This window comes from Chaetodon trifascialis, chromosome 4 (genome assembly GCF_039877785.1).
Source record: "Chaetodon trifascialis isolate fChaTrf1 chromosome 4, fChaTrf1.hap1, whole genome shotgun sequence".
Lineage (NCBI taxonomy): Eukaryota > Metazoa > Chordata > Actinopteri > Chaetodontiformes > Chaetodontidae > Chaetodon > Chaetodon trifascialis.
In genome coordinates, this window is record NC_092059.1 from 25,434,019 (window position 1) to 25,506,107 (window position 72,089).

At 42.4% G+C, this 72,089-nt stretch overlaps 1 protein-coding gene and 1 pseudogene across 1 annotated transcript; both read left to right on the forward strand.

The window, feature by feature from the left end:
* The first annotated feature begins 14,673 nt into the window (after window positions 1–14,673).
* Window positions 14,674–33,024, forward strand: LOC139330159 (chymotrypsin-like elastase family member 3B). The gene is made up of 9 exons (XM_070960903.1): window positions 14,674–14,713; window positions 15,306–15,394; window positions 16,442–16,539; window positions 16,616–16,738; window positions 17,184–17,320; window positions 18,016–18,158; window positions 18,232–18,384; window positions 32,332–32,464; window positions 32,861–33,024. The coding sequence occupies exons 1-9, from the start codon at window positions 14,674–14,676 to the stop codon at window positions 33,022–33,024; spliced, it is 1,080 nt and encodes a 359-aa protein (XP_070817004.1).
* A 5,975-nt stretch (window positions 33,025–38,999) lies between these two features.
* On the forward strand, window positions 39,000–47,988 carry LOC139330160 (chymotrypsin-like elastase family member 3B; annotated as a pseudogene).
* The last annotated feature ends 24,101 nt before the right edge of the window (window positions 47,989–72,089 follow it).

Consider the following 72,089-nt stretch of genomic DNA (forward strand, 5'->3'; position numbering starts at 1 on the left):
AATTACAGAGCTCAGTGAGGTCTGCTCTGTTGCACTCACATGCGATGGCTGGAGCAGCATCACACAGGACCATTACCTCACCATCACAGCACACTATATAGTGGAGGGCAAAATGCAGCAAAAAGTGCTAAAAACAAAAGCTGTGTACAAAGCACAGACCGGTTGTGTTGTGGCAGAGGAAATCAGTGACGTTCTGTCAGAGTTTGGCATTTCTGATAAAATTGTAGCAATAGATAATGCTGCCAATATGGATGTGGCTATTAAGCACCTGCAATTTGTGAAACTGTGCTGTTTTGCTCACACACTTAATCTAGCAGCACAAAGTCTGTACTCCCTAAATTCAGTGAGTCAGTGGCTGTTCAAGGTCTGAACCATTGTTGTGTGGATGAAGAGGTGCTTGATGGCGAAGGTGGTTCTCCAAGAGAAGCAAGAACTTCTACGTAAGACACATGAAGTTCACTTAATTTAACTGTTGTGCATTGACATTAACATAATGACTTTATATTTCTGATCTTATTTTTATTTATGAGCTCTGCGGACTAGTACTATAGTATTTGAGTCCAATTTTAAATACAACTGTTGTTTGTCTCCTAGGATGAAAAGCATCTGCTAAATGATTTAAAATTAATGTTCTTGTTTTTATCAGAGCTGCCCCGACACTCACTCATCCTTGATGTGAGAATACGCTGGAACTCTCTGTACCTAATGCTGGAGAGATTCACAGAGCAGTACCCTGCAATTCAAGCAGCCAGCTTGGATCAGCGGCTGAGAAAAAATATGGAAAGGGACAGGTAGAGATAGATAGACAAGCTTAGACACAAAAATACCAGTACACACAAAATATGAATTCAAAGAACAGTATAAGAATGAATACACTGCACCAGTAAATTGTTTGTCTTGACTTACTACAAAGAGCTGTTACTATTATAGACTATGTGCTAATGTAGGGATAGACTATGTGCTAATGTAGGAAGTGCATATGTTAGGTGTTTTGTTAAGAAAAAAAGAGAATATTTCTAACAGCAATCTTTGTGTTCTTAATTCAGGCTTGCTCAGCTGACTGAGGAGGATTTTCAGAGAGCTGAAGACTTCATCAATCTCATGAAAGTTCTCTTCACGTCAACTCTCTGCGTGTCTTCAGAAAAGAGCCCCACATGCGGACAGATACTACCCATTCTCCAAAAGCTCGAGGCACATCTGACAGTGAAAGAAGGAGACACAGTGTTTGTATCCAACCTTAAAAAACAGGTTTGGGCAAACCTATCTAAGCGCTACCAGGTAAGTGACTTAAGCAGGCAGCTGGAAAGAAATTGATGAAGAATAGAAATATCTTTATTCCTGTGGCTTGTTAAAACATTTAAAGAATATGTGTTTTGCAGAATGATGAGATCAGGAACTTTCTCCAAGTGGCCACTGCGTTGGATCCGCGCTTTAAAAATAAGTTGGCTGATGACACCATCTGGGACCAGATCCAGAGGAAGCTGACTGAACAGGTGAAATGTCATTCATGCACAACTGTCCTTTTCAGCTATTAAAATCTAAGATCTAAATACTAGTTATGTTCTTTGTAGTCAACAGAGGAAGACTGTGGAGCTGATGGGGACACCATGCAATCTGAGAAAAGGCCTGAGGATGAGGATGAGGATGAGGATGATGATGATGATGAGGAGGAGAGTGTAAGTGTATGATAGCTGATATGATATAGGTTCTCAATCTTAATAATGATCATGCCTTTAATGGATGTTTTCTTTTTTTAGTGATAATACTGATGAACCTTTTGTTTTTTTAGCAACCGCCTCCCCGCAAACTGTCCAGGAAGACTCCACTGGAGGAGCTGTTTGCTGAGGAAGAGGCACAGAACATAATGTCACAGCAGAGCGAGTGGAGAGAGAGCTGCAGATACACCAGGAAATTCCACTGGTCATTATGTCAGAGGACCCTGCTGCATGGTGGTGGAACCAACGAAAGACTTATCCTTTGCTGTCAGATCTCGCTTTGTCATATTTATGCGTTCAAGCTTCTTCTACACCCAGCGAACGTGTGTTCTCCACTGCAGGAGACACTATCTGTCCAGAACGCTCACGCATACTGCCTGAGAAGGCAGATATGATCAGGGGTGCACATAACTGGTGCGCAGGTGCGCATGCGCCGCCAAAATGCATGATGCGCGGCACATCAAACGCATTGAAACGCACATGCGCACCAACAGCTGGAGCGGCTGCAAGAGGTATTTCTTTCCGGAAAATCCCGACATGTTCGCTGCTGTCTACAACTCTTCAAAATGTCCAAGAAGCAAGCCCTGCTAAGTAACTATTTTGGTATTCCACCACCACCTCCAAAAAGACGTCAGACTGAACCGCCCCCCGAGCTGCACAACAAGAGAGTGTTCTCGGAAAAGTGGCTGCAGCAGGTCGGTTGGCTCCAAACCAATGATGAACGCACCATGATGTGGTGCAAAATACGTCGCGAACATCCCAATATGGCTGATAAAAGCAGCACCTTTTATATAGGGACAAAGAATTTCAATCATCCACCATTTGACAAGCATGAGAAGTGCTGTAGAGCAGCCAGTTGATTTAAGTTTTTACAGTGTTGATTTCAGAGTTTACAGAAAAGACATTCAGTGCTTAAAAAGGTGCCAGTTGAAATGATTTTCTTTTTTTTTCTTTTGTTTTACATCCAACAACCTTACACCACACTATACACATCCATCCACTCATTTACACTACTGATTCTACAGACTAACATACACCATCATTTGTTAATGCACCTTAATTATGAATAAATGCTGTTTTTGTGAAAATTTATTTGACTGTGTATCCCTTTTTTTTTATCCATCCTGCGGGGCGGATTCGCGACTCGCGTGGCACTCGTGAGCACCAAGTAACATCTCCAGGTGCTCCTCTGAGTACCAGACCAAAAAAGTTATGTGCACCCCTGGATATGATCATTTTCCTCAACAAAAACTGTTTCTGAGTTTATACTGTACCTGCTGCTAATCTGGACTGGGTTGTACAAGTTGTTCCTTATTGTTTATTTGATATTCTGCACCAGGTTAGCCCATCAGTGGGAGCACAGTAACATGTTTAAGTACCTGCAGCATCAGACACTATGTGTAAATGTGTTTTCATCAGGTTTTCAGAAATAAAGCTCTCTTGTGAAAAGTGTACCCCCGTGAAAAGAAAGTTTATAATATTCATATTCAAGTTCATAGATTTGATATTTATATACTAGTTGAAAACAGCCCTGTGAGAAATTCATAGTAAAGTTCATAAGAAGTAAAAAGTTCATACAATTAAAATTCATGGAGAAGTTCAGACTATTTCATCCAGAAAGGCCTCTGGTTAGCTAGCTCATTTAAAACGTAAACTTTTTTGACCCTGCCTCTTAAAAGAATCGGAATCGAGAATCGTTAGGAGCCGGAATCGAAACGAGGAACCGGAACCGGAGCCAGAACTGGAACCGGAACCGGAACCGTTCAAATTCAAACGATGCCCAATCCTAACCAGGATGGTTTTTAATCTCTTTTTTTCCACTCCTCTTGTCATTCTTTTCACACTTCTCACTGTATTATTCCTCGCCTTCAGGTTTTCTATCAGTCCCTTCATACTAAGGGGAATTCCAGAAATGACCCCCTGGCAGCCCACCCTGACAACTTTGGATACTTTGATTTTCCCCGCATTAGTCATTTTCTTTGCTTTCTCCACCTCTACTTTTGTATTGCAGCCTATTAGTAAGTTTCCGTCACCTAAAACATTTGCATATTTAACTTGTTGAATTTGCATTCTGTTGATTTTTGTAGACTTAAGTGGGTAAGTCTTTTTTAGACCTCCTTCTCCATCAAACCTCTCTACCACGTTGAGCATTCCTGCTTTCTGATGCCTGTCTTCTCCTTTTCCTCCCTCGCTTTCCAACCCACCCGCACGAGATCATCCTCCTCACTTAACTCCATGCTGTTGTCTCCATTGGTCTCCCTCCCTGCCATCCTGTCAAAGTTTGCGAGAAACAATGCAAGAGTATTGTTCCGGACCTATACAGGCCCTCAGTCACTATTCATACATACGATCCCTACAATACTAACTCTGATTGTTGCCAAGTCCCAAAGTCCTCAATTCCAAAATCAGTGTTAAGAGATTAAAAAAATCAACGCTTCCTCATCTTTGACAAACCGCACACTCCTCCTCATCCACCTAGGGAGCCCATCGTCATGGTAAACTGGGGGAACTCTGGAGATATCTGGGGCCCGTTTCACAAAGCAGGTTTTGTGAAAACTCTGAGTTTGTTAAGCCTGAAATGAAGGAAACTCGGAGTTTTCCCTTTCACAAAGGGAGGTAACTCAAACCAGAGGAGGAGGGGTAACTCTAGCCTGTTTCACAGAGAGAGGTAACTTAAACTCTCGGTCAGTTACCATGGTAACAGACTCTATGAACCTAACCTGGTCGGGACCAGGTTTTTCTCAATGAACCTCGAGTTTCTCTCTGTCTCCGCCCCCTGTCAGCCACACGTTTTTTGATTTCCTCATTCATTCAGGCAGCAGGCGAGTCTTGGTATAACATAGTTCTGCCGTCTGTTATTTAAAATAATCAGTCAGTCGGCCTATATGAGAAGTCCACTTTTCCACTATGGCATGTCCTTTTGACAACGATCCCGTGGATGAAGGTGCAGCATTACTGCGCAGGGAATTAAATATTCGTCGGGAGATGGTTATCAGACCACGCATAGATGTTCTGGCATTTCCAGACAATTATCTTTTTGAACGGTACCGTTTCACGTCGCAGTCCATCACCTACATCCACAACCTAATCCGTCCTTATATCTGCAACATTACCAGCCGTAGTCATGCTCTCACATCCCAGCAGATATTGTGTGTTGCGCTGCGTTTCTTTGCAAATGGGAGTTTTTTGAATAATATCGGAGATGCAGAGCACTTAAGCAAGGCAACTGTATGCAGGGCGGTCAGAAAAGTTTGCCTCGCCTTGAAACGGCTATTACCCATCTTTGTGGTTTTCCCTGGACATAAACCTGTCAGAGTCATCAAGGAGGAGTTCCACAGGATTGCAGGTGAATGATGCAGAGATCCAAATGAATTTTAAATTATATTCCATTAATGACATTGTGCTGCAATCTCAGAATGGGAGTAGTAATTTTAATTTCTTTTAGGATTCCCCAGTGTGATTGGCTGCATAGATGGCACACACATCCCCATCACGGCTCCCTCGCATAATGAAGCAGATTATGTGAATAGGAAGTCCATTCACAGCATAAATGTGCAGGTACATGTAGATTGACTACTGTTTCAAAATGTTAAAGACTGCATCATAATTCAACATCTGTCATTCTCTGCACTGTCAAGATCATATGTGATGCTGCATACTTAATTTCCAATGTGGAGGCCAAGTGGCCTGGGTCTGTTCATGACTCAATCGCGAGTCTAACCTGAGCAACAGACTGCAACGTGGTAAGCAGCCTAAAGATTTGCACAATATAATTCACCTGTCTCCCTCCTTTAATATACTCTGATGTGTCCCCTACACATTACAGGAGAGTTTGATGGTCTTCTGCTGGGTGACAGAGGTTACCCATGCCAACCCAGGCTGCTGACTCCTTACCCTGACCCTGAACCAGGCCCCCAACAGAACTTCAACCGGGCTCACTGCAGGACAAGAGCCCGGGTGGAGATGACCATAGGCCTGATGAAAGCCCGTTTCCAGTGCCTACGTCACCTCAGGGTGACCCCTGAGAGGGCCTGTGATATCATTGTGGCATGTGTTGTTCTTCATAATATTGCCACTATTAGAGGAGAGCGACACCCTGCCCTACAAATTGAAGACCCTGATGATGACCCCATCCACCTGCCAGCTATGCAGGACGGCAGAGCAGTCAGAGACACCATATGCCATAGTCATTTCAGAGATTGAGTCACCACCACCACCACAGCAGTCAAATAAAGACACAATACACACTTCATTTGGTCTTCTTTATTTCCTACAAATAAAAGAGCTAGATTAGTTAATGTTCCAAAAGTTAACATAATTAACATAATTCACCTGTGACCATGCACCCACCTCTAATTTGTGTTCCAGTATTTCAATTTCTAAATCTGCCTTCCTAATCTGGCGGTCCAAGTATTGCATTTCTTTGTTGGTTTTTTGGATTTTTTTCAGCAGGTGAATTTTATAAATCTCTTTTACTGGTAACTGGGAATACATAAGGAGGACATTAAATTATACAGTTGCACATGAATTCCACAGAATGAACCTCTGGTGTTTACTGAACATCCATCTCACTGTGTCAATCTGTGCTGTGGAAGTTGAGGGACTCTCCTGCTGCTGCCCAGCCATGCCCTGTTAAAGAGGATGAGAATGTGTTAATACTTCAGTGTAGGCTAAATGTCACACTCTATATTGTTGTTGAATGTTAAGAAATGTAAATGGTAAGAGAACTATCAGTAACATATCAAGATGTTACCTCTATAGGCCTTTCTGGAACCCCTCTGTAAAGGCAGCAGACACAGTTTCTTCATGCTCTTCATCCTAGATGAGTGATATGTTTCAGTATACTTAAACGACCATTTGGCAAAATCTTTGGAGTATTGCCTACTTACAGTCACAAGGTCTGTTGTGGCATGAGGGGGCTCCACCAGGCAGATAGCACCATCAGAATCTGTTGGGACAAAAAAAAAAAAAAAAAAAAAAAAAGACATGAGAGGGAAATAAATATTTTTTATGAATAGGCTTAAAAGAGATATATAGGCCTAGGCATATTACATTTTATAAAGGCACTTGTGTCTTGGGGGGTGAGCTCTGAAGATGAGCTCCCTCCAGGAATTCCCTCAGCCACTGGCCTTCCTAAATTCTGGCTTAGGGCCAGCTCCTCTGCCTCCGTTAGAGGTGGCAGTGCTGGGCCACCACCCGCATCTGCCTTCTTTCTGTTGGCTGAGCAGAGGTCTGTGTTAGTTTAAATAGGCTTAATTATTTAACAGAATATGATATAGATGAGAAGACATTTATGTGTGTGAAAACAGCATTATGTTGGGGATAAAACAACAGCCACTTAATATTTACTTTACAATGTAAAACATGATCAAAATGAGGTACCCCTATTTAATTATGCCGGGGTCTTACCTGTTTGAACAATGTTTTTATATTTCATCTTAAGCTGCTGCCAAGTGCGCTTCTCCCCCGCGGGATTGCACCTGCATGAAATAAATTAATGAGCTACCATTCAAGCAGTTTTCCCCTGTAATATTATTGCGATTGCAAAGGACTACATTTAAACTTACGCATTGATCCGAGCAGCAATGTTTTCCCACGCCGTCTCTCTCTCTCTTTTGTGGCTGCAGCGGTGTTGCACTTTTTTCTAAAAACGTGTTGAAACTCGCTGTATGAGCGCATTAAGATTTCTAGCTCCAGAGAGGTAAAAAACGCAGCCCTCCTCTTCCCCGTTGCCATGGTGACTCGTCGAATCGGGGCTCCATTGATGTTGGCTTTTTATAGTCTTGGTGCACGCGCTTAACTCTGAGTTGACTTACTCTGAGTTGATTGAACTAACCCAAATCACCTGTTCTGAAACTGGAAACTCTGAGTTTCCTATCTCAGGCTAGATCAACTTGAGGTTCAGGATTAGACTCGGAGTTTGTTGAACCTCCTTTGTGAAACGGGCCCCTGGGCGATTAGGTGCAGTGGACTTTGAGCTCAGAACTCCACCTGCTGGTGGAAGAGCAGTGCAGAGGCAGAGAGTGACAATGGGAGCTCCAACCTATAATTCATGCCAAGAGACCCGTCAGTGCGTGGATTATTGAGTTTTTTTTTTTTTACCTCCGTAATGGTTTTGCCATTTAAGGCGTAAGCTCTCATGAGTCTCTCCAAAGCCTCCAGCTGACAGCCAGCCTGTGCTGCAAGGCCCTTGTCAAGTTTCCTCCCCCTTGAAAGGGTAGCTTGCTTCTGAAGATAGGACTGGATTTCACTCAAAGACCAAGATACAGCTTTCTATCTTTTTCTTTCTTTTATTTTGAAAGTTGCCCCAGTCAGTGCAGGTGAAAAACTGGCTCCTTCTTCCTCATTTGAAACAAGCCTTTTAATTCTGCGGTCTTCCCTTCTCAAGCCCAGTCTCTGGCCGTTTGTCTCCCACACTGCATGCTCTCTAAGCTCCCTGACAAGCAAACTATCTCCACCTGGTGCACTCAGTCTGCCGCTGGGAGCCACACCCACACCTGATGCACCCAGGCAGAGGGTAGGGCATGGCACAACTCAACTCAACACCTCCCACTCGATCATCCCACGGAAACCGCTGGAAAGATCGCACACAGTGCACACAGTTCCTGCCTGCTCCTCAACTGGCAGCAAAACCACCAGCTGCCGGACGTCCTGATGAAGAATTGTGGACTGAAGGCCCCTCCAGATGCTGGAGGCAGGGTGCTTGGATGCTGATGTTGCAGGTTTCACCTCAGAAATATAGGAGCTTGCCACAACTCTGACATTCACATCCCGCACAACACCTCTGGAGTCTGGGTTGACACTGATGACTTTCCCAAGCTTAAAGTGGCCCCAAAGTGCATTTTGGTCGCACAACCATACAACATCTCCAACTGCAACATTCCTCTGTGTGGTGTGCCACTTACTCCTCACAAAGAGATTAGGAGCAGCAAGTTGGCTCCAGGACCTCCAGAATTTATTGACCTGGAACTCTTTCTCACATCGTCTTTGACCTGATATGGCCCAAACAGGTCAACTGCCGTGAACTCAAATGGGGCTGCCGGCCTGGTTCTCTCTTGAGGCAGATCACCCATTACCTGCTGACACCTTTTAGCTCTGGCTTTCTTGCAGATCACACAGCTTTCAATTACCTTTTGAGCAATCCTTCGTCCCTTGATGACCCATGCTCTCTTCCTCACCTTCAGCAGAGTCGCAGCCACTCCCTCGTGACCCTTGCTATGAGCTTCACGAACCAACAGTGTTGAAACCCAGGCACTATAAGGTAAGAGGGGGACACTAACTCTGTCTTCATGAAAAGCCTGAACTCTTCCACCACAGACCAGTAGCCCAGTTTCTTGCTCTCTGTAGACTACAAGCCGGTCTGTTGTAGTGGTTGGGAAGGTCACAGCCTCCTGTGCAGCAAGGAAAAGATCTTTTAAAGCATCTTGGCACTCTGTTGCAGTGATGACTCGGGCTGATGACACCGCCTCCCACTTTGGAGTTCCCAAGATCCTGCTTTGAGCCGCAAAGCATTTAACTGCCCTCCAGACCTGGGCAACTGTCTTCACGAGGTGAGTCAGATTGCTGAACCGTCTTTCATCCACCAGGTTTCGGACAGCAGCCCCAGCTGGGGGCCTCCGGTGCTCCAGACCTGGTGGCTCTCTCTTCACCTGAGCTCTTGTGAGTGCAGCAGCAAATGATTTCTTCTGCATTTTTGCAACACTCTTCCTGGCAGTTGCTGATACATCCTTGCAGACTTGATTGGCCACTCATCAGCTGGTAAACTCAGGAACTTTGGTCCATGCTGCCATGTTGAATTTTCATCCAGATCTTCTGGACCTGCTCCACGGGTGATGAAGTCAGCAATGTTTAGTGGCCCAGGGATCCACCACCAATCCTGAAGCTGCGTGCTGCTTTGGATTTCTCCAATCCTGTTGGCGAAAAAGGTCTGGAAGCCATAGCTCTCACAGTGAATTGCACCAAGAACTGTTTGACTGTCAACAAAGTGGTACCACCACTTGACTCGAATTTGGCCATGTGGCTCAAAGTACTTTTTTAAGCGGGTGGTGAATACTGCTCCACACAGCTCTGCCTTAACTGCATCACCTTTGTGGTCTAGGGGAGTCAGTTTAGCTTTGGATTCCACCAGCCTCACTGTCCTCTGTGAACATCAGCGATGCTATCTAGGCCATAGCAAACCAGCTGGTGGGACTTGAAAGTGCCTCTTGAGGTGGTAATATGGATCTTCAGGAGGTATCGCTTTGTTCTAACAAAAACTGTGTTGCAGAATGCATCCTGGCATTGTTGGGCTAGTTCAGGTGAGAGCTTTCTGAAGAATTCTTCCTGGGCTTCAGTGTAACTCCTCTTATTGCCACCTCCCACTATGCTGCCTTTGCTCTTCCTCTGGGCCGTGCTGCCTGCGGGCACTTCAGCATTGGGACACAAGTAGTAATGGTGGTCTTTCCCTCTTTTGTCCTCGCACTCAGGCTTTTTACACAGGAATGAAGTTTTGCAGTGACTATCATCATCATCATGGACCTCCAGACATTTCCAGCAGGCACCCAGTTTTCGTACCCTATCCTGTTTCTCAGAGAGCTTGAGCACACGGAACTTTTTGCAGAAATACAGCTTTCTCTTATGCTTGATGTCCCCACAGACGACACACCCAGAGAGATAGCTACTTGACTGGTTCTGGCTTGCCTTTGCTCAGGTCTGATCTCTCTCCTTGGCAACTCCTCATCCCTCAATTGGTCCAGTTGTTCTTAAATGCTCTCTGGACTTTTGAGGAAGGTCAGGAGACTGTCAAACCGTTTCTCTGGCTCAGCCCTGCCTCTCTCAGCACATCAGGAAGCTTGCTTTCAATTGACTTTGCCACCAGGGGGCTCTTTAAAGCGCCAGTGTCACCAAGGTCACTCAGATCTCCAAGGGCTTTCTCAACAGCCTGGATGAGCTCAACAATTTTCCACACCCACACCTGATGCACCCAGGCAGAGAAGGGCATGGCACAACTCAACTCAACAGCCCTCGTCCAAAAAAATTGCCCTCGGCTCCAGAATCTATGAGGGCACACAGAGATGGAACCTCCCCTCTCACATATAGTAATGCTTAAACCTGGAATTAGTGGTCTGATGGGGAATAAAGAACAGATGCTTTTGGTCTCACCAGAACCCCCATTCCTACTGATGACTTCTGGTTGAGTAGGACACGAGGAGATGAAGTGACCTGTTTGACCGCAGTACACTTACTCACCTGCCTGGATCCTGCGGAGGTAGTCAGTGTGTGTCAAATGGGCTCTCCCAAGCAGCCCCCCAAAATCCACCAAGTATTCAGCCACAGAACAACGTCCCTGTCTTAAACTCAAAAGACGACTGGAGGCATTGCCAGCATGGTTAGGGTTGTCAAAAACAGTCCCCATTTCCCTTCAAAATCTGAAAATGTGAGTGTGCTTATACTTGTATTTGAATTCAGTGCCTCAGCCCATGGCAGCGCTTTGCCTTGCAACAACCCCACAGCTCTTGATGCTGTCTAAGGTGAGCGCTCTGACTGGAGATAGCGCTCCTTACCAGATCTGCTGAGTCCATATTAGGCCAGATCATTCTGTTGAGGCTTTAACCTTGGGACGTTTACTGGACTCAATAATGCAGATGCGGTAGGCTGAATCAATGAAATAAATTGAATTCTTAAACTGAAAGTGCACTTTTAAGGAGCGGAAATTAAACAAACACAACTGAAGGGGTTGAGGCAGAGCGACACCCTGGACATGGCTGAAAGGCACTAAAAAAGAGAAAACATTTAATGGACTTCCAAGAAACCCCTATAATCCAACATAAGCACTTTCTTTGGTAATCACAATAATAATTCTGAAGATGTAGTCTCAGAGATACTCTCACAGACAAAAACCGTTTGACACAGGAAGGGTAAGGACAATCTGGCAATTGTTGCAGGAGAAAGCAAAACGGGAACAGTCAGACAGACAAATAACAAGACCGGAAAGGGGACAAAGGAAGGCACAGACATAAGGGCAGATCCTAACAGTAAAAGGCATTAATATAAAGACATTAGTATAAGGAGTATGAACTCAAATCAGCACATGTCCTCCTGGAGTCTTTAGCATGCTGGTCAAAGGGTAGAAAGTCACAGTGGCAAAAGTATGGCTGCAACTGACAATTATGATAAGAATGGACAAGAAGATCAAAACTACCATGTCAGGTGAGGGTAACAGCTGTGTATGTGTGGGTGTTGAGTTTCAGACTTCCAGACTAAGGACATTTTTGGAACTGTTGGAAAGTGAGGATATTCTGGGAAAAGCAGGATTTTTCCAAAGTGTGGACAATCTGGAAAGTGTTGGAAAGGTCCAAGGTCTAATATTTCAGCATAACTGAAGAGCACCTTTAAGAGCCTGTGTGTTATTTTCTATTAACTTTGTTCAGTTTATTTATTTATTTTTTCATGTTGAGGCTATATTGTGAAGGTATTATCATGATTATTATCTAATTCAGTATGTTTGTGCAAAATGAGTCTGTCCTCTGAGGGAATGTTGCTGATACAAGATGCCCCCCTGCCCAAGGATCAGTGTGTAATACCTGTTGAACACTGACAACAGCAAAAACGGGTCATAGTCAGTGACTGCTGCTTGAAGCAGAGGCATGTCTTTATGTCCTGTATATGTTACTGCAGTGTTCTGTGTGTTTTCTTTCCCTAACAGGCTGTGTGTTTTGGCTCCTCCTGCCCCCCTGGATGAGGTCTTGGCATGCCTTCGTTCTTTCCACCTGCCCCTGCTGGACAGATTTTCCTGAGAGAAATATCAAGGACACACACTTAAAATAGTAAGACAGGATTTACACCTCCAATGGCAGTAACACTGTCTTTAACTGTTGATCTTTTAATTACTTAAAATCGACATTGTCAGTAACAAGAATGATTTATTTCTTGATCCCCCAAAGAAATATACGTCAAATCCTTGATAAGAACTAATTCAATCCCTGACAACATAATATCATTGTGTGTTGAATATGAAAACTAAGTTTATTGTCATGTGTCACTCTGGTGCTCTGATTCTCAGCAGTAACCCCTTCTCTCTCTCTCCCTTTGCTCCTAGACTGAGTGCACGGAGGCGGGGCGATCAGCTCGGCAGCAGGGTTGATTTGACTCACCTGTGTCTCATCCTGCAATCAAGCCAGTTACTTAAGCCAGCTCCAAACTCGCCTCTGTGCCAGAGTATTGCGTTTTGCTTCTCTCATGTGCCCTGCTCTTGAGCTTTGTTCCTGCCTCACGTCGTTTTGCTCCAGTCTCTCTAGATTTTCTTTGTACTTTGTCTTTCTCCAGTTTGAGCATTCTCCTGGACGTTTTTTGGTTGTTTGTAAGTAATTTGTCTTGTGTTTTATCTGACTTTAATTTGCTACTTTTTTCCCTTTAAGGTGATTTTCAGTTGGTTGTCCTCAGATCGAGCGTTTTCCCTTTATGGTGATTTTTTGTTCCTCGGATCGAGTGTTTTCCCTTTATGGTGATTTTTTGTTGTTACTTTTGGAAAATAAACTTGTTCTTTTGTACTCTGCATTTGGGTCCTGGCAAATTCCTTGCACGAACCTTGACATTTATTACTTGTGAAACTGAAGACATAAACTGTCCAATGACATTTTCCTCAATGAATCCTCATCATATAAATAACAATGTGAACTTAAAGTACAGCAGACACAATCAGTATATGATCATTTAATTAATCATGATGTTTGATTTGATTTGGTTTAATTGAACTCCATTATCAGAATATTTTTCTGAAATTTGTCTTGCATCCTGAGGTGCATCACTAAGCCCAACATTTCACCAAACAACGAAAAACACTACACACATTAATGGCATGTTGTAACCGCTGACTTTAACATTCAGACATTAGTCTACACAGCAGAGTTAGTAACAATGGGAGTTGATCATGCCTGATTAACTATTTGTGCTGGTTTAGTCATCCTTAACAACAAGAGGTCTGGTTGATGGGTCCACATGCACCTTTTAAGAAGGTGCAGTTTTAGGCTTGTCTAAATGCTCCGATGTGAGATATATCAGTGCTACAATTTCACTTACATGCAAGCTGGTAAGTGTCCAGTTTGCTACCCACACATTCTGAACCCTGACTCTTTCTTTTCTGTTTGAAAACACTTCTGATCAGGCATACATGTCTTCATGGTGTGGCTTATTGTCCGCACAAATGTTAACTTCACCACCCCCTATACAACCACCTTCCCTAAGCTTTTCAATGGGGATCGTCCTGGAGTAGAGAGACAGCCCCAAACCGAGCAAAGATGAAGTGTTCAGTATGGAAAAGCAAACTATTTACAAGTAGCAGTCATTGTGGATCTCTCACTCAAACTGATCAAACTGACTTTCAGCTCACACCAAAGACTGCTGAGAGTTCCAGGAAGTCACCTTGCTGTGGAAAGATGAATGAAATAGACTGGAGAGGAACTAAAAACAGCTCAGCTGCTGGGACATTTGTAGTTTCTGGTAAGCTTTCTAGACTCTGGACAACGTGAACATGAAAAATAAATAAATTAAAAACTTCAAATGCTTAAAAGCCAAATCATTTTCTTAATTAGCATCCACATTTAAATTCAATTCAATTCAAAAAACTTTCTTTACAAAAAGTATATACAGAAGAGCACACACACACACACACACACACACACAAATACACAGATATCAAAATTTGATCACTGTAGGATTGCTATTTCACACTCCCATTCCCTTGAAGTATAAGTGTAAATAACCAGCAGAAGTCTTGGAATCAATTATTTAGTTATATTTCTTTGTTCTGGCTCTGGAGGGGTTGTGTAAGGACAGGTGAAACACATGCAGCAGGTAGCAGAGTTTCCCAGGTCAAAGACTGGACTGTGTGGGTGCATTTGTGTGTTTATCTCTGATTACCGTTCAGTTTTGAGAGTATAAAAGCCGTAAAACACTCTCAGACACTCTACTCTCAGGAACCATGATGAAAGTTGCCTTTGTCCTGCTGTTTGCTGCCTACGGTGAGTCTCATCCACATGATTTAACGCGGGTCATCTCTACCTCCAAGTTAGACTTGTGACACTGACAGCGGTCCGGCCTGTGTGTGCCACTGCACTGGATTTAAGATTTACAGACTAATACACAGTTTTATCATGGCCTTACTCTCCTGACAAGTTGGTCAAACTTATCTTCAGGAGAGATTAGAAAAGCAAGTAGATGAAGGGAAGCAAATGTTTCAGAATATGATCTAAGCGAGTGACTGATCATGCTTCCAGTCATTGAGTGTGACCTCAGCCCTCCTTATGCTACTCTGAGTTTTTGTTTCTCTGTTGGGGCAAAACCTCCTTAAAAGTGTTTTGTGCCAGGAATCCAGCATCCATGAATAATAATAATAATAATGATAAATTAAAGCTAGGTTTCTAAGCCCTTCAGACCACTACAACGCCTCTGAATATGCAACCTGCTGCTGCGATTAAATAATTCAGAATGAATTTTTCCCCCTGAAGTTTGCATATAGGAAGACCAACCTAATCCCTGAGAAACAGTTCCAGTCAGTGTTATAGCTTTCAGTATCAGCCAGGCTTTGTAACTTCAGTTGTTTCTGTGGCCCAGCCTACGGGTGTGGCACACCCTCCTATCAGCCCTTGATGAGCCGTGTGGTGAACGGGGAAGATGCTCGACCCAACAGCTGGCCCTGGCAGGTGAGTTGTTAATAATCAGGCCATATGACAGATGAGGTGATAAAGATTTGCCATCTACTTCACATTTTTCTTTAATCATATCTCTTAAATTAGGCCTCTGTTTGAATATTTCTGATTGTTTCAAATGATTGTAGTTCGTAATGCAGATGAATGGGCAGGTCTGCTACATATTATTTGCAGCAACACCCTATTAAAACAATAAACAATTAAACAATTTCCCCTCGGGGGTAAATAAAGGATTTCTGATTCTGATTAAAGATACAATGAAATAACAGGATTGAAATGACAAACAGAGTCATTCATAAAGAGAGTAACAAACATGAAACAAAGTACAGCACAGGTATGTGATTAAGAAAACTATCCATCCATCCATCCATCCATCCATCCATCCATCCATCCATCCATCCATCCATCCATCCATCCATCCATCCATCCATTTTCTATGCCGCTTATCCCTTTCGGCGTCGCGGGGGGGCTGGAGCCTGTCTCAGCTGTCAACGGGCGGGAGGCGGGGTACACCTTGGACCAGTCGCCAAACAACCATTCACACTCACACTCACACCTAGGGGCAATTTAGAGTCATCAGTGAACCTAATGAGCAAGTTTTTGGTCTGTGGGAGGAAGCCGGAGTACCCGGAGAGAACCCACGCATGCACGGGAAGAACATGCAAACTTTACACAGAAAGGCCCGACCCGGGCATCGAACCTGTGAGGCACACGCACTACCTGCTACGCCACCGTGCAGCCCTTAAGAAGAGTAATTAATCAGAATTGGTCTTCACACACCTGCTGCAGAGTCCTGCAGAGGCGATCTGGTTTTGTCACTGACAAGCAATTTCCAAAAAACACTGACTTTTCAGAGATCATGTCACCACTGCGTATAAAACCACATGTATGGCCTGATAGAAGATACATACTGCACATGCATCCATACATCTCACAACATGTTAAATCACATTATTAAAACAGCTGCTTATGACAGGTTCCTCTGTATTAATGTCTCTAAGTGATGTGTGGCTCTAAATCCGTCTCTCGTGTGTTTCACAGGTTTCTCTGCAGTTTCGCTTATTCTCTGTGTACATACACAACTGTGGAGGCACTCTGCTCACTCCTAACTGGGTCTTGACGGCTGCCCACTGCATCGGGTAGGTTACAGTTTACTGTCATTCTCATGTCAGATGAAGGTTTTATCTAAAGTGTGTGTATCTGTGTTTGTATCAGACCTACCTACCGTGTGGTGCTGGGCAAACACGACCTGACCAAAGAGGAGGGCTATGAGCAGATAATAAGTGTGGAGAAGACTGTGGTTCATCCAAACTTTGATATTAACTGCCCGCCCTGTGGGTAAGAGTGTGTAACTCCTCCATACAGCTGCTTTTAGCTTATGCATCAAATTGGAAAAACAAGCTTTGCAGGAAACAGGACAGTGACATTTCACAAATTTGGACTAATTGATTTTTTTGGTCACTGTCATGCAGACGACACAGATGTGTGTCCTTTTACAATCAATGAAGAAGACAATTTCTTCCACTTCCTATCATTTCTTTCAATCAGTCAGTATCATTCTGATATCTATACTACTCCTCAGCTCTGGAACTTCCTGCCTGAAGATCTGAGGTTGCAGAATAACTAACTTCTATTATTACAAATGCTTCTAATTCATTGTAGCAAACTGTTTGATGCCCAACACGTCTTGTCTCTTTGTATTAATATTTATATGATATCCATTTACAGCATTTTTTCCGTGAGCTGCTTCTTTATGTTTTAACACAATTTTCTTGCTGCTCAGTAATGACATTGCGATGATCAAACTGGCTTCACCTGCCGAACTGAACGACAAGGTGCAGCCCTCCTGTGTGCCACAGAGCGGAGAGATCCCTCCTCACAACGACCCCTGCTACATCACTGGCTGGGGAAGAATCTCCAGTAAGTGTCTGAAATGTGACAGCACACTTATTCTGACCTATAAGACATTATAAACTCATTGATGGGACTGTACTCCACCAGTTTAATATCAGTGTATTCTGAATTTAAATAGAAAGGTGAAAGGCCACATTTGGGTTCAGTATAACACAATTTTATAAGTGCAACATAAATCAAGGAAATTTTCAAAAAAAAAAAATTTATGTATGTATGTATATGTACAGACATAATGCCTTTGGCTTGTCTAATTTTAATGACAATCAAATTAAGAAACACTGTCTGCTTATTTCTTACAACATTCATACATTCAAATAAAACATTTTTGTCTCTAAAGCAGCTGTCATTACAAAAGGTTACATTTAATCTTTTCACTGCACAGATTTCTGTCACATTTCTTTATTGAATATATTGATTGTTTTCTAGAGGTGTTATATTGAAGTGTGTCATATGCTTTTTTTCTTTTGCAGAGAGTTAGTTGAAATATGAATAAATATAACTTCACAATAATAAGAACAATGGAAGTCCTGATACCCTGGTGTCTCATTGGTGCAATGTTACTTTAACTGCAGAGCTGTGGAGAAATCAAAGGCTCTAAAAGGAGCATTTCTTTTATTAACTTACATGGTGGTGCACAGAGTGACCCTCCAGCCACCAAATGAGGATGTTTCATGTTAATAATTTTCATGCCCTTCTTGCAGCGAATGGTCCTGCTGCCTCTAAGCTCCAGCAGGCTCTCCTCCCTGTGGTCGACTACGACACCTGCTCCCGCAGAGACTGGTGGGGCAACAGTGTGAGGACCACAATGGTCTGTGCTGGTGGTGACATTCGCTCTGGCTGCAGTGTAAGCACCGCTCCCCTCATCTGCTCATGACAACATGATAAGAACTGCAGGTTGACCCTGTATCCGTTTGCAGGGAGATTCAGGAGGCCCTCTGAACTGCAAGGGTGCTGATGAAAAATGGTACGTGCAGGGGATTACCAGCTTCGTCTCTGGTCTAGGATGCAATACCATCAAGAAGCCCACGGTGTTCACTCGCACCTCTTCCTTCACCGACTGGATTGCTGATGTGAGTTTCTGTCAGAGAAAAAACACAGCTGCATGTGACAAACAGATCAGATCTTCCATTAATCGTTCATATTTTAATCTTATTATACATTATAAGCATACCAGATTGTTGTTATTTTGTTGTTTATTATCTCTGGAAATATTCAGGATTTCACGCAAGATAATTATTTATTTTTTTAAAATCTGAATAAAATTTGAGGGTAGTATAAATTCTTGCCTTTGATTGGCTCTTGCTCCTTTGAATATGCTTTATGTAAAACCAGTCATGTTGCTGTTAAGTGTTTCTCTTACACTGTAAATTGTTACTAGTCAGTAGCTTAAGTCTATCTTTGAGCAGCGCATGATCTGCTACTGAGGACACTGTGGTGTCATTGTCATGCAAAGGTGCAATGGCAATGTCTTAGTAATATTAACACAGTAAGTATAAAGCACCTCAGAATGGCGAATGCGTAGTCTCTCCTCATTTGACCTGTGAAGCTAAATTTTACCTGCCTTTTCTGTATTTCTTACATCTTTCAGGCTATGCTGCAGAACTGAAGACCTGGAGCCTTTTAAATTTCAATAAACTTCATTCACTCATCATCTTCAGAATATTTCAGCTGTCTTTCAGTTTTGTTTTTATAGTGGAAGCAATATAAACCAAAGCTGTGCTCGAATGCTGCAAATTAATTATAATCTGGTTTTGAGTATGTGGCGAGTTCACACTGGAAAAATGCCAAAATTCAGACTAATAAATGTGTGATTTTTTAGTGTGCTGCTGAAGGACACCATTCTCCCAAAATGCAATGCACACAATGGAAAGGAAAGAGCTGCTCACAGCAGGAATAAAAATAAAACTAATCATAGACGATGGTAAATCAGCTCAGGAACACCTCAGAAAACAAACAAACAAACAAACAAACAAACTATCACTAAAAACATTTTTCTGTGTATGTGAAATTTACTGGCAGGCGTATTTTAAAGTTTTAAAGTTGCCTTGCACAGTGCATGTATGACATAATTCCCTGTTAATATTAAAAGATACAGTATGTGGATTTCTTTTATACTTTTGCCAGCACTGCACTCTTTAAAATATTGCCAAGCTCATGATGTATAGTTTGAAAATAGAGATCAAAATCGATGCAGCAGAACCAGAGATGTCATGCGTTTTCTGGTCAGTTCGGCTGGGGATTGGAGTGTCTTGTGCTAGTAGCTGCTAATGCAGCCTTGAGCCACTGGCCTGCAGCAGAGACGAGAAGCAGTCACAGAGGTCTGGTAAATTTGCTTCTTTCTAGCTTCACACAGCTCCTGGTCTGAAGGAAGGACTTATTAGGATGGGTTAAATGCAGAACAATTTCACCGAAGCATGGCATGTGCATGTTGTGTTGTCACGAAAAACCACATTTTCGACCAGTAAATCCCCGCGAAGTTCGTTGATTTATGGCAAATTTACAGGGAACTTCGCCGGCTCCGAATCCATCTGTCGGCGGGGGGCATGGTTAATCGCGCCTTCGCGAAGGTGCAAATAGCTCTAATTAGCACATGAATGCTACCGACGTTGATCTACTCAGGCTGGCCTGCTGACTTCACAAACAACCATTGGATGATTCCCCAAGCATTTTAAAAGGAAACCATCATGTGATTGGATAGCAACTCCAATCACATGATTGGAGTTGTGTGATTATTGGTCATCTGTGCGCCACAAATAATTATTATTAATAATAATAGTAATAATAAATACATATTAAATACTATATAATAAATTAATATATTCAAAATAATTATCATATTGTTATATTTATGTATGTATAAAAAAATAGAAGCTATATATATTTTATTTGATTGATGATTCATTGATTTATTTGGCGATCCACCTTCTACACTACCACACAGTAGAACACAAAGAACACAGTTGACAGAAACATTTTGAAAAAAAGTCTTTAATGAAATCGTGACACACACATTAACAAGGATCAAGTAAGTAAAATCAGTGACTACTGGGGGAAAAAAGCAAGGAAATGTGCAGAGGGGTTCACTGATAAGAGTCTCTGGGTTGGGCCATGCCGCTCGTCCATGATGCATGAAAAAGAGTCTAAGGCCTTTGGAAATGCTTCTTTGCTGCCTCTGGGTCATACTGAGTTGGCGCCTGTCGCTTTGAAGGGGACTCGATGTGAAGCCTCTTGCGGTGTGTCGCCACATACTTTGGGTCGCTCTCCAGCCGATCTTGCAGTGTCTGGCAGAGTTTGGAGAGCTAGGACACTTGTGAAAATAAAGCGGCATTCATGTAACTCTTACCCGCTTCCTTCTCTGTCTGCTGCGAGCTGAAATCTTCACAGCTGCTGCCTGAACTGATGCCCTCCACACCATCTCATAATATGTCTTACAGGCCGCTGGAAGAAAATATATATTCGTTTGAAATAATTAAGACAGGTTTCAGTAAAAACAACAACAAGAAACAACAGAAAGGGGTTAAAAAAAAAAAAAAACTTACATAAAAAGACTGCTGTCCACACCATCCATGTCTGGACTCCCAGTTAAAGTCGCCATCAAATATGACGTCACTGTTTCGTTGTGGGACGAGTTTAGTCTGTAAAACACAAAAAGTACACATCACGCAACGTTTATATTTTCTTACATTCTGCAGAATGTATCCTGTGTATTTCTGTGTATTTTATTAACTTACCCCTGCTCAGGTTCCTATCGCCTGTCGTGTCCGTCACTATTGTGCAGACGTCGCACCTTTCCCTTTAAAATACAAAATACATTGTAATGTTAAATGTAACGTGAACGATTACCAAACGTTTGGAACGTAATGCAATAAGAATAATAAAGGTTTGGCGCCCTGAAAACGGCACAATGTAGTATTGAATGCTAATGTTACTTACTGCAACTTATGCACCCGTTTCTACGTCTCCACAGCTGCAGTTCCGTCGGGGCTGCTCCTCCAGAGCGAGCAGTCTGGCTTTTATCTCGGTCATTCTCCTCGCCAACTGCACCATCAGCTGCGTTAGCAGCCGCGACAATCCACTGAAGACGCTCAGCAGTTTTTTTTCTAAATTGTTTGGACTTTCTGGATATGGTACAGCCAGGCCGTCCACTGGTCGCAGAGGAGTGCCTTCTGGGGTGAACTGAAGACGACGTCCGGCCATTACATGAACAGAGTTAAAGTTTAGCAGGACACGAAACGTAACTGTTCTATATGGCAAGCAAGCTCGATTCGCATTCACAGATGCGCCGAGGCGTCCAATCATATGCGAGGTCGCGCTCTCTGACTTTCTCGCAAGACCATTTTTGTTGCGTAGAATGAAAAACATGCTGTGATTTTGTTAGGTACTTTGATTTTCTATTTTTATACCTGAATATTTTATATAACATGTAAACTTCTTTAAACTGACATCATCGAAAATAAAAAAAAGAAAAGTTACTTTGGTGTATTCCCTTTTTATTCATACTTAAAGAATCATCAGTGGACTGACTGCTGGAATTTTGCAAGCTAATCACGCAAGCATCGTTCATCTGGTGTTCATCTAAATGAACTGTAGATGCTTTAATTTTCACAATTTGATTTAGCAATTTAAGTGGAAAATTAAAGTCTTTTGAGAGTCAGGACACTTATCCTGTATGTAACCTAGAAATTATTTAAACACACTTTTAAATCCTCATGAAAAAAAAAAAAATCTTTGTATTCTGTAGGCACAGAACACACACACACACACACACACACACACACACACACACACACACACACACACACACACACACACACACACACAATCCCAATTTTTTGACTTACTTATCCCAGGAATCAATGAATTGTAAAAGTCCTTGTGGCCCTTTCTCACTAAGGTGAGAAAGAGGACAAAGGGATATTCAGTGAGGGAAACAGGATGAAGGGGGGAGTTTAAGGTGCAATTTTGGTATAGTATGAACCCTGGGAAACAAGATGAGAGCACTCCCCCAAATGGTCAACCAGTTGTCCTTTTAATTGCTAAACAGTATCAAAGCCAAGACATTATGGAGATCTGCAGAGAGTCTTCCCTCCATGCTGCATGTATTAAAGAGACCTGATTCATCACACCGAGTCTAAAATTCTTCTGAGAATTAGCAACTCTCAACAAGCAACAAGAAGAAGTTCCCTTACATGTGACTAATGAAGGATGTCTTAACACACCAAAATTAGTTTCACTTTCAAAGTTGTAGTCTTTAGCCCCATGAACACAAAACACTAAAAGTTTTATTCTTCTACTCTCTACTCTCTACTGGAGCTGATTTTCATGACCAAGTGTAGAAACTGAAGGGGCTGTACTTTCAGTGGGTCACCACAAGGTGTCAGTGTTTGACTTGAAGTCACTGAGCAGATGTGGCTGTAGGGGGCTGGTTGGTTTCTGAGAGGGGAGAAGGAGGCGGTATTCATACAGATGTTATAAGACTCCTTCAGCCTTTAGTCACCTGTCTCAGCCCAGTGAATGAGTAAGTTAGCTTCAGATCACAGGCCATTGGCTGGCTGCTCATTACTGAAGAATGCATTAAATCCTCAGCTGTAAATAATGTGATGACTGCTGTGCATGGCTCTGTGTTTCCCACAGCAACTGGCGACCATCTTTCCCCTTTTTTTGCTTCATTTCTCTCTTTATCCCTCTCTCTCTCTATCCTTTCACAATGAGTGAAGTTCAATTTTGCACATTCTATGTAATTATTCCACCCCAGTTGCTCGGGGGAGAGAGAGTGAGAGGGCTCCTTCCTCAAAAGCAAAAGCCCCATACATCCACTCCCGCCTCCACCCTCCCCCATCTCCATCCAGCCTCCTCTGCTCAGCTCAGGGTGCTCCACTGCAGGAGGCAGGAGGGAGACCACAGCATCATTTTCAAGGCTTGACAGAACGTGCAGAATCAGCAGCTTTGGAGAAGAGGAAACCAAGGCAGGACATAAACACTCATATGTTGTCTGCCCACTTATATATGGGGGAGGGACAGTGAACATATGGGAGCTATAATGCAGGTGCAATTGCACATTGGGGATGTCTTTAAATAAACATTTTAATAGGCACAGGACTCTTGACCCTCTTTTACTTAGCGGGCCGTTACTGTTGAACAGGAGTAGTGTTTTGCTGGCAATGAGCTCAGTGTTTGAATGCAATTTTGCCAGTACATTTGCACAAATACACACACCGTTACATTATCATCTTATTTAGCAGATTAAAACTGAGGACAAATACTCTTGTGGACAAAACTATAAATACACATGAGACTCACTGTATTTCTTGAAGTTTGGTTGAGGTCCAGGGCTGGGTCACACATTACATGTTCACTTCAGTAACGTTTAACAGAAATCATGTTTTTTTCTCCATCCTTAACCAAAGTATTTTTGTTGTCCAACCTAAACCACATGTTGGATGTGAACCTCTGGTGTCACAGTTCTGCACTGTGACCACCTTCATCAGTAGCACTTCCTTATGGTAAATATTGTGGCTCTGAACACAATCCAGGCAGGCATCATGTTTGTCCTCTGAACATATTTAGTAAAGCAAATAAGTATAATACAGTGGATAAACATAACTTATTGAAGACAGGGTTGCCATGTGCAGCTGATCAGTCTCTTTGGTAACTTTGCAGGTAAAAAGAAAAGTTAGACACCTTGGAAATATGCTAATTGTCACTCTTGCAAATAGTTAAAGAAGATCAATAGCTTCTTTAAACCATCAGGTTTTATTTCATATGGGACACAAAACCCATTCTCCTGGGTGGAAGTCCTGTGTTTGATACATTAAAGCACCCCACCTTCCTCCAAATGTAGACCTCTTTCCTCCCTCTAAACTGCATCATTTGACAAACTGGAGAGAACAGCTGCTTATAAAAGTCCATCTGACTACCCTGCATGATGAAAAATTACGCTGAAGGAGGGTGCCTTAAAAATTGACAGCAAGAGGTCATGACTGAGCATTTGTATGTGACAAGTTGAATGTGAGAACAGGTACAAGGGATAATGCCCGACAAGGTGTCCATTATCAGAAATGAATGGACGACATGGAGGCGTGAACCGTCCAACGCGAACCTCCGCTTCACTTACGAAAGAAATAAATATTAAATCAATTATTAATACGTTAATGTTGCTTTCTACTGTTAAAATCATAAGTTTTTCCAGAAGAAGTGGACTATCTAATATCTCTCGTTGTGACGCGTTGCCAAGGTAACTGGCTCTGGCCACAGAACCTGCAGCTCGATCGGCCGCAGCTGTTATATTAGGCCTAATCAGTGGAGGGAAGTGAGATGATTGCTTAACGTTATGTTACGTGATACAAAGTATCATTTCAGAGGGCAAGTGCACCTCTTACAGCTTGTGTGTGTCCAGATGTGTTTGGGTTCATCCTAGATTTTGTTTATGTAATTCTATTTTGTTAATTCTGTAAATTGAGAGTTGTTTTTGTAAATTAGGTAATCGAGTTTTGTTTTGTTTTCTTTCTATTTCTTTTTTTATTACACTCGGCAGTTATTATTTGATACATTGTTTAAGTCTGTGACCTGACCATTACTTGTGGTTTTGTTAGGTTTTCTGTGTTTCTGTGTGTGCAACCCCATTAATCTGTTTTATTTCTTCCCTTTTCAGTTGCTGTAGGCCAGTGGTGGCGGTGCCGGTGACCTGGTGGTGGTATCCTCCCGTCTTGTCTTGCTGTGTCCCTGGGAGTGGGTTTTCTTCACTGAGAGTGTGTCTGCCACGTGTGCCCGGTGATTTGAGTTTGTTTCTTTTTGTTTGGTGGATCTCTCCCCTGCACTAGCCTTCGTCCATCCACTTTGGCCTCAGCCCTGATTACGTTTGCCTCCCTTGCTTTGTGTGAATGAGTTTGAGTACTGATTTTTTTTTTTTTTTAGAACATATGCATATTTAATAAATTGTATTTTAAACTTTGAACCAAGTCTTATGCCCTGAGAAACTACGAACCTGTGTGCCTTGTGTCTGACAAGAGTAATTCCCTGGGTGAAATTCCCAGGGTGGCGTTGTCGAGCTCTTTAATAATATTCGCTGCATAATATGCAACGAATATTATATCCTTTTTACCACCTCCTCGCCACAGATTCTATAACAGCTGATATTATGCCTTGTTTTATTTTTCTGTCAATTGTTTCCACGTTCATTGTGTCATTAATCTGATTTAGGTGGCTGGCACTTTTTACAAGAATTTTCATCAGCTTTCTCCAGGATCCATTTACCTCCTGAATTATCTGTAGTCGTCATGCTTCCTGTACTTATCTTACACCAGATTGGGTAATGATCACTCCCTGCTGTTCCTTCCTGATATACTGTCCAGTCACAGATTGATGATATATTACTTGATACTAACGTAAGCTCAAGTACAGATTCTTTTCCTGTCATGTCAATTCTTGTAATTCTGCCATCATTTAGGCACACCAAATGCTTTTCATCAGGCAGCTCTTCTTGACCCTGACCATGACTGTCTGTCCTTCCACTCAAATCAAATCAAATCAAATCAAATCAAATCAAATCAAATCAAATCAAATCAACTTTATTTATATGTACGTTACAGTAATACAAAGTGCCTCACAGAGGGTAAAAACGAAAAACAGAACAATACAGAACACTGTGACCCGTACACACAGATACACAATTCCATACACACTCACGCACATACATAGACATACGGACAGACATACATACCCACACACACAAACGTACACACACCCACATACATACACTAACTGTCGCTGAGGAGACATGGCTGGGCACCGAGACCCGAGGTGAGGAAGAAGCTGCCTTTGGGGGCCATGCACACCGAGAGGAATCATGGTCCATGACTGCGGGGGCACTGACACAGGGACCACCCCAGCCCAGGCAGGCAGGAGGCTCCACACCAAGGTGTAGAGCTCTCTAGCTACCCGGGCCAGGGCCATCCATGGAACAGCACCCCCATCGGTGAACCAGAATCAAATCCCGGTGTGGTAGGCCCCCAGGAGGAAACATTGGAAAATGAGGGGCTAGAGCAGTAAAATAAAATAAAAGGTATAGAAGCTAAAACTGAGGATAAAACAATAGAATGTATAAAGTAGACCATAAGTAATGACTAAAACAATTGAAATAAAACATTGAAGTAACACAATAAAAAATAAAAATAAAAAAAATATATTATATAATATAATATTAGAAAATGTAAGAATAAAAGTCAGCTTAAGAAATTATAAATAGTTAAATGAGTCAGTTAAAAGCCTGATTAAAAAGATGGGTCTTGAGCCTCTTTTTAAAAACATCAACAGTCTCTGCGCCCCTGAGGCTCTCTGGGAGGCTGTTCTACAATCGGGGGCCATAATAACTGAATGTCACCTCCCCGTGTGTTCTAGTTCTAATTTGTGGTATCGTTAAAAGGCCAGCACCAGAGGACCTCAGGGTCCGCGAGGGTTGATAGGGTAAAAGTAATGCAGATAAATAAGAAGGCCAAAGATCGCTAAGACACTTAAAAACTAGTAAAAGAACCTTAAAATCGATCCTGAAGCGCACGGGGAGCCAATGCAGCGATTTTAAAACAGGTGTAATATGCTCCCGCCCTCTGGTCCTCGTCAGCACTCGTGCAGCTGAGTTTTGTAATAATTGTAAGTTATGCATGCTCTTTTTGGGAAGACCAGAGAGCAGGGCATTACAGTAATCTAAACGACAAGAGATAAAAGCATGCATCAGCACCTCCGTACTGGCCTGAGAGAGGAACGGGCGGACTTTGGCTATATTCTTGAGATGGTAAAAACCTGTCTTTGTTATGTTTTTGATGTGTGGAATAAAAGTGAGCTCAGAGTCAAAAATCACGCCCAGATTTTTTACTGATTTTGAGGGTTTCAAATCCTGTAACTTTGGTAAAAGTTTCTCTCTCTGGCCTTCAGGACCAATGACTAAAACCTCTGTTTTGTCCTGATTGAGCTGAAGGAAATTTTCTGCCATCCATGACTTGATGTCTAAAATGCAGTTAAAAAGGGCATCAATAGGCCCTGTATCATCATGAGACACGGCGATGTACAGTTGTGTATCATCAGCATAACTATGGACGCTGATGCCGTGCCTCCTGATGACGTCTCCGAGGGGTAGAGTGTACAGATTAAAAAGAGTTGGACCTAAAATTGAACCTTGGGGAACCCCACACTTTATCTTATGGGTTCCTGAGGAACATGTATCCATACTTACAAAGAAACTTCGATCAGTGAGGTAGGACGTGAACCAGTTAAAAACAGTACCAGAGAGGCCAACCAGGTTCCTCAGTCTATTTAATAAAATGTGATGGTCTACTGTATCGAAGGTGGCAGTTAGATCCAGTAGAACCAAGACTGTGAGTTTATGATTATCTAAATTACACCTGATGTCGTTTAAAATCTTTAAAAGTGCTGTCTCTGTACTGTGGTTCATCCTAAAACCAGACTGATGAGTCTCTAAAATATGTTTCGAGTGTAAAAATTCATTTACTTGATAAAAAACAAGTTTTTCTAAAATTTTACTTAAAAATGGTAGGTTGGATACAGGCCGGTAGTTATTTAAAACATTGGGGTCTAAATCACTCTTCTTCAGAAGGGGCTTCACCACCGCCGTTTTAAAGGAGGCGGGGAAGACACCCATCTGGAGAGAGCAATTGACCAAATACAGCAGCTGTTCCTCAAAGAATCCATAGAGTGTTTTAAAAAACGGTGTGGGAATTGGGTCTAAAAAGCAGGTTGTGGGTTTTACCTGGGAGAAAACTCAACTCAGTGTCCTTGCATCAACCAGGGCAAAACTCTCCATTGTTTCCACAGGTCCAAGCAATGATCCAGGAGTTAAAAGCTGTTGAGATAAAAGACTGGACCTTATGTCATTGATTTTTCTTTTGAAGTGGTCTGCAAAATCCTCGCAAAGGGCGTTATCTGCTGTCTTGGAGGATCTTTTAAAATTTTTGTTTGTTAAAAGATCAACAAACAAAAGACAACTTGTGGAGAATAAGAATTTGGGATTATTGGGATTATTTTTTATTTTTATGGTCATGGATTAGGTTTTGGAAGTGAGAGATTCTTGCTTGTTTGACTGTGCTATTGTAGATTTTGAGGTGTTGACGTAGTATTTCATAGTGAATTGTCAACTTTGATTTCCTCCATCTCCTTTCAGCACTCCTGCATTCCCTTTTGAGTTTTTTAATTTCCTCAGTTCTCCACGGAGGTGTGGGTCTTGTTTTGATTGTTTTGATAACAAGTGGAGCCACTGAGTCCAGTGTTGACTTTATTTTATTGTTAAAGTTGTCAGTGATAAAATCGCAGGGTGCTGGTAAAATTTCGGCAGGAGTGCTCTGTAAGATCTGGATAAAATTTCCAGCCACTTCAGAAGTTAGGTAGCGTTTCCTCACTGTTCTCACAGGGGCTTCCCGCTGATTAAAGCTGGTGATTGTAAAAAACACACAGAAGTGGTCAGACACAGCCAGGTCCACAACAGAGGGCGCACCAACTGACAGACCATAAGATATAACGAGGTCCAAGGTGTGCCCCTTGCTGTGGGTCGGCTGCATCACGTGTTGCTTAAAATCAAGGCAGTGTAAAACGTTTAAAAATTCTCTGGACATTAAGTCTGAGGGAAAGTCCACGTGTAGATTAAAATCACTGGATATTAAAATTCTGTTAAAAGAGGTATGAATAATTGATAAGAGCTCAGAAAACTCACTAATAAAAGAGGTAGAATACTGGGGTGGTCGGTAGACAGTTATACAGAGGATCGGTGGGCTGCTAAAAACGAAGGCATGGCATTCAAATGATGTGTAGCTGTTAAAATTGACTTTGTTCATATGCATGTTGGTTTTTGTGATTGAAGCAGTACCGCCCCCCTTTTGCACCCCCCCCCTTTGCACCCCCATAAAGTGTTGTGTTCGTTGAAATCACCACACCAGGCAGTACTACTGTTATTCTGACCTTGTATCTCTTCAAGCTTGTTTAACTCCAGTTTTTTTCATGGATTATAATAATTTACAGTCACCAGTTCTTTCAGCCCACACTTTGACTATCACATACTCTTGTTCATTTCCTGTTCCTATTATTCTATATGGAATGCCTTGTTTCTCAAATGTGGCACATCCACCTCCTCCCCCTCTCTCCTATCCTGCCTCACTGCCTCATATCCATATAAAATAAAATCTAGATTAGGGTTTAACCAAGTCTCTTTCATGGCTGTGTTCTGGCTGCTCTGATTTCTGCCTCTGGGTGCTTTTCATTCGGTAAATTGGTCTCCTCGTCTCCTCCACTCGCTTCCTCTCCTCGCGTCTTAGCTCCGTCCAGTGAGGACATGAAAGAGGGATGCGAGGAAGAGACGTGAGGACGGAGGAGACAAAACTCCGAAATGAAAAATCCTCGCTTCACAGCATCAGTCCGAAGCGACATCAATTACTGATGACGTAAGGTAATCAGTAATTGACGTCGCTTCGGACTGACTGATGACATAAGGTGTCACAACGAGAGATATTAGATAGTCCACTTCTTCTGGAAAAAATTATGATTTTAACAGTAGAAAGCAACATTAACGTATTAATAATTGATTTAATATTTATTTCTTTCGTAAGTAAAGCGGAGCTTCGCGTTGGACGGTTCACGCCTCCACGTCATCCATTCATTTCTGATAATGGACACCTCGTCGGGCATTATCTCTTACATAATTTCACTTTGGGATAAATAAAGTTGATCTTATCTTATCAAGTTAGATTGATTTGGCCTCTTATGTTTGTGCTGTACACAAGCTTGCAGGCTCCTGCATCCATTCATTTGTCTGTTCATTTGTTGTGTACGGATTTGTCCTGCATTTGTTTCAGTGTGCAGACATGTGGGGTGTATTACAGACCGTTGGATGTGTATTTATTCTTGTGTTGTATAATATGCTTCGATTTTGTGCTTTCTATCTTGTAGAGTCACTGTGTGACTTCAGTTTGGAAAGGAACTGATGCTTTGATTTATCCTTATTCAATAAAGGAACATCTTGTCACTCTTTGATGTGTATTTATATTTATATTGGATGTGTATTTTATATATAGCCTATGGGAAACTGTCTATCTGATGATTGCAACACATCTAAAATCATCATTTATCTACAATGATTGAAATTAATCAAAATTGAAATTAATGATGCTTATGTTTTGTGTTAATGTTGAAATAATGACTGTGGATCTAGTTGAATGTGATAACAATGTGTAGTGGGCAGTGGAATAACTATTGGTTTCCATTTGTGATGACTGCTGACTGAGATAAGGGATGAGATTAAATAGATCCTGGAACTTAGCCTGGTCTGGAGCAGGCTAGCTCCACAGAATAAATCTCCATGGTAACTTATCCCATAACATATCCCACTTTCCGCTATCCTGCTTTTGTGCAACCGGATCACGGATAAGTTGAGCCAGGATAACCAACATAGCAATGCAAAGCAATGGTGTTAAGAGGTATGAAGGCACTGAGTCACTGTTTCTAGTTCTGTCATTTCAAAAAGTGTTTTCTGTTTTGTTTTTGTCCCGTGTCCTTTATTTCATTGAATTTTGTAGTCCACACATCTCACAAGACTACAATGCATTGTCTGTTTTGTGACCCAAAGCTGTTGTGGATTTCATGCTACAACATCACATCTGGTGCAACAGCTTTGCTCAGAACAGACTTTATTAGTATTTTCATATAGAAATGAAGCGATCTTTCACAAATGTCATTTTTATATTTCTGTGTGTCTACAGATTTAAAAAATGTTATACATATATGAGAGAGAGCAAGCCAGGCAAGCTGTTACACCTGCTTTAAATCTTATGCTAAGCTAAGCTAACCTCCTGGCTTTATAATGAACACACTGGCCTGTTCTCACATTCAACTTGTCACATACGAATGCTCAGTCATGACCTCTTGCTGTCAATTTTTAAGGCACCCTCCTTCAGCGTAATTTTTCATCATGCAGGGTAGTCAGATGGACTTTTATAAGCAGCTGTTCTCTCCAGTTTGTCAAATGATGCAGTATAGAGGGAGGAAAGAGGTCTACATTTGGAGGAAGGTGGGGTGCTTTAATGGATCAAACACAGGACTTCCACCCAGGAGAGTGGGTTTTGTGTCCCATATGAAATAAAACCTGATGGATGATTTCTTTCGTAAGCAAAGTAATTTAATGTAAGTAACAAAATTATTTCAAGCCAAATCACTCTTTTCCTAAAGCTAACTAGCTATTGATCTTCTTTAACTATTTGCAAGAGTGACAATTAGCATATTTCCAAGGTGTCTAACTTTTCTTTTTACCTGCAAAGTTACCAAAGAGACTGATCAGCTGCACATGGCAACCCTGTCTTCAATAAGTTATGTTTATCCACTGTATTATACTTATTTGCTTTACTAAATATGTTCAGAGGACAAACATGATGCCTGCCTGGATTGTGTTCAGAGCCACAATATTTACCATAAGGAAGTGCTACTGATGAAGGTGGTCACAGTGCAGAACTGTGACACCAGAGGTTCACATCCAACATGTGGTTTAGGTTGGACAACAAAAATACTTTGGTTAAGGATGGAGAAAAAAACATGATTTCTGTTAAACGTTACTGAAGTGAACATGTAATGTGTGACCCAGCCCTGGACCTCAACCAAACTTCAAGAAATACAGTGAGTCTCATGTGTATTTATAGTTTTGTCCACAAGAGTATTTGTCCTCAGTTTTAATCTGCTAAATAAGATGATAATGTAACGGTGTGTGTATTTGTGCAAATGTACTGGCAAAATTGCAATCAAACACTGAGCACATTGCCAGCAAAACACTACTCCTGTTCAACAGTAACGGCCCGCTAAGTAAAAGAGGGTCAAGAGTCCTGTGCCTATTAAAATGTTTATTTAAAGACATCCCCAATGTGCAATTGCACCTGCATTATAGCTCCCATATGTTCACTGTCCCTCCCCCATGTATAAGTGGGCAGACAACATATGAGTGTTTATGTCCTGCCTTGGTTTCCTCTTCTCCAAAGCTGCTGATTCTGCACGTTCTGTCAAGCCTTGAAAATGATGCTGTGGTCTCCCTCCTGCCTCCTGCAGTGGAGCACCCTGAGCTGAGCAGAGGAGGCTGGATGGAGATGGGGGAGGGTGGAGGCGGGAGTGGATGTATGGGGCTTTTTAAGGCCTGGAAAAGTTAGCTTTAAAAGTCCAGGTCATTCCAGCGTCTTACACTACCCTGTTAAGCTCGCAACTGGGGCTGAGAAGCCAAATAAAATAAAATAAATAAATAAAATAGGGGCATAGTTGCGCTCTTCACGACGACTTCGGTTGGCTCTGGTGCTAGCGGAGACCCACCCAATATGGCGGCGACGCTGGATTACGCTCCAGCACGTAATGAGGCGTCTACGTATATTATGTCTATGCTCCCACCATGATTCAAATGTGTGCCACATACGACACGCCCCTTAAATAATAAAAGACTTCCGCGTAGGCTACACTGGTGTATCCTCACTCTGATCTCCTTCAGAAGCCTCCTCTCTCCTCGCTCCTCGTCTCCTTCAGGTGCATTTAAGCAATTGGAAGATCCTTCATCATGGCGGAGGGGAAACAACTTCCAGGTCGACAAAGGAGAGAGGAGACGAGGAGGCACAATCAACGTCATGAAAAGCGCCCCCAGTGTTTCCCCAGGGCTGGAGCATGGCAGGGGCGAGGCCGATCTCCTCTGAGGTGAGCGGCAGCTGGACGCACCTGTCTGTAATTGTGGCTCACCAGGACTCTGCCTTTTTAAGTTGGCTTCTCCCACACTCTGGTGCCAGATGATTCTTGCACATGTCGCCTGTGTCTCGCCACAAACAGATCCTGCCACGCTTCTCCGGTTGACAAGTTTTGTTGCATCTCGTTGTCTTCTCTTGAGTTCATTTTTTGTACTGGCCTGAGTGCTTTTTCCCGTCACGGTGATTTTTTGTTCTCACACCAGTGGTCACTGAGTTCTCCTCTAGCTGAGGTTTTTGTTTTTGGTCTGCCTGTGGGCATTTTTCTCCCTAACGGTGACTTTTTGTTCTCTTACTAGTAGGCTGTTGAGTTTATTCGCCTCCAGCTGTGATTTTGGTTTTTGTCTGCTTGGGCTGCAGTTTTTCCACTTGGAGATTTTGTGTTGTTACTTTTGATTAATAAACTTCTACATACACTCTGCATCGTGGGTCCTTGCCTTCCTTGCTGTCCATAACAGTCTCTTGAATACATACTACGTATAGCTTTGTTCTCCTACTTACTATGAACTGCTTGAAATCTTGTCCATTACCTATTAGGCTTCTCATGTTCCACTGCAGGATTAAAATGATTAGTATCCACCCACACATGTTGTCTCTTGACTTACCCTGAGTTCATCATTAACTTCTTCCCATTTGAGCCCTCTCATTTCTAGACGATGTTCTGCAGCCTTAACAACAACCTGAATCCTCTCAGTTTTAGATTTAATCCCATATGTCGCATTCACTAGTCCTGCTATGAGGGTCACCAGTTTCTTCTTGTCTATCCATGTGTTTTCTTGGTGTTCTTTTGCAGCAACTTGCTCTTTATTACTTCCTCCCTCCATATTCTGTTTTTGTTTTTTTTGTCCTGCCAACTTTACTGCCTCAGCATATGAGACCTTTTCTTTCACCCTTATCTGCTGCACCTCCATCTCTTTTTGGAGTATTCACATCCCCAATAAGCTACACTATGATCACCTCCACAATTACAGCACTTCGGCCCGACTTCCTTGTCACACTTTCCATATTTGTGCTCTCCTCCACATCTAGCACATGTGGAGGAGGCTTTGAATGTCTGTATGAAAGTGACTGATGTAATGATGTGAATGTCCTGAGGTTTCGGTGGAGAAGAGGGGGTTACTGACTGGAAGGTGTGCATGGTGTGGTTGAAACATGTAGTGGGTGTAGGTGAGGGTGAGGGCGAGTGTGGAGCAGAGGGCTTGTGTGCATGAGTCATACCGATTAGTCAGGAGGTGGCTGAAGTGCAGGACCGGACAGTGAGGTCAATGTTGACTGATAAAAGCCGTAACTCCATGCTGTTGTCTCCATCGGTCTCCCTCCCTGCCATCCTGTCAGAGTTTGCAAGGAATAATGCAAGAGTATTGTTCCGGACCTATACAGGCCCTCAGTCACTATTCATACATACGATTCCTACAATACTAACTCTTATTGTTGCCAAGCCCCAAAGTCCTCAATTCCAAAATCAGTGTCGTTTTTCTACCAGAGATTAAAAAATCAACGCTTCCTCATCTTTGACAAACCGCATGCTCCTCCTCGTCCTCCTAGGGAGCCCATCCTCATGGTAAACTGGGGGAACTCTGGAGATATCTGGGAGATTAGGTGCAGTGGACTGTGAGCTCAGAACTCCACCTGCTGGTGGAAGAGCAGAGCAGAGGCAGAGAGTGACAATGGGAGCTCCAACCTATAATTCATGCCAAGAGACCCGTCAGTGCGTGGATTATTGAGTTTTTTTTTTTTACCTCCGTAATGATTTTGCCATTTAAGGCGTTAGCTCTCATGAGTCTCTCCAAAGCCTCCAGCTGACAGCCAGCCTGTGCTGCAAGGCCCTTGTCAAGTTTCCTCCCTCTGGAAAGGGTAGCTTGCTTCTGAAGATAGGACTGGATTTCACTCAAAGACCAAGAGACAGCTTTCTTTCTTTTTCTTTCTTTTATTTTGAAAGTTGCCCCAGTCAGTGCAGGTGAAAAACTGGCTCCTTCTTCCTCATTTGAAACAAGCCTTTTAATTCTGCAGTCTTCCCTTCTCAAGCCCAGTCTCTGGCCGTTTGTCTCCCACACTGCATGCTCTCATTGTTCTTCCTGCGAGTGTGTGAGAGTGAGTCCACCTGGTGCACTCAGTCTGCCGCTGGGAGCCACACCCACACCTGATGCACCCAGGCAGAGAAGGGCATGGCACAACTCAACTCAGCAGCCCTCGTCCAAAAAATTGTCCTCGGCTCCAGAATCTATGAGGGCACACAGAGATGGAACCTCCCCTCCCACATATAATAATGCTTAAACCTGGAATTTGTGGTCTGATGGGGAATAAAGAACAGATGCTTTTGGTCTCACCAGAACCCCCACTCCTACTGATGACTTCTGGTTGAGTAGGACACGAGGAGATGAAGTGACCTGTTTGACCACAGTACACTTCCTCACCTGCCTGGATCCTGCGGAGGCGGTCAGTGTGTGTCAAACGAGCTCTCCCAAGCAGCCCCCCAAAATCCACCAAGTATTCAGCCACAGAACAACGTCCCTGTCTTAAACTCAAAAGACAACTGGAAGCATTGCCAGCATGGTTAGGGTTGTCAAAAACAGTCCTTAATTTCCCTTCAAAATCTGAAAATGTGAGTGTGCTTATACTTGTGTTTGAATTCAGTGCCTCAGCCCACGGCAGCGCTTTGCCTTGCAACAACCCCATAACGTCTAACGATCTTAGACTGATTGGAAGAAAAGGAGCGTGACCACTGTCTAAACATTATGGTACGTTGCAGCAAAAAGTCACTACATTTATCGAGGGCTCTGACTCTGGATCACTCACTTGAGCTTCCTTTACTGAAGGAGGTTTGGCCGCTGCCATCTGAGGTTGGTGCTGGCCTGGTAACATGATCACCAGGGGAGACATTAGACTTGAGAGCTCGGACACCTGGGTCACCATGTGCTAACTGGACTCACGTAGGTCCTGGAGCAGCTCTTGATGCTGTCCAAGGTGAGCGCTCTGACTGGAGATAGCGCTCCTTACCAGATCTGCTGAGTCCATATTAGGCCAGATCATTCTGTTGAGGCTTTAACCTTGGGACGTTTACTGGACTCAATAATGCAGATGCGGTAGGCTGAATCAATGAAATAAATTGAATTCTTAAACTGAAAGTGCACTCTTAAGGAGCGGAAATTAAACAAACACAACTGAAGGGGCTGAGGCAGAGCGACACCCTGGACATGGCTGAAAGGCACTAAAAAAGAGAAAACATTTACTGGACTAACCCCTATAATCCAAAATAAGCACATTCTTTGGTAATCACAATAATAATTCTGAAGATGTAGTCTCAGAGATACTCTCACAGACAAAAACCGTTTGACACAGGAAGGGTAAGGACAATCTGGCAATTGTTGCAGGAGAAAGCAAGACGGGAACAGTCAGACAGACAAATAACAAGACAAAGGAAGGCACAGACATAAGGGCAGATCCTAACAGTAAAAGGCATTAATATAAAGACATTAGTATAAGGAGTATGAACTCAAATCAGCACATGTCCTCCTGGAAGTCTTTGGCATGCTGGTCAAAGGGTAGAAAGTCACAGTGGCAAAAGTATGGCTGCAACTGACAATTATGATAAGAACAGACAAGAAGATCAAAACTACCATGTCAGGTGAGGGTAACAGCTGTGTATGTGTGGGTGTTGAGTTTCAGACTTCCAGACTAAGGACATTTTTGGAACTGTTGGAAAGTGAGGATATTCTGGGAAAAGCATTTTTCCAAAGTGTGGACATTCTGGAAAGTGTTGGAAAGGTCCAAGGTCTAATCTTTGAGCATAACTGAAGAGCACCTTTAAGAGCCTGTGTGTTATTTTCTATTAGTTCTGTTTAATTTTTTTATTTATTTTTTCATGTTGAGGCTACATTGTGAAGCTGTGTTACTTAGCTGTGTTACAGCCTGTATTCAGAGCTGCTGTACAATTAAAGGTATTATCATGATTATTATCTAATTCAGTATGTTTGTGCACAATGAGTCTGTCCTCTGAGGGAATGTCGCTGATACAAGATGCCCCCCTGCCCGAGGATCAGTGTGTAATACCTGTTGAACGCTGACAACAGTAAAGACAGGTCATAGTCAGTGAGTGCTGCTTGAAGCAGAGGCATGTCTTTATGTCCTGGATATGTTACTGCAGTGTTCTGTGTGTTTTCTTTCCCTTACAGGCTGTGTGTTTTGGCTCCTCCTGCCACCCCGGAGGAGGTCTTGGCATGCCTTCGTTCTTTCCACCTGCCCCTGCTGGACAGATTTTCCTGAGAGAAATATCAAGGACACACACTTAAAATAGTAAGACAGGATTTACACCTCCAATGGCAGTAACACTTTCTTTAACTGTTGATCTTTTAATTACTTAAAATCGACATTGTCAGTAACAAGAATGATTTATTTCTTGATCCCCCAAAGAAATATTCGTCAAATCCTTGATAAGAACTAATTCAATCCCTGACAACATAAAATCATTGTGTGTTGAATATGAAAACTAAGTTTATTACTTAAAAAAAAACTTGTGAAACTGAAGACATAAACTGTCCAATGACATTTTCCTCAATGAATCCTCATCATATAAATAACAATGTAAACTTAAAGTACAGCAGACACTGAGTATATGATCATTTAATTAATCATGATGTTTGATTTGATTTGGTTTAATTGGTTTAATTTAATTTAAACATTATTATCAGAGTATTTTCTGAAATTTGTCTTGCATCCTGAGGTGGACACTGTTTCACATGCACCACAAATCACAACATTTCAGCAAACAACGAAAAACACTACACACATTAATGGCATGTTGTAACCACTCACTTTAACATTCAGACATTAGTCTACACAGGAGAGTTAGTAACAATGGGAGTTGATGATGTCTGATTAACTATTTGTGCTGGTTTAGTCATCCTTAACAATAAGAGGTCTGGTTGATGGGTCCACATGTACCTTTTAAGAAGCTGCAGTTTTAGGCTTGTCTAAATGCTCCGATGTGAGATATATCAGTGCTACAATTTCACTTAAATGCAAGCTGGTAAGTGTCCAGTTTGCTACCCACACATTCTGAACCCTGACTCTTTCTTTTCTGTTTGAAAACACTTCTGATCAGGCATACATGTCTTCATGGTGTGGCTTATTGTCCGCACAAATGTTAACTTCACCACCCCCTATACAACCACCTTCCCTAAGCTTTTCAATGGGGATCGTCCTGGAGTAGAGAGACAGCCCCAAACCGAGCAAAGATGAAGTGTTCAGTATGGAAAAGCAAACTATTTACAAGTAGCAGTCATTGTGGATCTCTCACTCAAACTGATCAAACTGACTTTCAGCTCACACCAAAGACTGCTGAGAGTTCCAGGAAGTCACCTTGCTGTGGAAAGATGATTGAAATAGACTGGAGAGGAACTGAAAACGACTCAGCTGCTGGGACATTTGTAGTTTCTGGTAAGCTTTCTAGACTCTGGACAACATGAAGATGAAAAATAAATAAATTAAAAACTTCAAATGCTTAAAAGCCAAATCATTTTCTTAATTAGTATCCACATTTAAATTCAATTCAATTCAAAGAACTTTCTTTACAAAAAGTATATACAGCAGAGGACACACACACACACACACACACACACACACACACACACACACACACACACACACAGATATCAAAATTTGATCACTGTAGGATTGTTATTTCACACTCCCATTCCCTTGAAGTATAAGTGTAAATAACCAACAGAAGTCTTGGAATCAATTATTTTTGCTAGATTTCTTTGTTCTGGCTCTGGAGGGGTTGTGTAAGGACAGGTGAAACACATGCAGCAGGTAGCCCAGGTCAAAGACTGGACTGTGTGGGTGCATTAGTGAGTTTGTCTCTGATTACTGTTCAGTTTTGAGAGTATAAAAGCCGTAAAACACTCTCAGACACTCTACTCTCAGGAACCATGATGAAAGTTGCCTTTGTCCTGCTGTTTGCTGCCTACGGTGAGTCTCATCCACATGATTTAATGCGGGTCATCTCTACCTCCAAGTTAGACTTGTGACACTGACAGCGGTCCGGCCTGTGTGTGCCACTGCACTGGATTTAAGATTTACAGACTAATACACAGTTTTATCATGGCCTTACTCTCCTGACAAGTTGGTCAAACTTATCTTCAGGAGGGATTAGAAAAGCAAGTAGATGAAGGGAAGCAAATGTTTCAGAATATGATCTAAGTGAGTGACTGATCATGCTTCCAGTCATTGAGTGTGACCTCACCCTCCTTATGCTACTCTGGGTTTTTGTCTCTCTGTTGGGGCAAAACCTCTTTAAAAGTGTTTTGTGCCAGGAATCCAGCATCCATGAATAATAATAATAATAATGATAAATCAAAGCTGGGTTTCTAAGCCCTTCAGGTCACTACAACGCCTCTGAATATGCAACCTGCTGCTGCGATTAAATAATTCAGAATGAGTTTTTCCCCCTGAAGTTTGCATATAGGAAGACCAACCTAATCCCTGAGAAACAGTTCCAGTCAGTGTTATAGCTTTCAGTATCAGCCAGGCTTGTTAAGGGGCTGTACAGCCTATTGTAATAGGACCCAGAGATGCAGACCCGAAAACAGAGGTTGTGTGAAACAAAACAAATTTATTAATAAAAAGGAAAACAGAAAACACGCTCAACGAGCGGATAATACTTAAACAAAAGACGCACTCAAAAGGAGTGGATAAACAGAAGGAGCACCGACGAAGCGGGTATGACACGAGGCACGCGTGGAAGCGGCAGGCAGGCACTGAAACAAAGGAAAAACACAGCTCACTTAGAGACTGGGAAAATGTGGACAACAAAAAACGTAAATCTGGTTGAGAGAGAGAGACTAAAGACATGTACTTACGAACCATAAGACCAAACATCGACAAGGAGCTCGAGGAATAATCCGGCGACGAGGAGCAGGAAGTCCACGTCTTAAATACTCTCCCTGATGAGGGAGAGTGACTGCAGGTGAGTCGCAGTGGGAGGAGCTGGCAGCAGGTGAGGGGCTGCCCAGCCATGGAACCAGGGGTAGACAGACAGACACACACACACAGGGGAAAAAGGAGAGGAGACACACAGGGAGAGACAGGAAGCCAGGATCGTAACAGTACCCCCCCTCAAAGGTCGCCTCTTGGCGGCCTAGCAGGACGATCTGGGTGAGTCCGATGGAAGTCATCGATGAGGGATTGGTCTAGGATGAAAGACCGGGGTACCCAGGAGCGTTCCTCCGGACCGTAACCCTCCCAGTCGACTAGGTACTGGAAACCCCTGCCACGACGTCTTACGTCCACCAGGCGGCGGACAGAGAAGACAGGATCCCCGTCGATGAGTTGGGGGGGGGGAGGGGGCTCGGCTGGAGGGCACAAAGGGCTAGAGGAGACCGGCTTAAGCTGAGAGACATGGAAGGTGGGATGAATCCTCATGGAGTCGGGGAGCTTCAGGGTGACGGCTTGAGGGTTGATGACCTTGGTGATGGGGAACGGACCGATGAACCTGGGGGACATTTTCCGTGATTTGGTCTTTAATGGGATGTTCTTAGTGGAGAGCCAAACAGACTGACCTGGCTTATATGTAGGAGCTGGGGTCCTGTGGCGGTCTGCGGCACGTTGTTTGACCCCCTGGTTGCGCTCAAGAGCTCTGGTGGCAGTCTGCCAAATCTCCTTAATCCTCCTGAGGTGCTCAGCAACGGAGGGAACAGCAATCTCAGACTCCTGTGTGGAAAAAAGAGGTGGCTGATAGCCCAGGGAGACCTCAAAAGGGGAAAACCCGCTGGCCGAGGAGGTGAGCGAGTTGCGGGCGTACTCCACCCAGGGGAGAAGAGAGCTCCAGTCAGTAGGATTGTCGGCACAGATGCACCTCAGAGCTGTTTCCAGGCCCTGGTTGGCCCTCTCGGTCTGGCCGTTGGATTCCGGGTGGAAACCGGAAGTCAGGCTGACCGTGGCCCCCAGAGCCTTGGCGAACGCCTTCCACACTTGAGAGGAAAACTGGGGGCCACGGTCAGAAACGATGTCCAAGGGGATGCCGTGAAGGCGAAACACATTGCTGACCAACAGGTTGGCAGTCTCTAGGGCGGAAGGAAGCTTAGGGAGAGCGACGAAATGAGTAGCCTTGGAGAAACATTCAACAATCGTGAGAATGGTGGTGTTACCTCGGGAGGGAGGCAGCCCGGTGACGAAGTCCACGGCTATGTGAGACCATGGCCTGCCAGGAACGGGAAGAGGACGGAGAAGGCCAGCAGGTGCTTTGTGTGACGCCTTGCCGCGGGCACAGGTGGAACAGGCTGCTACGAACTCCCGAGCGTCAGCCTCTAAAGATGGCCACCAAAAATGCCGACGCAGCAGGGAGATAGTGCGGTTGGCACCAGGATGGCAGGAGAGGCGATGGGCATGAGTCCACTGAAGCACCTGGGAGCAGACAGAGTCAGGGACAAACAGTTTATTGGGAGGGCCATTACCTGGGTCGGGATGCTGGCGCTGTGCGTCCCTGACCACCCCTTCGATTTCCCAGGAGAGGGCAGCAATGATGCGTTCCTGGGGGAGAATGCTTACAGGCTCCCCGGAGTCCTCGGAGGGGGAAAACTGTCTGGAAAGAGCGTCTGGCTTAGTGTTGCGGGAGCCCGGTCTGTAAGTGAGAGTAAAGTTAAACCGGCTAAAGAACAGTGCCCAACGGGCCTGACGGGAGTTAAGACGCTTAGCAGACTTGATATATGCGAGGTTTTTGTGGTCGGTCCAGACCACGAATGGTTGTTCTGCCCCCTCTAGCCAGTGTCTCCACTCCTCCAGGGCTAGCTTGACCGCTAGAAGCTCCCGGTTGCCGACATCATGCGTTCTGCGGGAGAAAGGCGACATGAGAAGAAAGCACATGGGTGCAGACGATCGTCAGACTGGGCGTACTGAGATAGTACAGCACCAACCCCAGTGTCGGAAGCATCAACCTCGACCACGAATGGTCTGGAGGGGTCAGGTTGGATCAAAACTGGGGTGGATGTGAAGAGTGCTTTAAGTCTCAGGAATGCCTTGTCAGCCTCCACTGACCAGTCAAACTTCACTTTGGAGGAAGTTAACTTAGTCAAGGGTACGGCTATTTTGCTATAGTCCCGGACAAACCTACGGTAAAAGTTAGCGAAGCCAAGGAAGCGCTGTAACTCCTTCCGGGTCTCCGGGACTGGCCATTCGGCGACGGCCCTGACCTTTTCGGGATCCGCCTTCAGGTTGCCCTCCTGGATAATGAAGCCGAGGAAAGAAACAGTGTTAGTACTGAACTCACACTTCTCAGCCTTCACAAATAAGCGGTTCTCTAATAGCCGGGATAGGACCTGCTGGACGTGTGACTCGTGTTCCTCCGGAGACTGGGAAAAAATAAGAATATCGTCAAGGTAGACGAAAACGAACCTATTAAGGAAGTCGGGGCGGAGAGACGAGGGGCTGGTCAGACAGAGGCTCCCGGGAAACGACCGCTGATCCCTGCAGACGGAATGGCGGAGGAGCCGAATGACGGGAAGAGCGGCACCGAGACCGTTCCCTCCTCCGGTTGTCCAACTGGACTGCCCTGTCGATGAGTGCATGAATATCTGCGGGTTTTTCCTGGGTGGCGAGCTCCTCCTGCAAACACTCGGAGAGACCATTTAGAAACACACCCTGTAGAGCAGTGTCATTCCACCCAGAATCGGCAGCTATGGTGAGGAAATCTACGGTGTAATCGGCAGCGGCTTGGGAGCCCTGGGTAAGCCGGAGCAACCGGCTGAAGGCATTACCCGCGTGGTCGGGATGGTCGAAGACCAGTCTCAGCCTCCTCTCAAAATCAGAGTACGCTAGAGAGCTAATGTCCACGGATGAGTTCAGTGCCTCCGCCCAGGTTAACGCCTTGCCCCATAGCAACCCGAACGCGTAATGAACACGAGCACGATCGGACGGAAAAGCTCGGGGACGCTGGCGGAAAACAATGTTGCATTGTAACAAAAACCCTCTGCACTTTTCCCGAGCGCCGTCGAACGGTTCGGGGTTAGTAGCCAAAGAGTCGGGAAGAGCAGGTTCAGGCGGCCTAGCCGTAGGCTGCGACGGAGAAGAAAGGAAACTAGATAGGCTGGACATGTGGCGAGACAGATCAGCAACCTGTGCCGCCATATGCTGAGAGGATTCACACAACGCCTGTAGCAGCTGCTCATGCTGGCCCAGCAGAGTGCCTTGCATAGTCATTGCTTTTCGTACTGGATCTGCTGGGTCCATACTGGCCGGATTATTCTGTTAAGGGGCTGTACAGCCTATTGTAATAGGACCCAGAGATGCAGACCCGAAAACAGAGGTTGTGTGAAACAAAACAAATTTATTAATAAAAAGGAAAACAGAAAACATGCTCAACAAGCGGATAATACTTAAACAAAAGACGCACTCAAAAGGAGTGGATAAACAGAAGGAGCACCGACGAAGCGGGTATGACACGAGGCACGCGTGGAAGCGGCAGGCAGGCACTGAAACAAAGGAAAAACACAGCTCACTTAGAGACTGGGAAAATGTGGACAACAAAAAACGTAAATCTGGTTGAGAGAGAGAGACTAAAGACATGTACTTACGAACCATAAGACCAAACATCGACAAGGAGCTCGAGGAATAATCCGGCGACGAGGAGCAGGAAGTCCACGTCTTAAATACTCTCCCTGATGAGGGAGAGTGACTGCAGGTGAGTCGCAGTGGGAGGAGCTGGCAGCAGGTGAGGGGCTGCCCAGCCATGGAACCAGGGGTAGACAGACAGACACACACACACAGGGAAAAAGGAGAGGAGACACACAGGGAGAGACAGGAAGCCAGGATCGTAACAAGGCTTTGTAACTTCAGTTGTTTCTGTGGCCCAGCCTACGGGTGTGGCACACCCTCCTATCAGCCCTTGATGAGCCGTGTGGTGAAGTGTGGAAGATGCTCGACCCAACAGCTGGCCCTGGCAGGTGAGTTGTTAATAATCAGGCCATATGACAGATGAGGTGATAAAGATTTGCCATCTACTTCACATTTTTCTTTAATCATATCTCTTAAAGTAGGCCTCTGTTTGAATATTTCTGATTGTTTCAAATGATTGTAGTTCGTAATGCAGATGAATGGGCAGGTCTGCTACATATTATTTTCTGCAACACCCTGTTAAAACAATAAACAATTAAACAATTTCCCCTCGGGGGTAAATAAAGGATTTCTGATTCTGATTAAAGATACAATGAAATAACAGGATTGAAATGACACACAGAGTCATTCATAAAGAGAGTAACAAACATGAAACAAAGCACAGCATAGGTATGTGATTAAGAAAACTAATTATTCAGAATTAGTCATCTGGTTTTGTCACTGACAAGCAATTTCCAAAAAACACTGACTGTCCAGAGATCGTTCTCTGTCACCACTGCGTATAAAACCACATGTATGGCCTGATAGAAGATACATACTGCACATGCATCCATACATCTCACAACATGTTAAATCACATTATTAAAACAGTTGCTTCTGACAAGAACACACAAAAAACAGCATAATAAAGTTAAAACAATGTATTGTTCCTCTGTATTAATGTCTCTAAGTGATGTGTGGCTCTAAATCTGTCTCTCGTGTGTTTCACAGGTTTCTCTGCAGTTTCTCAAAGGCTCTAGGTATTCTCACAACTGTGGAGGCACTCTGCTCACTCCTAACTGGGTTTTGACGGCTGCCCACTGCATCGGGTAGGTTACAGTTTACTGTCATTCTCATGTCAGATGAAGGTTTTATCTAAAGTGTGTGTGTCTATGTTTGTATCAGACCTACCTACCGTGTGGTGCTGGGCGCACACGACCTGACCAAAGAGGAGGGCTATGAGCAGATCAGAAGTGTGGAGAAGATTGTGGTTCATCCCAAGTGGAACAAGAACTGCCTGATTTGTGTGTAAGAGTGTGTAACTCCTCCATACAGCTGCTTTTAGCTTATGTGTCAAATTGAAAAACAAGCTGTGCAGGAAACAGGACAGTGACATTTCACAAATTTGGACTAATTGATTTTTTTGGTCACTGTCATGCAGACGACACAGATGTGTGTCCTTTTACAACCAATGAAGAAGACAATTTCTTCCACTTCCTATCCTTTCTTTCAATCAGTCAGTGTCATTCTGATATTTTACTGATTACCTTTAAAGTACCTAATGGTTTAGCTTCCAGTTATATTACTGAATTACTGCTCACCTGTTCAGAAGTCCAGGTTCAGGACTAAAGGTGACCTGGTTTGTGCGGTCAGGGCTCCTCAGCTCTGGAACTTCCTGCCTGAAGATCTGAGGCTGCAGAATAAGTAACATCTATTATTACAAATGCTTTTAATTCATGCTAGCAAACTGTTTTGATGCCCAACATGTCTTGTCACTATATTAATGTTAATGTCAATTTGACATTTATTCACTATATTTTTTCCGTGAGTTGTTTCATTATGTTTTAACACGATTTTCTTGTTGCTCAGTAATGACATTGCGATGATCAAACTGGCCTCACCTGCCGAACTGAACGACAAGGTGCAGCCCTCCTGTGTGCCACAGAGCAGAGAGATCCCTCCTCACAACGACCCCTGCTACGTCACTGGCTGGGGAAGAATCTCCAGTAAGTGTCTGAAATGTGACGGCACACTTATTCTGACCTATAAGACATTATAAGCTCACTGATGGGACTGTACTCCACCAGTTTAATATCAGTTTGTTCTGAATTTAAATAGAATAATAAATTGGCTTATCTAATTTCTAATTGGCTTATCTAATTTCTAATTTTATCTGTTTCCTTATTTCCCAGCGTATGGTCCTCCTGCCTCTAAACTCCAGCAGGCTCTCCTCCCTGTGGTCGGCTATGACATCTGCAGCCGCAGAGACTGGTGGAGCATCAGTGTGAGGACCACAATGGTCTGTGCTGGCGGTGACATTCGCTCTGGCTGCTTTGTACGTACCCCCCATCTGGTCATCACAACACAATAAGAACAGCAGGTTCACCCTGTATCCATTTGTTGCCTTCACCTGTCCTCTGTCTGTGTCTGCAGGGAGATTCAGGAGGCCCTCTGAACTGCAAGGGTGCTGATGGCAAATGGTATGTGCAGGGGGTTACCAGCTTCGTCTCTAAACTAGGATGCAACGCCATCAAGAAGCCCACGGTGTTCACTCGCACCTCTTCCTTCACCGACTGGATTGCTGATGTGAGTTTCTGTCAGAGAAAAAACACAGCTAGCGTAACCATGGGAAATTATTAGCAACAGATCAAGTTAAAAAAAAACAAAACAAAACAAAACACAACACACAAAGATATAATACAGGCCCATTGCAGACACTTAAGTCTCAATATTTGAGCCCTTGCATTTATGTTGGTCCAAATTAAAAAAAAAACAAAAAAAACAGAACATATAAGTAAATAGTTAACTAAATAAATGAATTACCATAAATAAAAGTCCTAAAGTCATTAAGAGACTTGTATTTTTGGTGTGTACTCAAACTTTCTGAAGGCTGGTCCTTGTGTTTGGAAGGACTAGTATACAGTATCTAATATCATGGCTGCAATCCTTCATCTGCCACAAAGAACATACAAAGGTGCAATAACAATGTCTCAGTAATAACAGTAACTACACAACACCTCAGAATGATGAATGTGTAGTCTCTCCTCATTTGACCAGTGAAGCTAAATTTTACCTGCCTCTTCAGTATTTCTTACTTTTTTATCTTTCAGGCTATGCTGCAGAACTGAAGACCTGGAGCCTTTTAAATTTCAATAAACTTCATTCACTCATCATCTACACAATGTTTCAGCTCTCTTTCAGTTTTGTTTTTATAGTGGAAGCATTATAAACCAAAGCTGTGCTCGAATGCTGCAAATTAATTCTAATCAGGTTTTGAGTATGTGGCGTGTTCACACTGGAAAAATGCCAAAATTCAGACTAATAAATGTGTGATTTTTAAGTGTGCTGCTGAAGGACACCATTCTCCCAAAATGCAATGCACACAATGGAAAGGAAGGAGCTGCTCACAGCAGGAATAAAAATAAAACTAATCATAGACGATGGTAAATCAGCTCAAGAACACCTCAGAAAACAAACAAACAAACAAGCAAACAAACAAACAAGCAAACAAACAAACAAGCAAACAAACAAACAAACAAACACTAAAAACATTTTTCTGTGTATGTGAAATTTAACTGGCAGGCGTACGTTTTAAAAGTTGCCTTGCACAGTGCATGTATGACATAATTCCCTGTTAATATTAAAAGATACAGTATGTGGATTTCTTTTATACTTTTGCCAGCACTGCACTCTTTAAAATATCGCCAAGCTCATGATGTATAGTTTGAAAATAGAGATCAAAATCGATGCAGCAGAACCAGAGATGTCATGCGTTTTCTGGTCAGTTCGGCTGGGGATTGGAGTGTCTTGTGCTAGTAGCTGCTAATGCAGCCTTGAGCCACTGGCCTGCAGCAGAGACGAGAAGCAGTCACAGAGGTCTGGTAAGAGAGTAACAAACATGAAACAAAGCACAGCACAGGTATGTGATTAAGAAAACTAATTATTCAGAATTAGTCATCTGGTTTTGTCACTGACAAGCAATTTCCAAAAAACACTGATTTTCCAGAGATCATGTCACCACTGCGTGTAAAACCACATGTATGGCCTGATAGAAGATACACACTGCACATGCATCCATACATCTCACATGTTAAATCACATTATTAAAACAGTTGCTTATGACAAGAACACACAAAAAACAGCATCGCAAAGTAAAAACAATGTTTTGTTCCTCTGTATTAATGTCTCTAAGTGATGTGTGGCTCTAAATCTGTCTCTCGTGTTTCACAGGTTTCTCTGCAGTTTCGCTTATTCTCTGTGTACATGCACAACTGTGGAGGCACTCTGCTCACTCCTAACTGGGTCTTGACGGCTGCCCACTGCATCGGGTAGGTTACAGTTTACTGTCATTCTCATGTCAGATGAAGGTTTTATCTAAAGTGTGTGTATGTATGTTTGCATCAGACATACCTACCGTGTGGTGCTGGGCAAACACGGTAAATTTGCTTCTTTCTAGCTCCACACAGCTCCTGGTCTGCTGCAGAAGAAGGACTTATCAGGATGGGTTAAATGCAGAAGAACAATTTCACCGAAGCATGGCATGTGCATGTTGTGTTGTGTGTGTTGGAATTAGATGACTTACTTATCCCAGGAATCAATGAATTGTAAAAGTCCTTGTGGCCCTTTCTCACTAAGGTGAGAAAGAGGACAAAGGGATATTCAGTGAGGGAAACAGGATGAAGGGGGGAGTTTAAGGTGCAATTTTGGTATAGTATGAACCCTGGGAAACAAGATGAGAGCACTCCCCCAAATGGTCAACCAGTTGTCCTTTTAATTGCTAAACAGTATCAAAGCCAAGACATTATGGAGATCTGCAGAGAGTCTTCCCTCCATGCTGCATGTATTAAAGAGACCTGATTCATCACACCGAGTCTAAAATTCTTCTGAGAATTAGCAACTCTCAACAAGCAACAAGAAGAAGTTCCCTTACATGTGACTAATGAAGGATGTCTTAACACACCAAAATTAGTTTCACTTTCAAAGTTGTAGTCTTTAGCCCCATGAACACAAAACACTAAAAGTTTTATTCTTCTACTCTCTACTCTCTACTGGAGCTGATTTTCATGACCAAGTGTAGAAACTGAAGGGGCTGTACTTTCAGTGGGTCACCACAAGGTGTCAGTGTTTGACTTGAAGTCACTGAGCAGATGTGGCTGTAGGGGGCTGGTTGGTTTCTGAGAGGGGAGAAGGAGGCGGTATTCATACAGATGTTATAAGACTCCTTCAGCCTTTAGTCACCTGTCTCAGCCCAGTGAATGAGTAAGTTAGCTTCAGATCACAGGCCATTGGCTGGCTGCTCATTACTGAAGAATGCATTAAATCCTCAGCTGTAAATAATGCGATGACTGCTGTACATGGCTCTGTGTTTCCCACAGCAACTGGCGACCATCTTTCCCCTTTTTTTGCTTCATTTCTCTCTTTATCCCTCTCTCTCTCTATCCTTTCACAATGAGTGAAGTTCAATTTTGCACATGCTATGTAATTATTCCACCCCAGTTGCTCGGGGGAGAGAGAGTGAGAGGGCTCCTTCCTCAAAAGCAAAAGCCCCATACATCCACTCCCGCCTCCACCCTCCCCCATCTCCATCCAGCCTCCTCTGCTCAGCTCAGGGTGCTCCACTGCAGGAGGCAGGAGGGAGACCACAGCATCATTTTCAAGGCTTGACAGAAACGTGCAGAATCAGCAGCTTTGGAGAAGAGGAAACCAAGGCAGGACATAAACACTCATATGTTGTCTGCCCACTTATACATGGGGGAGGGACAGTGAACATATGGGAGCTATAATGCAGGTGCAATTGCACATTGGGGATGTCTTTAAATAAACATTTTAATAGGCACAGGACTCTTGACCCTCTTTTACTTAGCGGGCCGTTACTGTTGAACAGGAGTAGTGTTTTGCTGGCAATGAGCTCAGTGTTTGAATGCAATTTTGCCAGTACATTTGCACAAATACACACACCGTTACATTATCATCTTATTTAGCAGATTAAAACTGAGGACAAATACTCTTGTGGGCAAAACTATAAATACACATGAGACTCACTGTATTTCTTAAAGTTTGGTTGAGGTCCGGGACTGGGTCACACATTACATGTTCACTTCAGTAACGTTTAACAGAAATCATGTTTTTTTCTCCATCCTTAACCAAAGTATTTTTGTTGTCCAACCTAAACTACATGTTGGATGTGAACCTCTGGTGTCACAGTTCTGCACTGTGACCACCTTCATCAGTAGCACTTCCTTATGGTAAATATTGTGGCTCTGAACACAATCCAGGCAGGCATCATGTTTGTCCTCTGAACATATTTAGTAAAGCAAATAAGTATAATACAGTGGATAAACATAACTTATTGAAGACAGGGTTGCCATGTGCAGCTGATCAGTCTCTTTGGTAACTTTGCAGGTAAAAAGAAAAGTTAGACACCTTGGAAATATGCTAATTGTCACTCTTGCAAATAGTTAAAGAAGATCAATAGCTAGTTAGCTTTAGGAAAAGAGTGATTTGGCTTGAAATAATTTTGTTACTTACATTAAATTACTTTGCTTACGAAAGAAATCAACCATCAGGTTTTATTTCATATGCATACTGCATCATTTGACAAACTGGAGAGAACAGCTGCTTATAAAAGTCCATCTGACTACCCTGCATGATGAAAAATTACGCTGAAGGAGGGTGCCTTAAAAATTGACAGCAAGAGGTCATGACTGAGCATTCGTATGTGACAAGTTGAATGTGAGAACAGGCCAGTGTGTTCATTATAAAGCCAGGAGGTTAGCTTAGCTTAGCATAAGATTTAAAGCAGGTGTAACAGCTTGCCTGGCTTGCTCTCTCTCATACATGTATAACATTTTTTAAATCTGTAGACACACAGAAATATAAAAATGACATTTGTGAAAGATCGCTTCATTTCTATATAAAAATGCTAATAAAGTCTGTTCTGAGCAAAGCTGTTGCACCAGATGTGATGTTGTAGCATGAAATCCACAACAGCTTTGGGTCACAAAACAGACAATGCATTGTAGTCTTGTGAGATGTGTGGACTACAAAATTCAATGAAATAAAGGACACGGGACAAAAACAAAACAGAAAACACTTTTTGAAATGACAGAACTAGAAACAGTGACTCAGTGCCTTCATACCTCTTAACACCATTGCTTTGCATTGCTAAAGTATTTTCATAAAAATTTGCAACTTTAAAAAAGCGTAAGTTGTTTCTCTCATTTCTTCGGTCTAAAGTATGTATCAAACTTGTGTAATGGAGGTCTTCTAGTGAATAGTTAATTCTTGATAAAGTGAATTTTTCATGGAGGGATGTATAGTGACTGCAGAGCAGTCTTAGACCCTTGGACTTATGACATTTCTGGACATCATGTTGAGAAATGTCCTAATTACTGTAGTAACCCTCAAAGGAAATGTATTATAAAATTCTTTTGTTTGTGCCCATGTTGCTATGTAACTGAGCCATCATTTGGATGCCACTTTTAATTTTTCCTTATGTGCTTTCTCTGGTTTCTCAAATGCAATTAGACCCTCATGTTAATCCAATCCCCACCACCGATTGTCTGTCTGTTTGGCCATCTGCCTGCTGACCTGCCTGCCTGAATTTCCACCGCAGCCATGATGGCAGTTCGCATACATAGGATACAGCAGATCTGATGCATCTCATTGTAAACACAACACGCAAACAGTAGGCAACATACGAACGCAAGACATCAGCAGGGACTGATCGAGCAGGCGCAAACTAAACCTGCTGTCAGAGAGGAGGCTTCCTCCTCCTCTAAGGAGTTACAGCAGGAGCTCGCAAGCTGTTGCAAAGCTCACCATGGCGACCCGACAGGACAGGCTGCTTGTTTCGATTCTCCTCATCCCTCTGTTCTCATACGCCTGGTGTATTTCTGTCTTTCCTGTGTCTGTCTTGCTTTCCTTCACTCTTCGCTCACTCTTCCAGGAGTATCGATGCTGAGCGTCTCAACGGTCCAGCAACCATTTTAGCTTCACTTCATGCCCACACTTGTTTTGTAACAATTGGGGCAGTTAAACCTAGATCCGCTCACTCTAGATCATATAATACCATATATATTTTTGGACTTTGTTTCAGGTTTTTGTCTTTTGATTATCTATTGTTCTACACGAGGTGGCCAGAAATCAATGAAAGGCAGTGAAAGGCTACTCCCATGTGGCAGCTCCAAATCTATACATGTCATTATTACTTTTTAAATTTTTCATTTTATTGCAAGTTGCAGTTTGTATTGCCAAATAGAAGAGAAGTAAAAAGACAGTGTAGGCAATGCATTGCATTATGCGCATTATCCTGGCAAGCGAACAGTCAGCAATGGGTGAAATAAAGCAAATATAGAGACTTTAGCTCTAAGGTTTGTGTTTGTGTCATACATTTTGTAGCTCAGTCAGGTTGGGTCTGTAGGGTCTAAAGCAGTGTTTCCCAACCTTTTTGAGCCACGGCACATATTTTACATTAGAAAAATCACAAGGCACACCACCAAACAAAAATGTCACCAAAAGTATATTTATCGAAATATAATGAAAATCTAATCTCCTTTCACTCAATTTACTTACTCAGTGTGAAACCTGGGCCTGTTTAGTTGAACACAAAGCTGATATTCTTGCAGGAATTGAAGAAGAAAGACACACAGGAAGATTTCTCCTGATTGGTGCTCTAAGCCTCAGAGCACCAATCAGGTGAAATTGGATGATCTTCCACGGCACACCTGATGTTTTCTCATGGCACACTTATGTGCCGCAGCACAGTGGTTGGGAAACACTGGTCTAAGGGTCTATATATAAGATATTCACTGCCACTAAATGTCAAAATGGGCATGTGGCCACAGCTCTCCCTTAACCAGCCACAACGCTCTCCTTAAAGGTACCACTCTTCATTTCACAAAAAACGTAACTTTACCACGGTCATCATCAGAGAAAAAGCAGTTCATTCAAACTCGACAGAATCAAAATAAAACTCACCATAACCACTTTGGTTAGTCTCTGTTGTTTCGACAACCACAAACCCCGAAATAAACACTTCATTCACAAAGTAGATGTGAAGACAGTCTGGCTTTACAGTGTTCTTTCTTGCTGTACGTAATATGAATGAACATAAAGGTTTCAGCTTAGTAAGTAAGCCATTTCCTCCATCTGTAACGTAGTTAGCTTGCAAGCTATCCTGCTGTTGCTAGCTACGTAAGACATGAAATAAATTTGATTAAGGTAACTAAAGTCTTGGGGGGGGGGGCAGGCTAATGAAACAATGAACGGTGAAGCTCAGATTACAACATGAGCAAAGGAAGTGTGACCTTGTTCTCTTCTGATGCCATTACTCCACCCTATCTTTACATAGCAAATCTTTCTTTGGTTTGTCTGTTGTAGGCTACCATAGAAACATGGTGGGGCAACATGGCCAAATCTCTGGAAGAGGACCTGTTCCATCTCTAGATATAAATAGCTCATCCTAAGGTCACAAAAACATTACTCTTATTTTCAGGTGATTATACACGAAAATCACAAAATATATTATGTTCCATTTCTGCCAATAGATCCTGTAAATCCTATATACTGGACCTTTAAAAGATAGGAATGGCTGATTTCGGTATCAGACAGGGGGAGGTTGGTGCTGTAAAGTGTTCTTAGAAATGTAACTGACTATAACTCACCTGAATACTTCATCAACCACTGTTTGATAGGTGTCTGATGTGAACAACATGGAGAATCAGTTTGAGAAGTGAATTAGTAACATTTCTACTCTGTGACTCAGTTCTTGCAGTGAGCTCAAAGTGGTGCAATCCATACCAAGCTATGTTATCACGACTATTCTGGAAAAGCTGCCGCGCTGACTCTGAGTGTCTTTCTATTGGATAATCTCTAATCTAATACTACAAGTATGAATAGACCATTACCAGAAGACAACGCCAGGGATAGCTTGCATAGGAAATGCATAAAAAACTGCTGAATGCTTGTTTTTCTTAAACTATCAATCTGATTGGCTCCTTGTGGACGCATGTGGAGCTGATTGACCAGGTCAGGGGAAGGTCAGACTGGAAAACCATCTTGTGTTGGAAGGACGCTGAAGTCAAGCTCACAGCTCACAGACACGAAGTGTTGCTGTGGATACATATTTTTCTGATGGCTTAGCTCCATCTCATCTCGCTCCACATGTTATTCCTATGAAAGGCATTTCGGACTCAGTTATTATGTGCATTTGAAGATAAACAATTATTTATGTCCTCATAAATAATTATTTATATTCTCAGTTTGGCATCAAAATGTACGAGTGGAAGACCAATTGTACACAATGATGCACAAACACTCCTCTTTTCCCTTTCCCAGCCCCATCTGCCCTAAATATCTTGGCTGTAGCTGCTGAGCCCCAGCAGGTGGTGGAAGGTGTTGCTGGGGGGGTGAGAGGTGCTGGCTGTTGGGTAGCGGGGGGGTTGATGGGGCTTTGGCAGGTACAGCTGCCTCTGTAGGTTCCATGGGGATGAGTGACAGTGAAAAAGGAGCACCTTGGAGACCGGGGTCAGGGGTTAGACAGTTAGCATGCTGTTCACAATGCCTGCGGGAATACATAATCTTATTACTGTCAGAGGAAGCAGGGAAATACATCTGCAGATGGCTGCAGGGCTGAGCACTGAAATTCTGTCAGAGGTCCAGGAATGGTTATTGTTTTATAGATTCTACTGAGACTGAAACATTTTGCAAATGTTTCTTTTATTTATCTGGTTGCTTAAATTCAATTGTATTCTTAACAGGCCCCACAAACCTCGTATTGTATTGTGATCTGCTCTGGATCATTGTTTGCTCCTTCTCAACCCCTCACACAATGGGTTTATGGCAGAGTGTACAGAACCCGCTACTGAACGCATCTTCAAAGTGTCCACTGTCAAACCTTTTACTTTTTCTCACAGTATTTGTTCCTGACAATGAACGTATGATTAAGGTATTTATGGTTCTTTTTAGTTAACACAAAGAACTCTGTGAAAATCAGTGAAAGATCAACCAGACCAGAATGTCAGTAGTCAATAGTGATTTTGTAAAATCTTGGATTACATCCAATGCTGCTGTTTTTAAATTCTATAATATCTCTGCATGGCAACTACTGTATGGTTAAGTTAGGGGAAAGGTTATGGTTATAGCAAATAAATGATGGTTAAAGTCACAGTGAACTGGATTTAGAGAATATTTAGCTTTTCCTACTATGAAAACATCAGACAATATTTACCTTCCAGTGGTTCTGCTTGATTGTGACCCGGATTTAAGTGCTGCTGCCTTTTACTGGTTTTATTTGTGTCATCATTGATTGTTTTAATAGCAACATTGGGTTAAGGACTTTATGGCGACTTTTGCTGAAGTTCTCCTCCTCATGCTGATGGTTTTGGAATTTGTAATTCCAGCATCTGTGGCGACTCAGCTACTGATCTTCTACACCAGAGAGACACTGCTGTCACTCTGCTCTGCTGGATTTTTTATCCAATCATGGACCTGGCCGAAGCTGTGAGAGTGCAACCTGAAGGATACAGGGGGAGTGAAACAGCGCCACAGATGACAGAAACAGACCTCAACTATCCTCCATGATACTGTGCAATCTAAGGTCACCCAGAATAAAGACAGAGGAACCAATGCCATGGGATGTTTTGAGTATCATGAATCAAGTGTCGTGGCATCACAGATGCCTGACTCCACGAGGATATTCCTACCTCCCTGGCTGTAGTTGAGGGTTTTGCTCTCATTCTTGTAGATGGAAACGAATTGTCATAGAAGGACAGTGTTGGAGGCATCTGTGTGTTTGTGAGTAAGAGCAACTAACTGATGATGAACTTCTTTGTCTGAGACTGTTTTACCTCCAGAGGGTTATTTGGGAACAGTATCTACCTCCCACCCAGTGGGAATGCAGCTAGGGCTGCAGCCTGCATAGCAGATTGTTCACCATGAGCTACAGTGTGCACCTTGGGGCCTGTAACAACAAGGTGCCATAACTAAATCTCCAGTAATGGTGTACTTTACCAGTAAAGATGTTTAATGTGATGTACACAGATTTGCATATACATATGACCACACAAGAGATAGACATGGGATAATTTAACAAACTTTTATTTGGTTGATGTTGGACTGGGTTCCCTGTGGAAATGATGCACAGTAATGTTTGACTGAGGAATGGTGAAATGTTTAAGTAGAGTATAAGATTCACACTACAGGCAATTGTAATGGTAAAGTGGAAGCAGCTGGTACCATGCTCAAACTTGCCTCTGCCTGTTCTCCTTCTCCCAGGGTGTTTGGGTAAAGAATTCCCTGGTGGCTCACACACCTTTTTATGAGTTCCAGAGGGGTAACATCAAGTGGGAAGTGTGTAGAGGGAAGTTTGGCTGCATTGTTTAAATGCATTATTCATGTAAGATATTTGGTGGTATCTATTAAGTATATTTGGGTGTGTAATTATTAATGTTAAGGCTTATGCCTTTGAAATGTTTACTGGACTCAAAAATGCAGAGATGAATGTACAAAAGGAAAATTTCTTACACAAAATTCTTCAACAGAAGACACACTCTTGATGAGTGGAACTGAAAAACAGGAGGGTTAGAGGCAGAACAAAACACTGGATGTGGCTAGAAGGCACTGAAAGAAAGAAAACTTTTGAGAATCCAAAAGCAAAAACAAAACTAAATCCAACATAAGAACAGTCTCAGTGATAAACCAGAAAAACTGTAAGACATTGTCTTAGCAAGCAATACACAGAGAAAAACATTTGACACAGGAGGGATCAGGACAAATTGGCAACCAGTGGTGACGAAAGCCAGACTTATATACTGCTGTTCTGATGAGCCTGATGTGCAACAGGTGCACAGGTGATTAGGCAGGAGGCAGCAGAGAGGGTAAGAGGGCACGCCGAGCGTGTGGTCAGAACATACTATAGAGACACTGAAAGGACGCTTAATGTGTATTAATTGGAATATTTTTCATGACATAAATGTAGATAAGGATGCTGAGACAGTTGTTGGATACATAAACTTTTGTGTGAGTAACATTGGTACTCACAAAGGACAGTACTATGTATTCCAACAAACCATGCCTGAAAAAAATGAAGGATTGTATCAACACAGAAAAAAAGCAGCCTTCGGAAATTGTGAATGGTGTAGCTGAAAACGGTACAAGATGATCTACACGAATGATTAAGGGAGAACAGCAGGTGGCAAAAGGGTATGATAGAACAGAATTTCACAACAACAAACTCCAATAAGACGTGTTCAATGTGGTGCACCCCCCTGGGGTCCTCCTCTGCAGCTCATAACTAACAGAATCAAGCAAGAGGCATCTCATCACCATGGATGATTTTCAGAAAGCCAACACACTTAATGAAGTTTACCTCAGGTTCAACATGAGGTTGAGTCAGATGTGCACCAAAAACTCTGCAGGCCCACAACGCTCTCCTCTGTGAGAACATTCACAGAGGAATTGACAGCATGGTGCCCTATTGTCCAATAGTCACTGGACACGCACACTGTCCCTGCCCTCTTATTACATTAGTGTAAGAAACCCTGTTCAACTGACAGTGATTATAGGCCAATAACTTTAACTTCAGCTGTGATGAAATTTTTTGAAAACTAAATTGTTTGTTAACCCAAAGTGGATATAAATCCAATCCAATTTGCTTGTAGACAGAAGAAGGGCACCAATGATGCTTTTAACGACACCTATCATTTGGAAGATGTCAAAACTGCAAAGAGCACCAGTCCCTTCAATCTATACACAGTTTGAGTAGCCTGTAATCGGAGTGCCATGCCATTGTTTAGTTTTTTTTTCCATCCACATTCTGCAAAGACCTGCCCCTACTATGCCTCATGATTGGATCTGACTCTGACATTTTTTCTAACCCAAAGTATCAAACCATACATCTAACCCAAACCCTGACCAGGCGACAAACACTAATCAATCTGAGGGACATCAAGCAAGTCCATCTATGTCCTCCACTCTCAGCGCCAGCTTTTACCCTCTGGCAGATGACAAAGACTATTCCAGCTGCCACTCAATTTTTTGAAAAACTCATTTACACTTGGATGTATACATTCAGTATGAATACTTGTATGTGGTTGATTATATCTTCTACGTCCTCTGTATGTAAAATGTAGAATGATATTTGTTAAATGCATCAACATTGAACCCAAAAAAACATATCTCTAAGGAGACAACGAAGTATATCCTGTTGAACGTTATATAGAATGGATGGATGAATGAATGAATGAATGAATGAATGAATGAATGAATGAATGAATGAATGAATGAATGAATGAATGAATGAGAATAGGAGTTGATGGCAGTCTGTGGGATGTGGTTTGTGTTGCATATCAGCCTCAAACGTTCTCTAACACATGGTAAATTCTGAGCTTTCCCTGAACATAAGTAGCCTCTGTTTGCCTCTCAGCTTTGTTTCTCCTCCTCCTCTCTGTTGGCCCGCAGTAGCTTCTCTCCTTAGTGAAATGGTGTCTCTTTCACATAATGTCTCCCTGGGGATGTTTTAGGCTTCATACATTTCCACCTCATTTACTTTGCCAGCCCGGGGACTGCAGACTGGCTATGACTGCTTACTCTGTGTGTGTGTGTGTGTGTGTGTGTGTGTGTGTGTGTGTGTGTGTGTGTGTGTGTGTGTGTGTGTGTGTGTGTGTGTGTGTGTGTGTGTCTGTGTGGGGATGGTTGGTGGTTGTGGGGAAAGACGGATGTTGTGTCTAACTGTATTTTAGTGAAATTGTGTGGTATTAATACCACATTAAGTAATCATTGCAGACACACACATGCAGAAACAAGGATTTTACTGCAGAAACATCCAGACACATATGATTCTGAAATGGAATAAGTACTGTTGTACTTAACTTGGAGTAGCAATACCACACTAAGAGAAATACTCTGTCACAAGTACAGTATTGCCCCTGCAATTACAACTTACATAAAACTGCAAAAGTATTGGCATCAAAATACACTTAAAGTACCAAAAGTGAAGATGCTCATCATGCAGAATTGCCTATTCTAGATAAATATACAATATATAATTGGATAATTAGTACATTTATCACTTAAATGTTGTAAAGGAGCTCATTTTAATGACTTTACATTCTGAATGTGCGAAGTAACTAACAGTATTTGTCTTTGAACTGCAGTGTTGTAAAAGTGTAAAGTAGCAGAATATAGAGCTATTCAAGTGAAGTACAAGTCCCTCAAAATTGTACTTCAGCACCATACTTGAGTAAATGTAGTTACTTAGTTACTTTCTACCTGCCCATAGTCTGAAACTGTGCATCTTCCCTTCTCATCTTCCTTATATTGACCTTACAGTGACCGACTGATCCAGTCATCATTCCTCTCAGCTACCACCCGCTGGAAGGACACACGGCCATTATTTCCCCACAGTATTTGTTTAATTGTTTGTCTGCTCTGAGGGCACTGAACCGAAGCACTGCACAGCGCTTTATCAGCCTGCAGCCAATGAAATCTACAGCTGAGAAAAAAAAGACAGATGATTGTATTAGAGTATCTTATTGCTGCTTTTTTTAATTTATATTACAACCTTACTCATAAGAAACCTTTTTATATGCACATTTTCAAAGATATTAAGTTCTATATTTGTCTATTGAATTTTTTTTATTTCTTTTGGCTTCTGGCAGCATTTGTTGTGCAGAATTGACAAAATGATCAATGAATGATCAATCAAATAATAATTTAATTCAATTTTGGGGCTATAAGAAAGAAATTGTCTTCAGATTCTGATTTGAATATTTTCTTGTTGTTCCTTGTCTTGTTGTCTTAGTCTTCAATGATTTGATGTCCTCTATGAGTAAATTGAATTGAAGTTGAATGAAAGTTTTGGGCTGTTGACCAGACAAAACAAGACATGAAGATGTCACTGTGGGCACTACAAACTTGTTAACTTGCACATGTTGCTATTTGCTGACGTTAAATCTATAGACCAAACAATTAACACAATGAAAACAGTCATTTGCAGCTCTCAGTCTCAGTCAGCATACACACAAACCTGTTGACTTTTTTCCCTTTTACGCTGAATAATCGTTCGATCTTCCCTCAGCATTTGACTAGAAACAGTAACCTCAGGGCTGACTGATAGCGAGGCCTGTCTTTTTTTAAGCCAGCAGCTCTATTTTCAGGTCAGGTTTTAATTGTTTTGAACAGACTGACTGGTGAGCACCAGCTTACAGTTTATTTATACATACTATCAAAAGCAGCCTCACACATCATTAGGCTTTGTTTTGTCACTCTTCCTGCTGGGTGGCATTGATTGCCTCTATGAATAGCTACACTTTGCAAGATGACAGACACGCATGGTGCAGAACACAACAACACAAATAACAGGATATCTGGTCAGCTCAAAGACACCGCTTTTGTAATCAAGTAACAGAGAAATGCTGTGATATTTTCCCTTAAGACGATATGTGTGACAAAGAGACGCACAGTGAGAAAGCGAGTACATGATGCTGTGAAATTATTGTTTTTCTGAACGGGGTGAGGCGACTGAGAGGAGAATGCGGACCTTGTCGGTTGCCATAGTGATGAGTGAGCTGATAGTGGTGCAGGATACAGATTGTTCAAGTGTGTGTTAGTGGAGCATTTAACATGTGTGTTTGTATGGCAGCATGTAATTGCCAGCATATTTAGAAATTTTTTTTACTTTGAAAAAGATCCATCAGAAATTATGTGCACTGCTCACTTTTTACATCATTTCAAGTTTTGCTATTTCAAATTTCAGGAGCAAACAGCAGACAGACACAGAGACTAGCTTGTGAACGCAGTGGAGCATTTAGCAGCTAAAGAGACAGATATTTTCCTCAGGAGTTGGTGGACACCAAAGACAGAGGTAAAAGTGAGTGAACATTGGACTTAGATTCATCAAATGAACACAAACATGACTCCAAATGAATGATTATGTTTCTCCGTAGGCAGAAGCTCCCAGTGACAACACACACTACTTCTATGTGGAGACGCACACGCCAATTTTTGGGATTCAAGAATCAGAAGAAGTAGAGGACTTCAAATCAGAAAAGAAGGCTTCAGAAACATTGGGACAGAAATAAAATACATAAAATAAATTTGGGAAAAAAAAAAAAAAGTAATTCCTGCATCTATGGTTATATTTTGCATTTTTTAGTTGTGGCATAGTCAGTCTTTTAAGAACTGGCTGTAAAGTGTAAGACCATGTCTCTCTTCACACATTATGACTGCTGAGTTGATTACAAATATGACTTGGGCCTGTCGACTGATTGGACCAAGGTGGACCGAGTCTGTTCCAGTTTGGCTCAGATGATGTTCAAAATCACACAGTGTGTTTTTTGTTGTGATTCTAGTCTTCAAATCCAGTCACTGCCACTTGTTATCTTCGACATTTTTAAAAACATGTTTTAGATTTGTGACTGACAACACGTTTCGTTCAAGGGAGACATCCCTGTAAATAACAGCTTTAGCCAACCTGCTGTTCAGTAAATGGTCACTGAGGAGCCCTTCAAGCAGCATTTGATTTATTGAGTATGAAAGCATACATTTAATATGTTTACCAGGCTGATCTTCTCAGTTTAGTGTGTTAGCATGCTAACATTAGCTCATTATTACCTTTGAGGCTGATGGGAATGTCATTAGTTTTTCAGGTGTTGAATACTTGTAGCCAGGTTTGGAAAATTGTAAAGAAGACGAACATGAATGTTGGGTTGTCTAATGTGGTCAGATCAAAAACAAAGGTTACTGTAAAAACAAGTAACCACAGAAAAACTAGTTACTAAGAGAAGTTGTCCATGAGTCTGCATTTAACTTCATGATCAATATCTTTTTTTTTTAAGAGATAGTGGTTTTAGATACATCTTAACTTCTTTTGACCGAGTTTACTGACTCTTCAACTCTTCATTGTGTCCAAAATGAACTTTTGTGAAAGTGAAAGTTTGTGGCTCTTGACTGCTGTGACAGCTGTGCGGCACTTTCTCTGGATCAGTTAGCATGAGATACAGTGCCCTGGGTTCTTTTACTTCAACACACTCTATACCATCAACTTTGTCATTCTTTGAACTGTATGTCCTGGTTTAAAGCTTCAATGAAATTACAGTATGCAGTGTGAATATATATTTTAACCCTTGATGTTCAGAAGCTTTTAATTGTTCTTCTTTAAATTTTATATATATTATAATTTTATATATTATTTTATTTCTTATTTTTCAGCCAAGAAAAGGAAAAAGAAAATGATTTTATGGTATTTATTCAACAAATGTGTAAGATAATTCACCCATTTAGTGGTCCTTAGAGCTCCACTCCACAAAAATGATACTCAAAAATGATGATTTACTTACCTGCCCTTTACTTTAAGGTTACTGGAAAATAAAATGCCAGACAAACCCTTTAAACCTGACAGTTTGTAAAAGTTGGACACATTTTTAACACAAAACATCTGGCAAATATCAGCTGTTTCACTTCTCAGAAAATATTCCATCACCACTCTAAGCTGATGTGAAATCACCTTCTGCCTGTGACTCACTCACAGTTAGCATGAAATCAACAACACAATTTACTGCTTTTAATCTTGGTGACTCACAAATGAAATAATAACAAAAGCCGGCAATAAACACAAATAAAACTAACTAAGAGTGAAGCAGCAGCCTCGTAGCCAACACGGTGTAGGCTAGCTCTCATCTACGCAGCAATATGACTCTTGGCCCAAACAGTCCGCCATATAACACACTTATTACAGATGAGTTGGGAACAATTTAAGGCACTAAATCACACTTCTCTCTATATTTGTAGTGAGTCGCCGCATTCAGAGAATAACACACCTCTAGCTGCAGAGATGTGTGGTCTCGACATGAAGGATGTATGGTTCAGACAAACTGTAGAAATGTTAGCATTCAAAGTGACATGGATTAGTGTGGAAACTGTGAGCAAAGAATGTTGAATAAACTAAATTTTCTGTTTATTTTTTTAAAAAAGAAAGAAAAAGAGCAACAAATAAAGTTGAAAGTTTCTCATCAAATATTTTGGCTTATGTACAAAAATCATATCATTTCAGATAATCAGGTTCTACACAACATAAAGTCTAAGAATGAGCACAGAACTTGAAATAATGCGAAGGAATGAAGTCGGTCAAAGGAGTCACACATTATGTGGTAATAATTTATGCTTTATGTTTGCTTTATGGACACCTAAAATTATGTGCATCATTAAATCGTGAGTGACAGTATTTGTGGCACTCATCATTGAAAACACTATTTCAGCTCAAAAACTCATCATATCAGAACCTTTTTTCCACTATGAACAGCACAAGGCCTCACAAACGCTGACATATAATGGACACATTACACAAAAAGTTTCCCCCTCTTAGTCTCCTGTATTTCTCAGCATATCTCCATCGTTCACTGCTTCATCTGGTGTCCACTGGTCCTCATTCAGTCATTTATTGTCATCGTATTTATTGCATTCATTCATTCATTGCTACCTCTTTTGCCCAAAGTTTGTTGAAAGCTGCAGGTACAGCGATGTTCCAGACTTATTCCAAAATGTGACTGTTACCTTGTAACATTAGTGTTTGTACAGTTGTGTTTGTAATGCATGTCTTCAGAAAATGGTGGCTTATGTTGGTAATTGTCATTTTTATGCTGCTTTATAGTTTGAGCTGTGAGTGAGGTGGCTGGTATGTTTCTTGAATCCAGCTGTATTGAACAAAGGGGCAGGCAAGCCGGGCAGTTGCTTGAAGCCCCTGGCCACTATGGGGGCCCTGGCCACTTATTTACAACGATTATTGATAAGCCTGTGCTTTCAGTGACCTCTGTTGGTCCCTGGACCTCACTTTGATACCCACTAATCTATTTTTTCAGTATCCATCTCAAATGTCCCAGATATTGTGCATTTATGTGTGCAAAAACCAAATTTTTGTGGCGTCCACTGGTGGGGTGGGGGCCCCAGGGATTTCTTGCTTGGAGCCCCAAGAGACCCTAGCAATGCCACTGATTCAGATGAGATGAGCTCTGTTCGGGTCCTTTTCCTGGACCTCAGCAGTGCTTTCAACACCATCAGGCCAGCCATCCTGAGAAACGAGCTGGAGCTTTCAGGAGTGGACCAACACCTCACATGCTGGATAGTGGATTACCTCTCCAACCGCCCACAGTATGTGAGGACACGGGACTGTGTGTCAGGGACTGTCCTCTGCAGTGTGGGGGCCCCCCAGGGAACGGTGCTGGCACCGTTCCTCTTCACCCTCTACACAGCTGACTTTTCCCACCTGTCACCCACCTGCCACCTGCAGAAGTTCTCTGATGACTCTGCCATTGTCAACCTCATCACAGATGGGGACGATAGGTCATACAGAGGACTCATCCAGGACTTTGTGGACTGGTGTCAGCAGAACCACCTGCTGATCAATGCAGATAAAACCAAGGAGCTGGTTATGGACTTCCGTCGGCGCCGCCTGCACTCTCCCCCATCACCAGTGAACATCCAGGGAAGGGACATTGAGATGGTCACATCTTATAAGTACCTGGGTGTTCATCTGAACAACAAACTGGACTGGACTCATAACACCACTGCACTTTATAAAAAAGGACAGAGCAGACTCTATCTGCTCAGGAGGCTGAGGTCTTTTGGGGTGCAGGGGGCACTCCTGAAGACCTTCTATGACTCTGTTGTGGCCTCTGCCTTGTTCTATGGTGTAGTCTGCTGGGGGAGCAGCATCACAGCAGCTGACAGGAAGAGGCTGGACAAACTCATCAGGAAGGCCAGCTCTGTCCTGGGATGCCCTCTGGAACAGGTGGAGGAGGTGGGGGAAAGGAGGATGACAGCCAAGCTGTCCTCCATGACAGACAATGACTCCCACCCCCTCCAACACACACTCACTGCACTGAGGAGCTCCATCAGTGACAGGATACTACATCCAAAGTGTGTGAAGGAGCGGTATCGCAGGTCTTTCCTTCCTGCAGCCATCAGACTTTACAATAGAAACTGCTCCAAGTAGGCGGTACAATAATCTGCATAACATTCTGTGCAATAACTGAACTGAACAATTTTTTGGGCAATTATCTGTGCAATATTTCAGTACATAAAAGCCTGTAATCTGTGCAATATTTCAGTACATAAAAGCCTGTAATCTGTGCAATATTTCTCTGTAAACTATGCAATATTTTAGGACATAAAAGTCTGTAAATACTACTCCCGGTACACCCTTTTGTATATACTTTGTGTTAACTGCATGCACTTTGTCTTTTAATATTCTATTTTGTTATTGATGTTGCTGTGAAATTTGGAATTTCCCCTCGAGGGACGAATAAAGGAATATTGAATATTGAATTGAATATTGAATGACAGAGTTGGGGAGGAGTGAAGGGTGGCTCTGACTGAGAACCTGAGACCCTATGCATGCCCACCTGTACGAGCAACCTGACTGCATCTGGCTCCTGACTATGTCATCCAAAGTTGCTGCTGCCAAAGTTATCTTCCATAATTTGGAGGTAAACTTTATTGCTAAGTATTAAGGTAATCTTAGTAGCTAAGTACATTTAGCAAATATTACATACAAGAGGAGTAATCTCATAACATTATTGACTTTGACTGAATAGTTATCTTGCCATGAATGCAAAACCCCCACAGTCTGTGGGTAACACAGGTTACCATCCTGGCAGGGCCAGGTACTGTTGGCAGTGCTGCGCTAGTTACAAAAAAATAGTAATTAGTTAAAACATATTTGTAATATTGTTTGTATTGTTGATAAATACTGTACATGTCTGTTCTTATATCTACTTAGACTACAATATAATGAAATCCATCCATCCATTGTCTATACCCGACCATCCCTGTCGGGGTTGCGGGGGGGCTGGAGCCTATCCCAGCTGTCATTGGGCAGAAGGCGGGGTACACCCTGAACCGGTCGCCAGTCGATTGCAGGGCAACATACAAAGACATACAAACATTCACACTCACACTCACACCTAGGGACAATTAAGAGTCACCAATTAACCTAATGAGCATGTTTTTGGTCTGTGGCCGAAGTGCCTGGAGAGAACCCACGCATGCACGGGAAGAACATGCAAACTTCACAAAGAAAGTCCCCTGCCTGACCCAGGGATCGAACTGGCGACCTTCTTGCTGTGAGGCACGCGCACTACCTGCTGCACCACCATGCCGCCCAATATAATGAAATCCACTTATTAAATTCTAAATGCTGAAATTAGTATAGTAGTGATAGGATTATCCGTATTTTGTATGGTCCACAATTTCAGACAGAAAATACTTATCCCTCCCTAATGAAAAAACTTCCTCATGAATTTCAGCAACGTCAACACATTTTTTTTCCAATTACTTGACAGCTGAATCATAATTTACAAAACAGGAACAATCAAGTAAAACGTAAGTCACATCTGTGAAACTGTACTATTTGAAATGATGTTACCTAAACAGGGTACTCCAGGCCACATTTATTCAGACAAATGATTGTCTAATTGAAGTACTTAAATGCCTTAAATTACAGCGATATTTTAATATTCATTAGCATGGCCTTTCTTTGCTCCCACAGTGTATGTGCTGATGTGCGTGCGTGCGTGTGCTTTAGATGTAATAGAGTTGTTCCCTCTGGTCAGATCTCACTGCTGAGCTGACTTGTGTGTTTTGCATATGGTACCTCTGCGTCTCCTGCTGGCCTCCTTCTTTCTGCCTGACCCAGCTTTTCTCCTCTGCTCAGGGGGCTCCTGACAACAAAGCAGCACCATTATATTAATCAGTAAATCTCATCGGTCCGACCCTGATACACAGGGTTAATTAGACCACTGGTAGTAACAGTTTGGTCCACAGTTTAATTTGGTGTGGGTCATGTTATGTCATGGTTGACATGTTTCAGTGTGGGTCCAGTGTTTAATAGGTGTGGTGGAAACAGGTGGCTATAGATTTACAATATGTTTTGTTCATATATTTATTTCAGGTCATCTATGAATTTGCCTGTGTTGGGGTCCATAACAGTCACAATATGCATAGTAAGAGAAATGAAAAAAATGTACTGCAAGAGCCAAGAATCATGAATATAAAATGGAATTTTACCATCAAATTATATGATAGAAAGAGGCCATGGAGCCAGTATTAGATGCCACAAGGTTATATTTATTGGGATTTAAATGAGCCTTGGATTTAAATGCTTACCTACAGTAGATTCATGAAAAACATATAAAAGTTTGTAAGATATCAAGGAGAAAATATTGCTTTCATCACTGGCACAAATATTTGCTTTCCACTGTAATAAACTCTATTGTAAGATTTATATCACTCCACTCATTTGTCGCACCTCAGTTGGTTTATTAGTGAACAGATTCCTCAGACCTGTGCCAGGAAAGGAGTTAAAAAAAACAACAAAAAACTGAAAACGGACATGATGAAACAGAATGTAGAATGATTGTGGCTGTGGTTAAAACACTAAAGGAAAAATAAAACAATTAAAAGAAAATAAATATAAAAGTTTAACAATTTAATTGACATGCTACTTCCTGCACTGACTGAACATTAAATCATAAATTGTCTAACATGAATGAAACTGGTCAGGTTGTCTGCAAACATGTTGGAATAAGCATAACATGAGCCTTAATTTTCAGATGAAAATCTGAATTTAGAATGGAATTTAGCAACACATTGAAACAGTCAACAGTCTTGCTTTTGTTCATGGTTTTGTCATCCCAATATTGTGTAGAACCCAAAATAATAATTTGTCTGTTGTTCAGTCATTATTCATTGAGCATGGTTTGCAATTTTCCCCATTTCACTTTATAGAAGAAAACAAAATGCCCATGTTTACTCATAAGCACACACTGATAAATGCTCACACAGTTGGTGGGGGTGTCATTTTCCAAACCCCTGCTGGAAGTGCTTAAAGTTAGAGGTGCTGCTTGTAGAGACAGATTATTTACATTAAATTCTCAGGATGCTAAATGTTTTGAATTATCAGTGTCACTGACTGAATTAGCAACTTTTTGCCTTTGAACTTCCTTTACTGGTGCCTGAAAGTGGGTTGGCGGTTCAATCCCCAGCTCTTCCTGTCCATGTGTCCAAGCATCCTTGGGCAAGACACTGACCCCAAACTGCTCCTGATGGTCAGGCCAGTACCTTGTAGCTCATGGCTATCGGTGTACCACACCTACAAATCATTCACTAAGAAAGACCAGACCAATAAGATACGGATTTATAATGGTTTGATGCGTCTTTCTTGTCTTTCTTCATGACTTGATTCATAAATGAGGCATGAAAATCACAGTCCTAATGGATGGAGGGGAGCATAGATGATGACATATAATATATTAGGATGAGGGTTGGGGGATGAAATAAAGGAGGAATGAGGGGAAGGAGGGATGACTGATTGAGGTTTGAAGGGATGAAGAGAAGGAGGGATGAGGGGATAAGGAGCGAGGGAAGAAGGGTGAGGGATGAAAGGATGAGGGGAGAAATGGATGGATGGAGTTGAATGATGGACCAGTGTGAGCTGCTGGTGTGGAGACATGATAGAACCCGGGGAGGGTAGGTTAGGAGCCGCCTATTCAGATATTCTTGGATTTTTAGTTAAAGCCCCCCAGTGGTTTCTCTATTCAAAGAAGAGACAAGGGAGAGAGAAAAAGAAAAGGGTGTGGGGGGAGGGGTGTGAAGACTGAGTTGAAGAGGAAATTAATGAATCAGATGAGCTTAAATACTTTTGTGCAGAAACGCGATGTGTTTGGGGTGAGATCTTTGTTCCCAAATCTAGTTAGAAAACTTCATTCTCTTCCTCTGCTCTCCTTCTATTCTACCTCTCTTTGCTGAATTCATTACTGTAGCTCGCTCTCTCCTCTTCTCCCTGCTCTTTTCATTGCAACATTGTCTTATTGTCTTGGTCCCTGCATATCATAGAGCCAAACACACACAGCACAGAGCAGATAAAGAGTCAAATATTGCATGACAGTAAACAAACAACTCACTCAAAACGTTGGTTTTCTCACAGACAAAGGAGCTAAAAGTGTTTCTGGCCCCTCACATTTGCAGATCAATGGAGGGCGTTGAGTGGAGCTCTGAGTGAAGCCCCGTTTGTTTGGTAGCTGCCTCTGACCCAGAATGAGCAGGCACAACAAAACAAGGGCTGGGAGGAGTGGGTGAGGGATGAGGGCACGATGGTATGTATAGTGGGTAAAATGGGCAAACATGCCAGATACCCCCCACCTTAATTTCTGAGAGAGAAGCCTACTTTATGAGAACTATTGATATTATGAAAACTTGTCTGACAAAAATCTGATCGATTTCCAGTTTCTACCATCAACCTGCTTTATTCAGCACTGAGTAGTGTATGCAGTCTTCTTCACAGCCCCAATAAGAAGCCATACAAGATGCCTTACCACTGAGGAGGTAAATCAGATAAGACTGCAAATGTTGCCTGAGAGGCACAATCCAGGGCAACATTCCTTGTCAGCACTTGTGAAGCTAAACAGCTAAACGGCGACTCAGGCAGCTCATATCTGGACAAAAGGGGACTATGGTTTAGACGTTTGAGTGAAGTGAATAGCTGGCAGTAAAGCAGGTTGTGTGTGTTTTTCCAGGGAAATATTGTGATACTCTTTGGTAATCTGCTGTGCTATGTTGTGTATGTATAAAAGATGATCCAATAACTCTTCCCTGTGTGCACAGATGTGCAACATGTGTTAGGTTTGTGTTTGCACCATCAAACTCATTTACTCATCTGCTTTATTTAATATGCAAGCAGGTGAGCAGTTGCAGAATCACGAGGGTCTGTCTCTGTCTCTTCATCCGGCTCACTGTCATTCCTGCCTTCCTTTCTATTCTCCCACCTGTGTTTGTGTGCACTTGCATTCACTCTGTCTACACACCTGTCACCACGACATATTATCAAAATATGGCACAGGATAACTGAGATGGCACAGTCTTGATGTTTAACAGCTCTTCTAATGATTTTGCAAAAGGGAACTGAGGTATTAAAGAAGCCAAAATGGACAACAATTCAACTGTAACGAGTGTCAAATCTCCGGGTGACTGCAAAAATCCTTTGAGACCACAATTTCTTGTGTGACTGCACCAAACAGAAATAAACATGCAACAATGTCTTGTAAAGAAACGGAGGAAATTTGCCTGAAATGTTGGATGGAGAGATGAGGACAGCAACTTCACAGTTGAGCTCTGCATCTGAACATGATGATCTGGATTATAAGATTTGTCACAACACTTTTTTATTTGCTGCTTTCAGACCATTTCTTAGGGGAAAAAAAAAAAAAACTCAAAAGAAATTATCAGAGAAAACAATTAGAATGGTTAACGAGTAACAAACACCCAGCTTTAGCTTGAACATTTGTTCACACATTCAACAATGCTCACACTCTTTATCTCATTCCACACTGCGAGAGAAGAGATTCCTGTTTTCACATGTCCTGACAGAAGGGCATGAGATCAGAGTGAGTGATGCCTTGTAGTTTACGAATGTATAGTACAGTATAAAACAAGTTCCCAGTTTTGTTTGTTTGTTTTTTCTTTTTTAATATGATCTGGGGCACGGAATTCTAAATTGTCTCTGGAAAAAGTGGAGCAGCCAAGTGTACAAAACTTGGGACTCTAAAGCATAACTTAGATAAGGTGGCTCAGTTAAAGGCGGTGTTTACTGCGTCTAAAAGCCAAGTTTAAAGAACTCAAGATCCTGGGACCAGAATCAGTTATGATGGTATGTGAAATTTAGATTTAGTGGTCAATTAATCAATAAACACCACCTCCTGTATCAATATATCCCCAGACTGGACTGGAATGGATGGCAGTGCAACCTGATCCAGTCAGTCGGGATACCTAATTCATAACTGGCCCAACAATCCTGTGTTGTCCCTGTTAATCTGAAAATTAGGGCATTAAATACTGAACTGATGAGCTGAAATTTTTGAAGCTGATCTGTTGACACTGACTTGCATGGACCGTCATAAATTTTGCTATGAATATGGAAAAAGTCCCCCATATCTCAGTTAAGCCATGTTCACAGTACATAATACTTTTAGAGTAGAGTAGAGTCAAAATTCTTGCCTTGACTCAGCTGAGAGACATGACAGACAATAACAGACAATATGTTGGTCCTTGACCAAGAGCCAAAAGCCAAAAATGTCTGACATGCTCGTCTTTCTGTAGGGTGACGACCCACATGCAGCATGGGTCGTCATCTCCTGAGATACACCACATGAGATAAAATGATCGACTGTCACGCCCTACATCTTCCAGGCCAGGCTATTATTGGGTTAATCATAATCATGTAGTCTGAACCTGGCCTCAAATAGCACTCTGCTGTCATCAAGTGGAGGAGTTGTTCCATTTTTCACCACCTTTGGAGCAGCACTATGATTTCGCTGCATGACATCATCACATGACATCATTACTACAGTCTCTCTGCTGTTCAGCCTCAATGTTTCCAATCCAAACATAAAAGAGGAGCTGTACTACATGAGATTATATATGTGAATTCTAAATTAGGAGGAATGCTAACATGAATCCACTTGGATGCCTTGTTATTCTGATGCAGGCTCGTCAGTCATGTGATTAAATGTACTGTATGTGATGTGTGTGTACATCAAGGTTCAGCCTCCTCCTCTGTATGCTGTCATACAGGCTCTCAGTCTACCTCTGTCCCTTTCTTACTCCCCTCCCTCTGCTCTTTCTCCCCCTCTGTCTCTCATCCTTCCCCTCCCTGGTGAGCAGCATGGTTTGCAAGCGAGTGTGTGATCTGAATTTCAACATCAGTGTCTGTCTACCAACCAGACTCCTGAGATGCTGCTGCCCAGAAATTCTTCTTTTCCCTCCCCTCAATTCCCACCCTGTTGATTTTATTTCTCCCTCTTCTTCTCTAAGCTGGCAGTGCAATGACACGTCTGAGTCAGAATTACATTCGGTTAATCGTCTCTATCGTCGTCTCGAGCTATAGCTGTCAAATAAAAGCCCGATTTGGCTCTCATGCAGCGTGCTAATTTTATGAGCAGGGAAGCACGATGAGTATCTAATGGAAGCAAGTGGCACACACGGTATGTATCAGGTTAATCAGTCAAATGTCACTGTGGACTGAGTCTCCCTGCTGCTGTCATGGGAACAAAAGCTCTGAACTGCTGAGGGATTCTGGGCTTGTGAAACCTTGAAGTCTAGTTATTCATCTTGCTCTGCTCTTCAATAGGTTTAGTGATCACGGTTCCTTTCAGTTCAAGAGGTAGTCTAAAGAAAGGTGCAGCTCAGAGGTGTGCCACTTATGTGATTTCTGTTGGAAGTACAAGTGATATTATTCCTGCTGGGAGGTATGAACAGGACACAGGTTAAAACCTGAAAAGAGGTTAAAGCTCAGTTTGGCACACATAACAGCAGATTAGTGGATAACGATAACCTTTCAAACATGGAAAGAATTCATGTTGTATTCGAAAAATTGATCATTTTCA

Bases quoted from the DNA above. Each gene is read 5' to 3' on its own strand.
- LOC139330159 (XM_070960903.1), top strand. From the start codon at position 14,674: ATGATGAAAGTTGCCTTTGTCCTGCTGTTTGCTGCCTACG. The intron at 15,395-16,441 runs GTGAGTTGTTAA...TGTGTTTCACAG, and splicing joins CCAACAGCTGGCCCTGGCAG to GTTTCTCTGCAGTTTCGCTT. The intron at 18,159-18,231 runs GTAAGCACCGCT...ATCCGTTTGCAG, and splicing joins ACATTCGCTCTGGCTGCAGT to GGAGATTCAGGAGGCCCTCT.